Source organism: Sinohyriopsis cumingii, chromosome 12, assembly GCF_028554795.1.
Source record: "Sinohyriopsis cumingii isolate HCF-2022 chromosome 12, ASM2855479v2, whole genome shotgun sequence".
NCBI lineage: Eukaryota > Metazoa > Mollusca > Bivalvia > Unionida > Unionidae > Sinohyriopsis > Sinohyriopsis cumingii.
Window position 1 is genome coordinate 43,716,688 of NC_142972.1, and position 72,089 is coordinate 43,788,776.

Sequence of the window (72,089 nt, forward strand, 5' to 3'; positions counted from 1 at the left end):
ATATATCAGAATAATATAATCCAAAATGTCCTTGGCTGAATTCACTATAATTTCAAATACTTTATTTAATCCAAGAAAACTATTGAGGACTTTATAAAGCTAGCGAATAATGTACATAAACAAATCAACCAAAATTAAAAACCGAACACAACAAAAGAACTGATTTCTCTTTGGATGGTAAAGCAAGAACGAGTAATTTTTCAAGTAAACAACTTTGATATAAAAAGCTAAGATAAATTAATGGAGCCAGGATATAGGTCCGTCTCGTCTCTAAAACACACAAAGTTGTCAACAAGTTTAGGAATTTCCAAGTGGAAAACGGCTGTTCTAGACTCATTTTCACAAAAACATATTTATTCCATTAAAAATGAATTGAATAATTATTCAATAGTCCTGTAGAAATATTAATCATGTATCATGTTATTTACAAAATAAATGTCACTTGACAGGTGACACATTAACTTTATTTTGGACTAAGGTCATTTCCAAAAAACAGATGTACATAATACATAATAATAGAGAAGAAAAAAGCAATACAAAGTACATACATACATACATACATACATACATACATACATACATACATACATACATACATACATACATACATACATATATATATATATTCTTATTTTAGCATTTCCAACTCACTCCATATTTACTCTTTGCGTTATGTTCTTTTGAGTTTTTCCAAAGTCTGAGCTATTGATTAAAAGAAACCTTTCTCAAATTTGTTTATTGATTAAGCTTTAAAATTTGGTATCTAATTGGATATGTGGAGTTTCTATAATTTACTTACATTTCATCTTTTTCATTAAATTTGATACTATTTTATCACAGTTAGCAAATTCTCAAAATTATTTGATAATTTAATGTTTTAGCTACTTAACTATTCCTCTTTAACAATAAATATTTCTGGCGCTAATTGACGCCAGTTATTTGCATCACGTGTATTTTAAGGATAATACAAATCAAGCTCCAATATATAACACTGTTTAGAATCATCTGGAATATTATCAGGTAAATGATTATGTGAAATGAATCTTGCTTCATTGCCCAGCAATAATGGTTGTTTATTAAAAATACAAAATGGAATTATTACACTTTCATCGTTATCACTAATCATGGGATTATTAGCTGAAGCATATCATTTAGACACCATTGAAATAGCATCAATTAAACCAGTTTCTACAAATGAATGCATATCAATATATGTTAATAATTCTAATTCAGTTTTTGTTACTTACATCCCAAGACATACCAGGCCTACTGTAATGCTGAACACGCTCAAGACCATTCAGACATTCTTATAGCCGAATTTCTAACATTTTCGTAAACATCGGTAACAGAACATAATTTTTTTTCTTCCTTTTTTGTAATAAAAATGACAATAGAGATTAAAGTAATTTATTTTACACGTTTCCCTAGCTTATTGGTGCATGAGCACGCTATTCGTTTGATATTCGAATTTGTTAATTATTGAGTAAAAACACTATTCTTCTGGAAGTTTGGTTTTTTGAAAATCTTTAACAGTATTAATATAATCGCATGGATAGATACCTATTATAGTTAATAATTAAATTTTATAAAGATCATTCAATGTACTTGTTATCACAAAATTCACGTAAGAAATATTAGATTCTAACTTATCCAAATCAAAACTGTTATTAAGAATTCAAAGTGACTAATGCATCGCAAATGTCAAATTCCAAATGGCATATATTTCCCCACATTTTTAGACAAGCCTGTTATCTTCTACTTGGTGTTGCAATACCATTTCTTATTATTAAATGACCAATATCCACTCAACCTATGGAACACTAAGAGGACCTTAGTTGTATATTAAGATGATTGAAGTTGCAGGTAACATGATTTATTTGTCGCCCCTCTAAATTTCCCATTGGTATGACAATGATCCCCCTTCTATGGTCTTTATCTAATTCTTCATGATAAAAATAGCAAACAGCTGAGCCATTATAACTAGGTGAATCATTCTTTCATTTTCATAATTGGTGGATTTACGGAACCCATAATATTATCTTTTTTCATTTCTGCATTTAAATTCTACTCTGTCATATCTGATAACTCAATTCATTATTACTCTATCAAATCTGATAACTCAATTCATTATTACTCTATCATATCCGATAACTCAATTCATTATTACTCTATTATATCTGATAACTCAATTCATTATTACTCTATCATATCAGATAACTCAATTCATTATTACTCTATCATATCAGATAACAATTCATTATTACTCTATCATATCAGATAACTCAATTCATTATTACTCTATCATATCAGATAACTCAATTCATTATTACTCTATCATATCAGATAACTCAATTCATTATTACTCTATCATATCCGATAACTCAATTCATTATTACTCTATTATATCTGATAACTCAATTCATTATTACTCTATCATATCAGATAACTCAATTCATTATTACTCTATCATATCAGATAACTCAATTCATTATTACTCTATCATATCAGATAACTCAATTCATTATTACTCTATCATATCTGATAACTCAATTCATGATTACTCTATCATATCCGATAACTCAATTCATGATTACTCTATTATATCCGATAACTCAATTCATGATTACTTTTTGACCAGAAACGATACACCTGCTTATACAGCCAGAAATAAGCATGGAATAGGATGAAAACATAGTTGTTGTATTTGCAATGATATGCTACAAAAGTATAAGACAGGTTGAAATCATTATAGTTAATATAGGAGAATACTTTGTTTTTAAAGTGTTACTCGTTGGGTGGCTATCGATAATGATCCTGAAATGATAGTGAATATTTTTATTCATTTGTTCTGCCACCTAATTATACTATTGCAAAGTACTTATGACAAAAATCAGAATGCCTATATTTGTCATATCATTACGTTCTGTGTGCATTGCGTAATAGATGGTTATATAGACAAGAAACCAAATAATATATTGCATAAATGTATGAGCCCCATGTAAAATTAAAACTTATAAAATAAAAAGCATGAAACAATGTAATATAGTTATATAAATATAAAATAATATGGCATGAGATGTAGAGAAGATACTGGTACAGTAAATGAAATCATCGCACAAACAAAAACTGTAAGAAATATTATGAAAGTTGACTGTGTAATACGACATGCTTCAAAACAAGATCCGTATCCTCAGAACAGGTGGAAAAGAGATAAATGATACCACTTTTGCCAAAAGACAGGTTAACTTTACTTTCTTTGCAATTACTGTGACAAAGATAAGACTTTACAACAGCAATGTAAAGTCGGTACTGTTGTACGGATCCGAGTGTTGGAGTGTAGTGAAGACAGACATGAGAAATGTAAATTCATTTCACAATAGTTTGCCTTCGTAAACTCTGCAAACTATATGAAAACACAGGATGTAACGACATTTCCTTGGAGAAGAAGATATGCAGGATCAAGTGACTCGGACATGCAATGAGGATTCCCCAAGATTTTTTTCCAGATAACTCCAAAGGTGCACATTTAGAAGGTGAACCGTGATTTAACACACCCTTCAACCCACAAGTCCTATTTAATCTTTTACATGCTGAGGGATTTGTAAGTTTTTTTCGATAACTGCCAAAATACACTTTTAGACCGTGCTAAAGCAGTCGTTAGAACGCAAAGAAAAGAAAAAAGATAATGCTGGCTTTGCCTTATAAGTGAAAATAATGCCCATAAATACTTTTAAAATATACGTTATCAACCAGAATATTCTCGTGGAACCCGAGTTTTTAATTATGAAATCTGTATATATTTGTTTTTGGGGGAGGGTTCTCGTTGCTGCTACAAAAAAAAAGCTATAACCGTTTATGTCAGTCGTTGCATAGGCACTTCAAGCTATTCCTTACTGGTTTATGACAGGAGCTTAGCATTGACCTTTTGGACGGCACTACTTGACCTGACCAATAAACTAGAAAGGGTAAATACAGGTGGGCATTATATTATTAATCGAAACAGGAATAATGTATACAAAATAAACTTCAAGAAAATAAGCATGACTTTGTATTAGATATTGCGAATTCAGGTCCTCACGACCTCCTTTGTCCACACGCAGGATAGAAAATAAAATTTGCAAGAGCGATATGAACTTTTTGTTTGCAAGGGACTATCAAATAAAATAGAGTCTTTTAAAATGTAATAATAGTCACCTACGTTCACTAAAAGTAAAAGAAAAAGTGTGATGTAAAATTCTACTCTCTACATCTTAGACTTTAATTTAAACTTTGTAATTGGCCCGGGGTGGGAGCGCACGTTCAATTCAGACATAAAACGGCAAAGCACTAACAATCGAACCAGGTATGCTAATTCAACAAGTCTAGACTTTCTTTAGAACTGCTGAGATAAAATCTCATTAAACACTTATCAGGTAAACAATTTTCTTTGCATTGCACTTGATCGATAAAACCAACCCTGTTATGTAGGTATCTGAATGATATCAACCCTGTTATATAGGTATCGGAATGATATCAAAAGTCATATGATAAAGAATACCACAACATCTTATAAATCATGTGATTCTAAAATTAACCTACCTGTCCTTTTTCCACCGTTTTCTACATTTTGCATATTTCAAATAACAGGTGCAGTAGGACATCCAAAAATATTAATAACTTCAAGACAGCTTCATCTCTAAGTAAGTTTTCAAGCACTGATACAACGTTAACTTCTTCCTCGACAATTTCTCTTTATTCTAAATTAATGAGAGTATTTCTTGCGCTATAAGTTAAAATAGAGTTTGACCGTCTTGAATCGACTGGAGAAGATCAGTTGGAATATATGGTGCTTGGTATATATCGCGCATTTCAGAATTTTATTAATGATGCCCAGACAGCATCAGCAAGAGTAATACGAATTCAAATCAAGAAACTTAAAGACATTCCGTTGCTTTCAAATATATTTAAATCCTATCCCACACTGTTTGACAATTAAAAGAGAGAGAGACAGCCTGATGACGTGCAATATATTTGCACACTGTTTGTCATTTTTGGAGTGACCATTCAAAATATCCTCTTTTCCTTCCCATGTGTGTCAAATAAATTCCAATATCTGAAATTGTAGTGATGATTCCTAAATTGGTAAGATTTTGGCAGACGAACATGAAGACAGATATGAAATCAGAATAGAGCAATGAAATGCATGCATTTCACATGTTTAATGTCTTATGTGCAACTTTTAAATAAAAAAAGATTAAAGAAATGATTCGGTTTGCATGGCCTCAAACTATTACCTTGTTTGTTGTTAGTTATGACATCAACAAATGGTTTTCATGCCATTTAAGTTTTGTGACGTAATAACCATGGACTTCAGTATAGTTCAAAATAGTCAGTATTTAGACCCGATGTTATCTTTCATCGAGCATTCGATGCTAATGGCAGACGTTCCGAGCGAGCACTCTTCTTCATAAATTTGCTGCCTTGCTAAAGACCATCGATTGAAATATCCCTTACACAAAAGCAACCAACTAAACTAAGCATCCTATGTACCTACCTACCTACCAACACACATACATACATGCATACATACATATCGTTCTAACTTTCTTGAAGTGATATTTTAATTTCTCTTGAACAAGCTGTCTATTAAGAACGAATTTGGGACAAATACCATTTTATTTACAAATAAATTCCAATGGTTGTGATTTGAAGCAGTATGGCAAGACTCGTGTCTTTATAGTTAAATAATTAGCTATTTTTTATGCATTTAATCTCAATTCTAACACCAGATTAACCCGAATATGTGCTTGACGACACACACCCATGATCACGTGTCTATTACACGATGTCCCATTGGCCAAGTGTGACTTAAATGTCTATTGACCAGAATTGTCGAGTACAGTGAAAGGCTTCCTGAGTTTTAGAATAGGAATAGAAAGCGATGGATGTTGTGTGGTTTTTGCGCCTGCTTCTGCAGCTGTCACTAACAGGTATGTTACGCTCAGATTATCAATATTAGATTTAATATACTAAATATCGTAGGTGATATTTGTAAATGTTCTATGTTCAGTTATTTAGAATCTCGACGGAAATATGGAAATCCTAATAAAGAAAATCAAAGTTGTTTTCCTATTTTGGGAAATGGAAAGAAAACGTGGTTGAGATTATGAATATTCTTTTATTGAATCAATACCACAACACTGTCACAAGACATTAGAGTTCTCGATTGTCTCAAATTGTTTAAAAGAATCAGAATTTAGAGCAATTTTTTAACCACTTCCAACTCGACAGTTTTTTATGTTAAAATCTAAACAAATGACATTAAACTTATAGAACGAGGTAAAAATGCATTCTTGGCTTTGATAAAATCTCTTCATTTTCAGTGAGCTTAACTTTAAACTGAAGTAATTTCAATCGGAAATACTTTATGCATTAAAAATAAAAGTGGAACATGTTTGTGAAAAAGAAAACAGTAATACAACTATTTTTGACCTTTTTTTTCAAATTTAGTTGTTAAAGTCCGGTAGCTATAGCAAAATACAGGCAATCAGTTATCTTTATTTTTCTTATTCCATTATGATCATCATCAGCAGCAGCACCACCACTACCAACAACAACAACATTATCATCCATGACTTTCGTTTATCGTTGATTTTTTTTCTTTAATTTGTTGAAGGATGGATCGATAGATGGATCAATTTCTGAACGTAATGAAACTTGACTTTTGACCTATCCAATTAAGTATCTGAGTTTTAAACATATACCACATTATCGATCTTTTTTTAAGCTCCTACATCTTCATCAAGTCTGTAGTTGACTAATACAGTAAATACTATTGTGGTTTAGCTGTTTACAATAAACCATAAGTTATTTCCCCATCACAAAGCTGAAATATTAATTTGACATTACGTCAAGAAAAGAAAATCTGAGATACTCGAACTATGTAGTTTCCCGTTCATGCCTTCTATAAAAACAAAAATACAGCGCACGACAAACACACCAGTATATTAGAGAACTGAGCAACAGTTAGAGTTTACAAATATGTCTTCTGCGTGAGCATTCCATGCTTGCCTTAAAATTCACTAACTTCTACATTAATTTGTCAGCGATATATAGTTTAATGTATACTCAAAACTTCAAAACACTAGCTTCATCAAGAATCGGCAAGGCGTGCGGGCATGGAAGACATTCATACTGAAATTGCCCCCGCTTCAGCGGTGACATCATATAGCACCGTCCGGTCTGTTTCTGGAAGTTTGTTGGCACTAGTATGTTAAATACAGTAGTTTCGTAGGCGCGTGTTTTTTTATATTTTAATTTCTTTGAATTAGATTTGATTTGATTTTTTTAAATACTGTTGGTTTACCCTTGTAACCTGGATTATTTCATTTTATACATTGTTATCGAGCTTATGCAAACAAGTATCCAACCATGACAAATTAAATTTGGTAGCCATGTTTCAATCCATATATAAATGATACGATTATATTGTTAATCTATTTAAATGATTTTTTACAGATTAGTTTTTCTTACATTTGAATTGTTTTTTTATTCTCCGGATTGCATATAGAACCACAAAACTTGGGCAAAGGAGGTTGAAACTGTATGTTAAGTTCCATATGAGAAAGACCTGAGTAGATATTTATGTGATCTTAATAAAGTTTTGTCAGGAAATTTATTTGTTTTTACATTTGTATATATATATATATATATATATATATATATATATATACATACATACATACATGTGTGTGTGTATTCAATGATATCTATACTGTATCTAATAGGGTAAAAAAATATGCTTGGCGTTGTATTTTAACGGTTTTAAAATAACTTTTTTCCAGATGTTTACTTTTCTGCCATTATTTACACATACCCGCTCGGAAAAAATATAGAAGTAATGGAGATCGCCGCCAATCAGTTATCTGGAGTGAAGGGAAATGTTGAATACGCAAGTGGTCACCCAGTCTTACAGTATGACTCCTTCTTGATGAAAGGGTGCCGACGTTCTTACATTGATATACCTATGCCAAGCGGGTCAATCACTGACGACATAACGTTTGTGGTATTTGTGTATCCTCAAGCGCCTCTGCAAGGAACGATTTTACACTACAAAGCATCGACCTGGTCAAGCTTTAACAGCGACATCAAGATGGCTCTTAATGGTAGCTCATTAGTGGTTTCCTTCACGGGAGGAAATGGTACCATTAATTATGGAACTGTTTCTTTCCCAGGCACAATCGGATCTGACCAATGGATTGCTCTTTCTATATCACGTGACCAGAGTAACGGCAAATTAGCAATCATCATTAATTCCACGTTAGTGTTCGACGACGACAACAATTATCCAAACAACATCGACACGGTGCTGCCAGGAACGCTTCGAATTGGTGGTTCTCAGGACGCCGAGAGTAGGTACTTCACTGGGCGAATCACGTGCTTGAATGTCCTGAACAATGTATTCAATAAACCGAGTGAAATCTCACAAATGCGAGACACATGCAGTACCGTAAATTGGCCCAACTCATCAGGCAAGTTCTTTGGTGTTTTTTCCCATTATTATTATGTTACATGTGTGTGTGTGTGTGTGTGTGTGTGTGTGTGTGTGTAAACCATTTCAATCGGTTGAAAAAATGCATCCACTCAGTCTGTTTGGGCTACTGGAATGAGTATAGACCCTTTAAATCCATCTCTACTACCATAAAACTACCAATACTGCTACAACAACAACAGCAACAACATTAACTACCAACACTGCTATAACAACAATAACTACTGCTATTACTTGAAAATGACATTTACAGATGTATACCCAGGAGCTGAAAGGTTTTGCCTCGTATATGTATCTATATATGTATATATATATGTATGTACATCTATGTATTTTTATATATATATATATATATATATATATATATATATATATATATATATATATATATATACGGGAATAAGTCTGTTACCCATAGCATGCATCCATCGTTACAAAATAATTGAATTGCGTTGAATTGCGGTCAAGCTGCACATACAACCGTAAGCTTCACACAGATTTAATCATCTGTATCAGCCGTTCAGGGGCCCCGAGTGGCCGAGTGGTCTAAAGCGCCCTCCGTTACGGATCACTGTGCCATCTCACCTCTGGCTGCGCCGGTTCGAGTCTCGGATTCAGCCAATGTTGGTATGTGAGAAAGCTTGCCAGTAGCTTCTCGTGGGTCGGTGGTTCTTTCCGGGGTTTTTCCGGGTTCTTCCTCCACCATTAATACTGGCCGCCATCTTGTGCTGAAAAATGGCGTTAAACCCCACAACAACAACAACAACCAGCCGTTCCAGACATAACAAGTTGTACCTTCCTCTAAGATATCAATGCCCTATATGTATTCAACCTTAATATGAGCGGTATTTTTGAGGTATCTAATATTCCTTAAAAAGACACATACACAGACCCACCACAAACACACAGACAGACAGACAGACAGAGTGCAATAAACAACATGGTATCATCGACTATACACAAAGAGAGCATAGTAAGAAACAAAATTGCACACGCATGCAGATGCAAATTAATGCAAATAAAATACCCATGTTAATTATGAACACATTCTCCGTAAGGAGAAAAAGATCTCTGCATAATTATCAATCACACCTTGAAGATAAAATCAGACTTTGTATAATTCTAATTTATGTTTTAGCAATTCTCGGTCAAAATAGTTGCTGATATCTGGATATACTACGCGTTTTACATGCTTAAAGGTGTGTATTTTATATATATATATATATATATATATATATATATATATATATATATATATATATATATATATATATATATATATATATATAAGTAGAACAATTTTTAAAAATTATGATATTCTTGATGTTTATGAGGTCTATGAATTTAAATACATTTGGTATTTTTCAGAAATATTTCTCGGTATATTTGGTTCTTATTATCTTTCTACCATAAGCATTGAAGTATAGGAAGATATTCAGATTCAAAGAGGTTACAAATAGAAAAAAGTCTATACGGTCTCCCCCGTCTAATCAGCTTCAACTTGAGTCATTGAGAGGATATTCTGAATTTAGTAAGTGCATTCTACATTTGAAAGAATAGATTGTTACGAGTCTATGTTCTCAGAATAAGTAACAGAAATGAGTGAAGACAACAAGCTTTGTAAAATTTTAAAAATAATTTATTTTCCAAGAATAATGCGTGAACAATGATAAAAAGGAGCTTACTGTATTGCGAAGTAAATCCAAAAATAATCCAAGAATTAAAGACACAAGTCCTATAAATAAAAAGTCTTCAATTAAACACAGTTTAAGTCCCAAAGGGATCGAACATTGAAGGTGATGACGTGTCTGTAATAACCTGCGGAGTGCTGATATGTCACCAGTCTCTTGTTGAATTACTTAAATATTATTCCAGGTTTGAATTCAGCATAAATTACAGTGAATATCTATACCAAAGAATTTTATCAGAGCATTGGTGTATTTCCAGAGAAAATAATCACTTGAATTCAATCATTTGAAGAAAATAAAATCGATCCTAAACTGGTCACAACATAATAAAACGTACTTAAGTGCTAGACGTTAAAGCACGACTGGTACAATCCTCACCGTCACAATATAATATAGTTCCCTGCTTGACCTCAGGTCACAATTACCATTTTCTAAAATCAACTATTACCTAATGGCAAATAACCTTCTAAAATTATCTTAATGACCCTTATTTATTTACAACAAATTAGCCTACAATATTCACTTAGAAATTTCCAAAACTCTGACCCTGATCAACATATTTACTCCTTTTTGTTTGCCTGAATGCGAATCCTGATAATAAGCTCATACACATAGATAATAATGAAGCTATTATTAGTTGTTTACATAAATGAAATTAAAAAAGTCAGTCAGGTGAAGCAGACATGAACTCAATTTTGGACAAGGTCAAGTTCATCATGCAATGTTACATTACAACAGCATGTAATGAATTAATAAAATTAAACTAACAAACAAACAATTAAATTAAATATACATTACATGATGCTGTGTGTGTGTGTGTGTATATATATATATATATATATATATATATATATATATATATATATATATATATATATATATATATATATATATATCACGTAGTTGGCACGCATTTAACTATTGTTGTGCAGTTTCATATTTTTGATATTATAACATGTGAATATATCACTTTATGTGATTCTGATTGGTCCCAATAAGCCCATGAAATTAGTTTGCAGTATTCGTTTTACTGATTGGCTGCGATGGTGGAAACATGTTTTTAACCCCGCCTTCTGGATTTTTTGTTTTTAATGAACATTTTGGGCCGCCTTTTTTTCGAATCGACTCGCGAAAGGGAGTTGTACAAAATGGTCTCGTCTCTTTCAATATGGCTAATTGACCCCCACAGGAGTTTTTTATGTCATGTATAACATATCATAACATGAAAAGTGACTAAAAAACACAAGACAAAAAACAATAATAACAGCAAGTAAAATTATGGGGTTTGCTTGTGTGGGGTGGGGGTTGAGGGAGGTGATATATATATATATATATATATATATATATATATATATATATATATATATATATATATATATATATATATATATATATATATATATATATATATATATATATATATATATATATATATATATATATATATATATATATATATATATATATATATATATATATATATATATATATATATATATATATTCCAATCGATCTGCAATTACAGTCTTTTAATAATACATTTTTTTCTAGTTCGCCTTAAGGGTGTAAAGTTTTGGGATTTGAAAATACTCAACTAACTGAACTCGTGCATAACGAATTCGTCAGGTGCATAATCAAACTAAGAAAGGTACTGCTAATTTATTGTGCTTTTAGAAATAGGTAAATATATTATGAATCATAAATGTAGCATGAATCATAACAGGATTATGAATGATACGTACATAACGAATCTCAGTTATAAATGAAAAATATAAGCTCAAATTGTTTAGAAAAAAAATTACATATATAACTAGTCGAAAATTGATCATAATTACAAATGCATTGAATGTGTGACAATATTTTTTTTTGTTGGAAAGAATTCAGTCTTTTGTCAACGTTTAATAAGTATTTGCCAAGCTACAGTAGCTGGAGTGGTCTAAACCATAAACTACCTGTATATTCAAGAATGGAATGGAAAAGTCGTATCTTCATCCACAAGGTATCCATTTTTTCTTTTCAAGTAGGACTTGAGTTTTAAAAATGTTACATCGAAAGATATATTTACCTCTGTTCAAATTTAGAGCGAGTAATCACAGAGTCCCAGTACAATCAATGGCGTTGGGAAAATATACGACATCACTACAGACTGTCATCACTACAGACTGACATTTTTGTGACGAAAAACATCATTGTTGATAAATACCACTATTCGTGCATATGTTCGTTTTCTTTTAAAGTGAAAGAGTTCTCTTTAAGAAGCCTTAATTTTAAAGTAGATAAAATGTTGTGATCTGTAAACATTTGCTTTTAGCCGGAAATATTTGTATTACATGAATTTATACACTCCGTTTTCATTTACAGACCAGTTATCAGAGTTGATACTGTAAGATTTACTTTTTATGATAGGCAGCCACTTTCAAATATGATAAAACGTGCATGTTCAGAGTTTGTAATTGGTGTTGTTTGATGGAAACTTGCTGTAAAGATGACATTTAAATGTAGTTTTACCTCGTTAAAAATAACATTATATTATGTTAAGATTTTATACTTTCTGATTGTTCATCGATATGTGTCATAGTAATCTACAGTCCAATTGATAGATTACCAAATTGCAATGCGAATTGTTGTCTGTCATAGCTATATGCAGTCCAATTGATCGATTACGAAACTTCGATGCGAATTACTAGTTATAAGTTTCTGTCATTTTGTTCTTCTAAATACCTCCTATACACATTTTTTGTGTGCATTCTAAATCGGCTTTCTATTCAAAACACAATTTGTCGCCACTTAAAATTAGTTGTTTTTCTCATATGCGACCTGCATATGGTATAAGGTTTAATAAAAATAAAGTTCTTCTGCACAAGTTCTTGTTCGACGCCTATAGATGTGGTTTGGAATTACTATGTAATCCCTTTGGACATTCTGAACCGTACACGCTTGTCCAGTAGTTACATTAATGGATTATAAGTAAAGAAGATTATTCAGTTCATATCTATATTCTTTCTTACGCTTGGCTTAGAAATCTTGTGCGTGACGAGAGAAAAATATTCGAAGAGGATAACAACAAAAGCCTTTATACAACATTCCATTACACATGGTTAATGATCGATTGGTGAAAAGCTTAATGATGAAAGACACGGATATCATTTAAAGTTATAATAAATCAATATAGAGATGCGGACCAGTATCTCATGGTGTATGGATTTCTAGGCGAATATCGAATAATCATATAATCCTGCATACATTTTAAAAAGAAAAAAATCTAGTTTGCCCATTACGCCATTACATACGAGAGCTGATACGGATAATGATCATCCTCCAATTAATGTAATTATTGATTGGATATATATGCATGTATGTGTGTGTGTCTGTTCCAAATGCCGATGTGCCATAATGATACATATAGAGGGACGTTTGATGCTAGTCAGACTGGAAAACAGAAATTATAAAACCGACATAGGGTGGACAATAGTATTAGAATAATGAAAATGGTGTGATGTACAAATTGTAAAGGTCCAAAAACCAAATACAGTTTTATAACAATGACGAATTTATGATGACTGATCCCCTTTGCAACTGTTCATAATGGACATTAAGAATGCGTGAATGAGTCTAACTTAAAGGTCTTCGTAAGAAAAGAAAATGACAAACGAGCAACGACTCATAGTGTCGTTTCGCATAGAAAGTTGCGTCCGCCTGTCTTTTTCAACTGAATTTGACACAGCCATGACACCATCGATGCGCACCTGTTGAGTAGGTATGTATGTATGTATATATATATATATATATATATATATATATATATATATATATATATATATATATATATAGAGAGAGAGAGAGAGAGAGAGAGAGAGAGAGAGAGAGAGAGAGAGACTTGGACTGAAATCAGCAGAAATAAAACATGTTGTTCCTGCAATAAAAATAAGAAGCTACCACCGTCAGTCTTATTTTATTTCGTCTTGCTACGGAAATATACAAAAACATGCAGGAGCACTATCAATGATATAAAAACGTGCTGTTTTTTGTCTGAAGCAGTCAATCCAAATATTTGCCCTATTACTCATTCCAAGCTAAAACATAATTACAAAAATAAAGTTATATCTTTTTGTTTTCCCATTCTTAACACCGTCCCTTGAAGGAATATTTAAAGGTGTTGATCCAAAATGCAAGCAATCAATTTATATTTATATGCATAATTAACTGATAGGTTTTGCTCTGCTAAATATGTTTTAAAGTCATGGATATCAAGAGGCACCATTAAACATGTAACCAGGCAGTATGTTGTAACAGTCGTATATACCCTGCGTAAATCCGCGTACAGCGCACTAATATTTCCTGCTTTTTCAAAAAAAAATTAAGCACAGTTTCAATATTTTTTACATAGCGTTTCAATAACAAATGTTACTTCAATACGGTCAAAATAAGGTTGCTAGGGTAGGATTAGTAGGAATCCGGTGGGCTAATCACATAGCGACCGCTGCTTCTGTGCAAAACAAGACTAGGATTATATTCGCATAAATCTAACAGACAAATATAGATAAAACTTTCAATGTGAATGAACACGTATGTTTTTCTTTACAAATTTGAAGATAAAGACGTACAATAAATTTAATGGTGTTCATCTCAACTAGATCCTTGCACGCTTGACCTATTTACGTGAAATAAATAAATTGATATAAAAAAAACAGTATGGGGATGGAGTTTTTGATTTTGGTTACTCATCTGGGTTAACTCCTTCCATACCTCATGACTTTTCCTTTTTGCAAACGCGGATACATCTGTGATGAATCTCCGCGGGAACTCAAACAAAGATCAGAATACCCCTGTGACCACGATTACCTTAACGTTTTCCAACTGAAAACCTCCATGGACGCCTCTGCTTCCGAGCCAAACTTCGTTGTAGGCATACTTGATAGCCCGCATGGGCATCTGCGACTGATTTAGTCAATTTTCACAGCATGTAATTCAATTGCCTATTTCGGTTCGGTTCAACATCTTAACTTGGCTCCTGTGTGAAATAATACGATCGAGATCTCGGTTGTGGTATGAATAGCCACCGAGTACAGCTTGGTAACTGTGCTGGACTGCTTGTACGGCCATGAGAATTTCCAGATAGATAGTTGGCTCAGACACAGTGGCAATCTCAGCAACACCAAAGCCAACGGTAGTAGAGCCGACGATTCACCAATAACATCTACGAGAACACATAAGCGCCTTTAACGATCTTTTTGGCGATTTCATCTCGTAGCTGTTGTTCTACTATAATTATTTTTCGCGTGGGTTACTTTGAGAGTCTGCTTGCCTTGCTTGGACACATCGCGGTTGGCTGTAACATGCACACACACAACCATGCATTTGTATTTCAACCATACAATCATAGAAAGTATCTTCCTGGGTAATAATTTATGTTTTCGGCGATAGTTTCTGGTTTGCTTAGTATTGATTACGACCCGGCTCGGTGCCGCCAATGATACGTTCTCGTTTATTTCTAATATCTGTTACGCCGACAGGTTCGTCTTTGTTGAATATCAGTCCGGTTTATTCTTTCTTATTTTTGGTTCGATATAATTGCAGGAGAATTTACCGCGGTGGATTTGTCGATGATTATTTCTTTGTTGTTCAGAAAACAATCTTTGGATGTTTTCACGCCTTGCAGCGACCGGGCTTTTCACGTGCTAATGTGATGATTCCAAGCAGGCTCCGAGTTGATATTGGTACACCAGGGTGGTCCCAATGGTCGATTTTTATTTCAGCGTGGGATTATTAACGCAGTTGTCATATAGATATTCGTCGACAAGCTACACAAAATTATCATCGATATTGGAAGGCCCTCCCAGCTGATTCAGCACCTCGTCACCAATAAAATCATCATTCTTTTGCTGATCAGGATCCATCACGTCTATATAACGACAAACCTTAAACACATATGCCACAGCTTGTCAAAGATCTTTTGGGATAGATCTGATTACTTCAAAATGAATTTCATCTCCTGCTACTAATGATACAGTGCATATGTGAAAAATTGAATAACATTGTCTCTGGCAATACGCGTTGCTAACTCTCACGTATTTTAGTTATACCCCACCTGACTCTAAATGCGATTAAGATGAAACTGTACTATCCAGGCTGGCACGCCTTTATGATGTTTGATTTACTTTTATTAAAGTCAAAGTTATTCCCGACACTAATGAACAGAAGCAGACCATATGCTTCGTCTTCGTTTTTCCCCTCTTCCTCGCATGTCAATTTAAATACAATATTAGTCATAACAGCACATATCAACTTTACTTCGAATATTATTAGCAAAACTATTTACTTCCAGTTACAGGCAAAATTATATACAATTTAAGCTATGTTTTGGTATTTCAAAATTAAATTGGGGTAGTATAAGAGTAAATCCGAATGATACAGACCAGCTGTTCTCCTGGCGCCGCTTGATGTGGAGATGTCTGACTAATGAAGATCGTTACAGCTTAGTAGTTGTTAAATAATAATAATGAATTTGATTAGAACCGAAATTTAGGTCTCTAGACAAAACTAAACCAATTTCACAAATAACTCTGGTTAATCCGAGCTTGTGATAAGATCATTTGCCTTAAGATCCCTGCCCTTCTACCCCGACCCCCTCCATCTTTTTATCACATTCATAATTGTTTATTGTAAAAGGTGGCCTAATTTTGGCGGTAATTATTGCCTTTAGTGGTTAGTGATAAATTACCAAGACGAAGCAGTTTCGTCCAATTTTCCAGTTAGTTTATCTTCTTGGTCACTTGTACATTCATGTTCTCTTATTTGGTTTTACACAATGTTGCGCATTATTCTTTTGTTTTCTTTTGCATCTATCGGACTGAAGAATTATTGACTTTTTTAACATATCAAGTTCCATTGCATGCACGAGAGGTAACATCAATAAATCTGTTTCCGTGGAACAAGACGATGCACTTACTCTCCGAGTCTATTCTTGATTCTAGAACTTATTTCAGATAACTCTTGACAATTTGAATGATATTTGAAGTATCCATTTTCAACTGGTTTAGAGAACACACAATCTGATTGATAGCTTCTTTATTATATATGCATAGCATACATCCTCTTCCCATTAGTTCCTCTGATTGATTCGTTACTGATGTTGCGTAAAATCTTTCTCGAATGACAATTATCCCTTCTGCTAAACACTATACTGCGCTTGGATTTTCAAGATAAGAGTTACAGTGAATATGTTTCGATCTCTTAAAGTTAAATCACAGAACCTATTTCTACAGGCCAGGTTTGAAGACAATATAGCAACACGAATATAGGAAAACTTCTGCTTGAAACAAAGGTATTGGAACTAAATATTGAAATTAACTTCAGTATGAAATTTATAACAAAAGTGCGTATCGATATTCTCGAGTAAATTGAAAATATCCAAACTGTCTTAGCGGTCACGTTTCCGTAGCGTTCACCTGGTCTAAACGGTGATCTTCATCGAACCTCCTCTCCGAAAGTTATTCCTTGACAAACAACGGGTTTTTAGTGTTTGATTTGATTTGAAAGGATTAATGGTTTGATTCGATTTGATTTCATTCATTTTCGTTTGTTTTGTTTGTTATTTTTGTGTTTAGGGAAGGGTGCTGGGGTAGGGAGGGAACGAGCGAAACCTTTGCTATGTAAATGGATAAGCAAACATTTGTTATGTGGATTAGATTCATCATGCTCGAGCCAGTCGACTGGTGTAATTTTAATGGCATAGTTATTGCATTATTATTTTAAAGCTTAAAAATAAAATTATCACATGTGACCCTAATAATCATCGGGTGCGCTTTCAAAAACAATTGAGGGAGACGAATAAAAACAACCTTGATTTGAACAACATTTCTTATAGCTATCACCTCTATTTGAGCTGCCTTGTTACCGTACCACATGCAATACTCAGAAAAGGTTAATGAAAACCTTTTTTTTTCTCATTTTTTTTTAAATTATCGCTTCCAATTTATTTCTATTAGCTCTGTCGTATTAAAGATTTTTAATGTCTTATTTAATAATATTCTGGGGATAAATATTGTGATTATACCGATATATCTTTCTCGTTATTGAGACAAATATTGTTTTCTTCGGTGATGTACCGGTATTCCAAATCTAGCCTGCAAACTTCTTGGGTGATTTTACACATTCATCATTAGAAATTCACACTCAAAGCGTGCACACATAAAAGGCAAACTTTCTTTATTCATTTATCGCTAATTTGACCCTGCATAACGATGATAGTACAACCTTAATTTGCATGCTTCCCCGATCGACTGTTTGCTGATTGAAATCCTCCAGTCGGTTCTTTCATCTTACGGACAGCCAATCAAATTTTAGCATCTCTGATGTAACCTGATCGTGAATGTTGACATCTCGTGGTCTGAGACACTCTTGAAACTCACTCGTTTTGGCGCGAATGATTATTTTCTTTCAGATTTACTGAGGTCTCGCTTTGTGAGACGGTATGAAATTGCGAATATTGAGGAACGCTATTAATGTTTTCTTAGTATGTGGATATTAGTTTTAATTAGAAAAAGGCTGCAATTCTTGTCTCTGATGCTGAATCGAAAAGACAATATAGCTGTACCACTACATTGATTTCCCATATATGTTCAGCAATACTAGTCAAGGAACCATTCCTCAACAAGGCAATAATAATAATAATAATAATACCGTGGGACTATTAGTATCTTATGTCGATGGCATACATGTACGACCATTTATTTGTATCTTGTGTCGAGGACGTACAGGGGGCTCTATTTCTTTCGTATGTCAAGGGCACAATGCAATTGCAACTATTTGTATCTTATGTCGATAGCTTACATGTGGAACTATTTGTATCTTTTGTCGATATCATACATGTGGGACTAGTTGTATCTTATATCGATGGCATACATGTGCGACTATATGTATTTTATGTCGAGGGCATAATGCATATCCGACTATTTTTATCTTATGTCCATGGTATTCATGTGGGACTATTAGCATCTTATGTCGATGGCATACATGTGCGACTACTGTTTGTATCTTATGTGGACGGCATATATTGGAGAGTATCTGTATCTTATGTCGATCGCATACAAGTACGACCATTCGTATCTTGTGTCAGGGACATAATACATGTGCGACTATTTGTATCCTGTATCGATGGCATATATTTGCGGCTATTTGTATTTTATGATGATGGCGTAATACATACAGGACTATTTTTGCATCTTATATATGTACGACTATTTACAAAAATATTATGTGTGTTATATCACACAGCCCAACGTTTTCAGCTAATAAAATGTAATAAGTTTGTATTCACATATTGCCGTAAATATGCTTGAAGTGCTATCAGTCGACTTGTTTCACCAAAGCATTCGAAACGTTTCATGTAGCATTGTTAAACAGCTTACACGTTGGTGAGGCTGATCTCAGTGAAGAAATGTTTATTTCCGTTATCTCATTTATATTTTCTAAATGAGAAAAGAAAGTTGTACAAAATGTGATATGAACACTCTGGCAAAATCAATTTTGTTCCACTGTTACATTTCAGTATTTCATTATATAATGTAAATGTTGTTAAAGCCATTGAACTATGTTGTTTTGGAATTTTATCAAACATCAAACATCTAAATCGATGTCAAAGTCATTTTACCATGCTGCATTATGATTTTATCAATGCCCATGCTTCTGAATCACTGTCAGGGTCATCTTACTATATTGTGTTGTGATTTTCTGAATGAACAGGCAACTGAATGCTTATAAAAGTGATTTTACGTTGTTGTATTGTATTTTATGAACAACTGCATCTGAATACCTGTCAAAGTCTTTTTAATACGTTGTATTGTGATCTTATCAAAGTAATTTTACTATACTCTATTGTGATTTTATCAATGAATAGGCATTTAAATCAATGTCAAAGTCATTTTACTATGCTGCGTTGTGATTTTCTCAAATAAAATCGGTATTTGACTTTATGTTGTAAATACAATCTTTCATTTTTGACCATTTCTTTCGAATTTATCGAATAATTTTATTTGCTCTCCAACGCTAAAGAGATATTGTTTTAGATTTCTTTTGCACACACATTTATTTTGATAATGAGGACTCACCTATAAATAAGATCATCAATTTCCTATCTGGATGTAAATTTAGCTTTTTTGCTTTGCTGGATTATATTGACTTACATTGGTTTGTTTGTTTGTTTTTAACAGCACTTTAAACAAATTATTGCCTACATCATACAGAGGAAATGGAAGCTAAGCGACAGCCGGAAATGAATATTGATTCTTCATTTGTAGTGGGTGTCCATTGTAGTGTTGATACACCTTTTTGTCAAAATGTTGTAGACAGTCTCGTTGCAACCAATGTATCTGGCGCTTCAATTAACTAGTAGACCTGACAGAGGTAAATAGGTGACACTGCACAGGAATTTCCATTGTAGACCCAATGTTGAAAAAAAATGCTGTCCGTGTCGAATATGCTATTAACGGAAACTACGTTTGCTCTTTGAATTGTAATTTGTAAAAGAAAAAAAGTTGCTTTCATAGTGGTTATCGTGTTATGCAGTATTGCTTCTACTCGGATCTGGGACCATTTTTCCATGTTAAAGAACTCAAAGCTGCAGCATCGGAGTTAGATATAAATGCAACACTAAGTGAAGCACTCAAAATCTCGCAAAATCTATAACTTATTCAACTCAGTTCATAAGTTCAGTATTATATCATTATCCATGTGACATTTTGTTATTTATACATCGGAATCATCCTGCACGATTTGTCAATGCTGTGATTAAAGTAGTATATAAATGAAATCTGGCAGTTTGGATCCTTATACTTGTTTATGACCATACCCAATTGTACGAAGAAACTGCATACTTTGGACCTTAATACTTGTCATTGACTATACTAGGTCATATGAAGAAACTGTATTCTTCTGTGTTAAATACGGGGAGTTTTCTTGCTTTGCACATCCATATATAACTAAATACGACCATCTAGCTTTTGGGTAAAATATTTTTAGAAAGTGATAAACCAAAACGTTCTATCTCATATGTCTAGTATTTAATAGTAGTAAAACAAGGTCGATAAAAGCATAAACATATCGACATCGTCGAATCTATTGTTTCTATGAACCATTCAAGATATAATAATATATATTAGGCGGTAATGAAAACATAGCAGCTTCTTAATTGTTAATTTTCGCAACAATGGAAAGGCGAAATTTCAAACTCTTCAAAGTAAATCTTAAATCCAAGGTTATACGTTTATTCTGCAATTAATCCTGTACAACTGATTAAATCAAACGTCAAACGTGCAAACGCTCTACACAGGCTAATGAACGCCGAGTTTACCTTGATAACTTTAAAGAAAAACAATATAAAGTTATTTGGTAAATTACTACATGAAACTATAAAATGTCGAATTATTCTGCAGTTAAGGTAATCAAATTTGGCATTATTACTATCATATGTCCATAGTTCCAGTTTCGAGTAAATGTTAGGCAGCAAAACTTGACTTAAACATTTACGAAAGAAATCCCTTCTGATGGAATTGCCGGCATGCACTACTACATTCAACATTAATGGTTTATTTATTATTTCATTTTATCGTCGAAGTAAATATCTACAGCAAACGCCATGCAGATTTTATATAGAACATAGTTTTGTTGTTTAGTTCTAGTTTATTTTATTGAGTCGTCTTTTATGGCTTTGAGCCCTCGAAAAAGCAATTGCTAGATCCCAAATACGCTCGACGAGCTAGTTTCACATGGATTTTGCACCGTTGGTTACACACACACACACACACACACACACACACACACACACACACGTGTGTATGTATGTGTACTGAATTATCAATTTTCAATTTTCAATTTCATATAAGAATGCTGCAAACTATAACTTCTTGTTGGTAAATGCATATTTCGTACGTATTTCATCACTCTGATTTTATAATTTTCTGGACGGCATTTTTGATTCATTGACCGTCCCTATATTACGTTCCTTTTTCAGTTCAGAATTAAAATTGATTATATTCTGACATTCATAGGATGAGTATTGACCTACAGTTTATTATTAGCTGCATGTTTTATTTTCCACCTAGATCACACCTTGTTTTCTGTTGTTTTTTTCCTTCTTCTTCTTTCTTCTTGCATAATCGAGAACTGTCCACGTTCGTAATATGTAACACAATGAAGAACATACAGCTAATGAAACTACGAAATAGAAGAACCAGTGTGATGTAGCGTAAGACGGTTTTCATTCAACTTTAAGTAATGACTGACAAGTGGCAGCAATAGGAATATGAGCATGAATATTAATTGTATTTGGTGTCATCTTTGTTGTAGCGAGTTTCAATGTGCACTGGTTTTATTAAAATGAAACCCATGCCGGTACTTAGATACGCCGATTGCAATGAAATAATATTATTCCGACTAAATGTCACTGAGTCGTTAATTTCGTTGATATGCATGAACCACGAATTTCCTGAAAAACAGAGTGATCCATAAAAATGTTTGATTCCTGGTAATTGTCTGTGGATCAACAAAATTGATTTTAAGTTGATGTTCTTCATGTTCTCTCATGGATCTGTGTTTTAGATGGAGTATATTATCGATTCGTAGGTTTATCAAGTATCTTATTCCACGCAATGTAGATGTAATGTAGATCTCTACCGTTGAATCCGATTCACTACATCCTCAGCGTCTAACACTAAAATTGATCAGATAACTATCATGGGATTTAAAATTTCTCTAGTAGATATTGGGACGAACCAGATAGAAGTGAATTACAATATTCCAGTCTTAAAAGTACTAAGGAACACATACGTGCTTTAACGGCATGAACCGAAAGAAAACTGCAAATGGAGTCTGAAGCTCCAGATATGCTGCCTCGCAATATTCATGTTGGTATAATGTGGGCGCACTGTACAGAGTAACACTGTGTAAATTTGATATTGGTATTGCTCATACTTATTGACTGAGTTAAAGGATGTGAATGAAAATGTCTTTGCGTGGTGATTCAGGATGGCTTCAGTTTTATGATTATTTATCTGCAGCTTATTACTTGTCATCCATGACTTTACATCGGAATGTTTTTCATTTATAGACACAATTTGAGACCTGTTGACTAAATACATACTTAGACGGTGAAGTAAGATATATTGGTCTATTGCGTCCTATGCCGCAGACAAGTCAAGTTTGGTGAGACAGTAATCTTTCCACTGTCCAAAACAGAGTGAAGGCCATTACCTATTCTCAGAAGGGCGCTTTCGTTATTATGGCGAGTGCGATATGCGGACTGTACATTTTTAAAAAAAGCTATTTGAATTCAGATGAGATAAAATTTTGAATAGGAGAAATGTTTTTATAATATTTGAAATGAATTAGAGGTTATAAACAGACCTGCAGTTTTTTAATTGTTCGGGTCAAGCGTCGGTTTCTTCAACAGTAGATTAACAAAAGCAGTTTCGAAAAATGATGGGAATTCTCATGATGAAAGAGAGCTGTTTATAACATGGGTTAGTGAAGGCAATATCAAATGTATGCACTTAAGTGTCAGTGATGGCGGAAACGGATCGAGTTCACATGATTTTTGGGGCGCTTGTCATCACAGTTCTATATACCAAATCCACATGGAAAGGTTCAAATGCTGTTAAATATTGCCATACATTTACTGTATCAAAACTATGTGGTGACGCTGAGTCAGTTGAAATTGTATTACTAAACTAGTTTCTGATAGATTGAACCTTGTCACGGACCATATTTGCAAATAGGTCCAGAAGGTCGAACAATCAGAACAATCATGAAAAAAGTGAGTTATGCAAACTTTCTTTTTACAAATTACCATTTTCTAAAGGTAAAGCCTACAATCATGGACAAGATTAAACACGCAGTATAGATATAAATAGCATCATCAAGCTGAGAAAGAAACCTCGGATGTGATTCGCAGCCATAGATATCGATACTGGTAACTACTTTTGTTGATATCGTCCAAAAATGGGAATATTGTTGGCCTTTTCGGTAGTAATGAATATGATGCAATCCGCCAAAGTCCGGCTTATTCCCAAATAGGTAAGATTTTGGCGTACGAATATCCGTTTAGATGTGAAATAACATATTCTTTTTAAAAGATAGTTGTTGAAAATAACACTCAACGACCTTTTAATATTTCACGAAATACCTGCAGTTTTAACATTCCTGCAATATTTTAGTGAAAAATTGAAGAAAATCAGTTTCAATATTCATTAATTGTTGCTTACGTTGCGTTAGTGACAAAACGTTATTTAGTCATTGTGGCGCTATTAAAGATATTATGACGTGAAAAGAACCACTGGTTTCACTTCAGCTCATGTTTACAAGACAGCTGTATTATCAGGCTAACAAACCAACTATTTTTCCAACCTTACAAGACAGCTACTTTACCAAGCTTACGAGACAGCCATCATACCTAGCTTACAAGACAGCTACATTACCAAGCTTACAGGACAGCCATCATACCAAGCTTACCAGACAGCTATCATACCAAGCTTACAAGAGAGCTAGTATATCAAGCTTAAAAGACAGCTATCATACGAAGCTTACAAGACAGCTACCACACCAAGCTTACAAGACAGTTATCATAACAAGCTTACAAGACAGCTATCACACCAAGCTTAATCGACTGCTATCATACCAAGCTTTCAAGACAGCTATCACACACAGCTTTCAAAACAGCTATCATACCAAGCTTGCAAGACATATATCATACGATGCTTACAAGACGGATATCATACAAAGCCTACAAGACAGCTATCACACCAAGCTTACTCGACTGCTATCAAACCATGCTTTCAAGACAGCTATCACACACAGATTTCAAGACAGCTATCATACACATCTTGCAAGACAGCCATCATACCGAAGCTTACAAGACAGCTATCACACCAAGATTACAAGACAGCTATCATACCAAGTTTACAAGACAGCTATCATACCAAAGTTACAAGACAGCTCTCATACGAATCTTACAAGACAGCTATCACACCAAGCTCACAAGACAGATATCATTAAAAGCTTGCAAGACGGATATCATACAAACCTTACAAGTCAGCCATCATACTAAGCTTGCAAGACAGCTATCATACAAACCTTACAAGACAGCCATCATACCTAGCTTACAAGACATCTATCATACAAACCTTACAAGACAGCCATCATGCTAAGCTTGCAAGACAGCTAACCTTACCAATATTACAAGACAGCTATCTTACCAAGCTTTTCAAGACAGCTATCCTACCAGGCGTACAAGACACCTATCATGCAAAGCTTGCAAGACAACCATATTAATTAATTTGTTTATAAGATAACTTTTACAAAATGTGTGCCTGATAAATATGCACTTTGTAACTTGTAATTATCTTTCAATGGGAGATACACTAAATATCGTAAATGCTAAATACGCTATAAGCATAAATCTTAAATGCTATTGTAAAACATCATAAGTCCTTGACATTTTATTTCTGATTAGATTTTAATTGTTTCTGCATATAGTTGTGTCTTTTAAGCTATTTCCCAAGTCAGAATAATGCTTGAGATATGTAGGTGATAATGTTGTATGAAAATGCCGTTTCTACATCCTTATTAGAATGAACCGAGATAGCTCATGCACACTTATCGTCTGTATACATGTTTATTTCCAATTTGATTAACCTCCCTTTAGAAAAAGATGTCCGCCATCTTGTTTTTCAATCCTACAAAGTCCTATCGTTGAGATGAATAGTAATTATGTTTTCATATTATTAGACAGGGCCATTGAAACATTGTTTATCAAGAATGTATCATTGGTTACAAACGTTTAAAAATTCTGCTTTCTTTTAAGTCACATGGGTTACTTATCATTGAATTTTAATGGAATGAATTTGTTATCGTAGTAGGATCAAATGATAGCCATCATCGAGTTCAGAGGAATTATTCGGGTAAACCTATAACATTATATGAAAACTATCATCATTTTAACATTGAATACATAAACAATTTATAAGAAGTTGAGAAGGAGGCGTTGTCTGAATATGATCAGTGGATAAAAGAAGTTCTTAGTTCTTACCACTGATTTCGGATTTTCACTTGCTTTCAATTATACACCGGATGTCGGCGAGTTCTAGTAGCATGACTTAGAAAACAAGTAGTTAAACACAATAAACTGGTCAAACCTGAGCAATGGGGGGCATAATAGTTAGTCTTGGATGTTGATGGTCTTAGATGTTGAGCGATCCGTGACGTAACAAAGTGTATAATATATTATAATTATACCAGATAGGGCATTTACTGTTGAAGTCTCCAACTTGGTAGTAGCAGTAGTAATTGTAGCTGTAACAAATGAGAACTAAATATACATATAACCTGATTTTGGTACCACTGGTTAAGTGAGCTGTCCTTAATGTTGAACGGCGAAGAAAATCTCAAATTGTCATATCCCTTCTTTTCTGACTTACAACTGTTCTTTCATCATTTAAAATCTAGTTTGATATTCTATATGGACTGACGGAAAGATTTAAAAGCTTGATAAAGTACTTTTGTAAACGGATTTGTGACAGTCGCTGGAATCAAAGAGAGCTATACCTTGTTCTATAGCTCGTCACAAATTATAACTACAAATATATTACCGTAATTGTGAATAACCTGGTTCTGCCCGCTTCAGCGATATGATGTTGCGTGTATTCCGATAAAGGTAATGGTTCAATAAAAGCACCACTATTCTAGTTATTTGTTTTTTAAAGTTGTCGACATCATATCAAAAGCATTGGAGTTGATTAAAGTTTCATGTTTTCCCTTGTTACTTTACGAATCTATATTAGTGAGCTCAAAAAACAACAACTCGCGTACAAAGTATGTACATTGCTTGTTGAGAGTTTGTTTGTGTGTTGGATCGACTTACTCTAGTGATTACAGTACACAAAAAGTTCAAATAGAAACATTTAGTTCTTTCATTTGAAAAAGTGCGTAAAAATGCTGTTAATACTTATATCAAGTTTGAGTCAGAAACAAAGAGTAACTCTGTTAAATTCCGTCCCCATTAGACCCAAGTATGACTTAGTTGAGTGCAACGTACAGCACTGACACAATGAATGCAACTTTAGAGCAGGGTTGATTTTTTATACGGCGTACAAAGATCATATGGTTTTATATTAAATCGTTTGAACGACATCACACTATTGATTTAGATGATGGCATTGGTATTCCTTTAATTACTGAAAACAAATAACCAAGAACTGAAAACGAGAAAGACAGATGTACATATTTTTACCTGTCTAATATAATAAAGAACGTGCCAAGCTATCTTGTACATTTATAAGCATTTTAGTTTCTTATTAATAATACTTTTTAGACCGCTCCGGTGGCCTAATGGTTAAAGCGTCCGCCTCGGAAGCGGGAGGTGGTGGGTTCGATCCCCGACCGAGTCATACCAAAGACTTACAAAAATGGTACTAACAGCTGCCTCGCTAGGCCCTCAGCATTAAGAGGTTAGTGTTAGGACTGGTCGGCCTGGTGTCAGGATAATGTGACACACACACACACATAGTATGTTAGAAACGGAAACAAATGCATTTGTAACAAATTTTTGTCCAAAAGATTCAATACGCAATCGTTCGCAAGTTGTTAATTATTTCGGTACGTCAAAACACTTCATGCATATCAGCAACAAATTAGTTTGTTCGTAAAATATCTTCATGATTTTGGAGCCTTTGGTATATGTGAATATCTTGTCTTGTATTATCACACATCTATATAGCCACAATTATCCTGAGGACTTTCTCAGTTTAGTGACAGTACCTGGTTTCCAATTCTGAACAATCGTTTTGTTGCATCGCTCGTTTCATATTGACATTACGATGTATTCAAGTGGATGGCATGTAAACGGATCCGACGTGGGTGTCATTTTAAAATATCGCTAATATAACATTTAATGATAAACATATGTTCATTTTATCTGTAACTACAAAAGCAACAGTTGTTATCATCTACTTAGTAGCAGGAAGAAGGAGAGAAGAAAGGCGAGGAATTAAAGCATAACTTAGAAAGGTTTAGTGCACGCCCTTCTACCAGTCTAGCTGCAATATATAGTCATTGATACGTTTGTTTGATATTTATAAAGTGTTGATGCTGTAGTAATATACTTTACAAAATGGTAACGAATAAAATATTTCCATTTTTCAGTTTCCTATAGCACAATGATCGATAGCTGCACCGCAACCAAGGGCTTTTACAAAGTCAACATCAATGATAAATCACCAAACAGTTCTATCTTGACCCTGAATATGATGTCTACCGCTTCTTCCATCCAGTGTGCGGACCTGTGCAGTCGAACCCTGAATTGCAAGTCTTTCGTCATCCATGAGACGAGCAAGATCTGCAAATTGTTCGACAAAAATTATGACTATGACCTTCAGAGTTATCCAGGAGCAAAATACTATACTCTTAAAGATGAATGCTGTTAGCGACAAAAATAAACAGAGCATGACTTGGCTAATGATATCAAAAATGCGATGATACATGGCAACAGCAATTAAGGACCTTACTTTTTTGTACAGATTTATTCGAGTAAATCATCAGCAGTTGTGATGTGTGAAACAACAGTGTCATGAAGAACATTGTAAAATAATAAATATATAAACCTAACAGCTGCGTTATCTATGATATGTAAAGTTTATACAATGTCACTTTTCCTCAAGACCACTTAGCGCTAAACGTCCTACATTTGACCTCTCGACTTGGACACGGCGTTAGCGATCAGGCCTTGAAATTATACAATGTTACAGTATGTCCAGATCTTAGGAGCAGGCTTGGCGATAACAAAACTTTGTGTTTGACTTTGAGGCTGAGTTTTTACTTTCAAAAGTAGCACTGCAAATGGAAAGTGACTTACTGGTAAGAAAATCTCAAGCTCAGATCTGGATATCATATTAATGTGTGTTTGAGTTCGACATTGAATTTCCAGTATCATCCAGTCAGAAAAGAACTATAATAAGTTAAATGTTTAAATTCAAAAAGTGTGCCATGTCCAGGCGCGAAGTTTCCTATACGCAGATACCCAGCTCTGTGCAGGAAATAACCCATACATTTCAAACCAGTTATTTTTATGATTTGCCAGTATTGCATTCAACCTTGATATCAGAAAAAAACAATACATGATTTCATGACCAATGTTCACACTGCATATACTCACTTTCTTTGTTATTCGCAACGCGATGAGAGGAATGCCATCGCCATTCTATATTAGCGTATCACGAAAGATGGTTTAGTTACAGACCTGAAGTAAAAAGGTCAAATTGGATCACTCAGTGATAAAGTGTCCTCATCTAAGAGTTATATAGGTTTTGTTCTCTGTCTTTTTGTGTCCTTTTGGTAGGCAATTGCAAGGTATGGTTCTTCACAGTGTCACACATACATTTCTGTTTATAAGTATGTTTCTGTCTGTGTTTGCTTTACTTGATTCCAAACACGAGGTTGAAGTGAGGGTTTCTGAAAGACGTGTATTGCAATTTTATTCGCTGCTCAGAACGACACCAGTTTGAAACGATAGCAGTCGCATACTTAATGGAACATTATCCATGCGTACAAGTTTGTTATTTACAGTAGCCACCTGTAGGATACATTCACTAATGACACCTATGACTTTATTTGTGCAAAGAGGAGGGGGAGAGTTAGAGGAGGCACTCTTGTTAAGTGATTCTGCATTATAAATTTCTCGATAAAAGGATGCACTAATATTATGTGATAATGGATTGTTCGGCAACATTTGAGTGAAAAATAGTTGTCTATGTTTATCATTTAAAAGGCTCGGAAAAAAACATCGTTTTGAGGACATGGTCTTTCACAAAGTATTGTGTCACATTCTTGACAGATTAATTAGACGCTGTTAATGTGATGTTTGATGGGTATACTTTTCTTGGGGAAGTTGACTTTTGATAATTATCTTCATAAAATTCGCAATAGGGGTAATTTTTTGTATACATAACATTGTAAAATTAAAAGTGGAGGGGATATGTCGACAGAACATTCTAAATATGCCTTTTCGTAGAGAAAATGATAAACATAAGACAAAGTTCTATGAAGTGTGCATATGCTAGAAATATCGTATAATTGCAGTATACTGTGCAAATCTCGATGCCATCCTTTAGATTCAAAGCAAGGTGATTATGTAAAACACTTTACCTGGATTTTAATCCAGCTGACATCAGAACTCAATATCAGCTTTGGCTGACTCTAGGTATATTGTTAATCGCGTACAACCTGAAACAAATATGCAAGAAGAAACTATATCGACCGAAACACCCTAAACTTCTTCTTATTGTCGCCTTTGATTCAGTATAATAACTTTGGACATATTTCTTTGATGCAGTAGGTTGTATAGATATTGCTAAGACTTAGACACGTAACCAGATCACTTAAGCAAACAATAACTCAATTCTCAACTTGCCAGCTCATAGTTGCCAATCAACTACATTTTAAGAATGGTCTCGTTGAACTGTAACTAATCATATTGCCCATCGCATAACAATTACAGCTCTCAATACAAAAGTCGCTGTAATTCACGAAAAAGTATAGCTTTCAATATAAATGTGGCTGTAACTTACGAAACATATATAGCTTTTAATACAAACGTGGCTGTAATATACGTAACAATTATAGCTTTGAATACAAATGTGGCTGTAATATACATAACAATTATAGCTTTCAGTGCATATGTGGCTGTAATTTACGTAACAAGTATAGCTTTCAATACAAATGTGGCTGTAATGTACGAAATAATTACAGCTTTTAGTACAAATGTGGCTGTAAGTTACGAAACAATTATAGATTTCAATATGAATTCGGCTGTAATTTACGAAACAATTATAGTTTCCAATACAAATATGGCTGTTATTTACATAATAATTAAAGCTTTTATTACAAATGTGGCTGTAATTTACATAACAAGTATAGCTTTCTATATAAATTTGGCTGTAATTTACATAACAAGTATAGCTTTCAATACAAATGTGGCTGTAATATACATAACAATTATAGCTTTCAGTGCATATGTGGCTGTAATTTACGTAACAAGTATAGCTTTCAATACAAGTGTGGCTGTAATGTACAAAACAATTACAGCTTTCAGTACAAATGTGGCTGTAAGTTACGAAACAATTATAGATTCCAGTATAAATTCGGCTGTAATTTACTAAACAATTATAGTTTCCAATACAAATATGGCTGTAATTTACATAACAAGTATATCTTTCTGTATAAATTTGGCTGTAACTTGCGTAACAATTACAGCTTTCAATACAAATGTGGCTGTAATTTACATAACAATCATATCTTTCAATACAAATGTGACTGTAATTACGCAGAGCACCAGAAATAGACCACCAACACTTTGTGGTTAACACTACACAACTCAAGAACAAGTTTATATGATTATACATTTTTAAACAAATGTGAAGACACTTGTGGATTTTTTTGGGCGACTGATAGCACACCGAACTCTAATCAATGTGGATTGGAGATCATCTGTAATACTGTCATAGAGAATGTGAATTGCATTTCATAGTCTTTTTAAGATAGAGATGAAGTTAGAAAGATATTTTTAAATCACTGGACCTCCTTTTTGACACCAATCATGAAAAAACCCGTATGAAATATTAGTTAATATGGAGTGGTAAGCTTCATTCCGATCAGTAAATACGTATGTGGCATTTGAGTGGTAACGTCATAAGTACAAGTCAGTCAGCGCTTGTCTAACTGTTTAACCAAGACTTTAACTTCACGTTTGTCTCTAGGTCTTTGCAACAACAGCGCATAAAGAACATTGGGAACGATCAGGGTATGCAATTTTACTTTGTCGAAATAAATTTAAGTTATTTAAATAATACTTGAGTTGCGTTAATGCCATTTTAGTGTAAGTCAAAGTTTAATTTCTTCTTCGACTTTTCCATACTATGTTACCGAAGATGACTACGCGAGTTTGACGAGATCCCATCGTCTTCATATGGAATTCTTTCTATAATGGAAATGGATTATCCAACAGATATTCTCAATAGAAAACAATACAAGCACATCGTCTGTAATACATTTCAATCTAAACATTTCAATTTTATATTTTCTCAATTTAAATATTAACAAAAAATAATTGACTAGTTTTGACGAAACTGAAATTGCAATGGCTGAGATATGCAAATGACGTGTATCCACCTACAAACTTTGATACGACGTGTAACAATGTTGTTTCCTCTTAGGCTAAATGAAAGGCATTTCAAAATAAAAATCGATTTATATCTTTTCAAGAGTTATTCTGTTATATTATATCCTTGTTTGACTAACTCGAAATTGAAAATTTGTCTGACAGCGATTTGTGTGAAGATTCGGTTATCATAATCGCTGTTATCTTAATCCCTATTGCATGCTCAAATTATTATGCAGTGTTAGTTTTATTAAAGTAAATGATTTCAAATCCTTTTCTAGGTCTCGTAATCTAGGGGATGCATTTCAACACCAGCTCGAATCAAAGCTTCAGAATACAAGAAACAAGTTGGTACAGTCTGCTCTTAATAGAGATCCCCATCTTAACGGAGATCAGACGGACACCGACACGAGTTATGCTCAGTTGAGTCTCTCGATTCACCAATCAAATTACAGCTTGCACATTTTAGTCCTGACAATCTTCATTAGGAACGCATCGTTTCCAACAGCTACTCCCCATAACATAAAATGCAACACGTCATCTGATAGGTTATTAAAATCACGTGGATCTGGAATTCTAAAAAGCAACATACACGAATCTTTAGCGGTACCTTTCAGATTTAATTATCATAATCATATGTCAATTTTAGTCAAACTGATGGTATTTCAATAAATCTCAACGAGATGTAATGCGCTTTTCTGAGTAGAGTCATACAATGTCTTTCTCCTTTTAAAAAAAAAATTACGTTTAATTTCAATGTGGGTTTCTTGCTCAAAGTGTTTAGAGTATTGGACGACAAAGGATAACCTAACAATATACTGATGGAACACAAATGACCCACCACAGTTCCCGAGAAATTCAAGCGCAAAACGCATCAGGAGATGGTACGAGCCAAATAAATTGTTTAAGAACAAAATTGTCGTCAGCAAATGCCGACGGTTAGATGGTTAACTATTAATAACAACTCAATAATCAAATGACTCAAATTTCCAATTACACTCCTTCCACTCGACCCTATAATAAGCCTATTGCACCACTTGATTAGCAGTGTGAGATTGATTTCCACCTCTCATTGTATTTATGCTTATCTGTTGTATCCTTTCTCTCTCTCTCTCTTATTTCTCCCAATTCCTTCTCCTCTTATTCCTAGACTTTTTCTATATTCCTTCTCCTCCTCCATTTTCTCTAGACTCTTTGTCCTTCTTCTCCACTTCTCCCACGACCACACTTCTTTTGACTTCGATTGTCTCGACTACAGTCTCAATTCCGTCTCCAACTCTTGAAGACTTGGGACTCAATGGAACCAGAAGTTCTCTGTCCACTAAAAATCTTTCTGTGAAAACACAAGGACGCTACAATCTTTTTCCTTAGCCCTCTCATCTTCCACTTCACACAACCTATCACCAGATAAAGGCTGTTAAATTTCTTCGGTCGCGCATTCCTTCACATCGAGATATCCATACGTTCTTGTATGGTACGTCGTAATACAGCACGGTATCAATTACTTCTTATACTTACATAAATAAATTCCATCACATCAGTACAAATTCCTAATCCCATTATACAAAACAATATCACAATAATCAGACGCATGACTTTACCTTACAACTCATACAAAGTATACAAATATTTAAATATCTATGCTTTGATATATGCATACGTCCGTAGTAACTAATCTTACATACTTCAACCATATTTCTAAATTCACAATTCAAGCATATATAAATTCGAACATAACGCAATAATAAATGCACTCGTTTACTACGAAGTAACCTAATAGCAAATTACAAAATTAATTCTGACCACAAGCTAACAATCGACATAATTCCGCCTCGTATCTAATAATTCTCTACGTAAGGCTCAAACATATTTCTCAAATACGCATGTAAATGAAACACTACAAAGGTAATTCTACATACTAAACGATCCTAGTAATTAAGTGTACATACTACAAATAATTACAATTATGATGCTGTAATATTCAACAAAAATCAAGCAAATAACTTACTGACCTTTCGAAGCTTTGTCTTTCCTTAGAATCCACCTCTAAGTTCTGCCACCGGATTACGAGTGGCTTCTTTCTCAGAGTAATCCCGATTGATCTGTAATCCTTCCAGGCGAATACTAAATTACTCTTTACGATTTCCAAAGCTACACTGTTGTATAATATTGAATTTCTATTATTTGTTGGCTTTCTTAATGATTATATACTATATACATTTGTATTGTGAACTTGACCTTATCCAAAATCAAGTTCACTGTGTTCACTGTGTACCTGACCAGGGACATTTATTTTGTAAACAACATAATATATAGCTAATATTTTTCTGTGAGTATATATTGAATATTAGAATCATTAATAGTGGAAACAATCCTGCTTATCTTTCTTTGAGTTTATGACATTGGATTTCCCCCATGAAAAATACATTGTATATCTGATATTTTCTGTGTTCTTTATTATAATTTTAGTCTGTTTAGTATGTAGAATGTTATAGAAATCAACATTTGATCATCATCCTGGTTACAGTTTTGTGAATTAGTTTTTAATATAATGTTGTTTACTTGATAACTTATTATTTCTTGACTATTGAATTAAGTGAAATCTTATTGTTGTGTTCAGATTTTCTTTTTTATGGAATTATTTATATGTTTTATATATTATTAACTAGAAATGCAAATTGCTTTCGATAATATTCTTGGGCAGAACATTGATTTGGAATTTATGTTACTGGTACAATAGCACAGTCGATACCTGAGGCACATCAACACAATAAATATGTTCATTAACAAGTGTACAACGATTGTATGGTCAATGCCACAAAAAAGTTCTAAAACATTTTCAAATGATTAACATCGACCGTTGACCGGATATGAGGAACCAATAATCAATCTTTTATAATTCGAAGCGAGTCCAAACATTAGTATCATTATGTCATAATAATCTTAGTGACATCACTCGATAACGTATCGTCACTATTCCTAACGTAATAAATATTATTATATGCTCATTTGTGTCTCCGTTAACTTTGCATTGTCAGAATTGTGCAGTGTTCTACGACGTGAACTACTTTGTAAACAAACAATGTAGACTCATGTAGTAGACACGTTAAGTTTTGTTTGATCAAATTTGTTTTTAAACTAAAGAAGCCGTTTCGTCCATTTGAAAGTATAAATGATAACGGTAACGACGTGCACATGTTCATCGAGTCAGAAACGAAACTTTGAAAGAACCACATGTATGAATGTGATATTCACAATGTCAACAACAAACGTGAGAGACAAAGTAATTGAAAATAACGTTCTGATCATTGAAAACGTTATTTAGGAGAATATTCATGTTTTTGTTTCGCAAATAGAATAGTTTAGACTATGTCGAGTGCTCACTAGGGACTAAAATATACCAAAGGAAAGCATACTGAGGCCACAAGCTATCGCATATCTATCTATATAAGTCCTCAAACTCAAATTCATTTAACATGATATTTAGACAACTCATTGAATCCTATTCCATTTTTCACTCACTGTTATCAGTAAAAGTCATGCGAATTATCTTTTGTTCCTACGTAAGCAGGTCGTAGCCATTAATGCTGTCCAGCTCTTCGCATAAATTTCGTATGCAATGATCGAACGTGTAAGTTCCTGCATTTCTGTAATTTGTAAAATCAATGATAGACAGTCAGGATGGATACACACTCGTACAAAAGCAAAATCAAAACCAAATCGTATCATGTCAACATGGTCATCAACTCATACAAAGTCGAAATGGACATCAACTCTCCCAGAAAAGTTTGTATACTGATAACCGTTTATATGCCATGCTTCACTTATCGCACACGTGAAAAGAATGCAGTTAGAACAGAGTTAAGTTAATTTATGATCAGCTGTTGGAAGCACTAATGTCTACCAAAACCTTAATTAACTTCTTTAAATTCACAATATAAAAGGTGAATCATCTGGACAGGAAAAAAGTTATCGATCTAGAAAGATCAACATGTTAATTATACAGAAATTATCAATTTGAGGTCATTCTCATGTTAATGAGTGGTCTAGTTACGAACCCACATCTTTGTTTCCATGGAGATGGTTTTTTGTTGATATAAAAAAATAACAAATAGTGCCAGTCGCTTAATACAAACTGCCCCTATTAGGACAAGGCTGTATTCTATAAATATGAGGCCTTGATCTATTGTAATGAATACTTTAAAAGTATTCTATTTTACCGAAGCAATTGGAAATCATTATCCAAATTGATTGCCTGAATTATCGTTGTGCATTTTAATTCAGTCAACCTGTTAGTTGGAGATGTGGTAATGAAATAGGAAAATATGAATAGAAGATGATTCGCATATATTTTCTGTTGAAAACTCACACAAAAAATAAAATAAGTGAATGTCTATTTTCGGGAAATTATGATAAATCATTAGTCTCTCTTTTGATATTTTATTCTTTGAAACATCACAGTTCTGGATTGTCGGACTAATTATACCTAGTGTATCAATTGGATTTCATTAAGGGTAGAAGCATTCAGTCTTGGGCATTGACTACTATAATTGTTCCTGTATGGTGATGCTTGTGTTATTTTTCAGACTGAATAAGAACTATTTACTTTATTTGAACCAACCCTTTAAATAAAGGAAAGAAAGGCTTTGTTATCAAAGCAGTTGAATGGTTGTCACTTACCACGAACAGATATGGAGATCTTTTACAAGTCACCGCGTTTCATCGATTGTATTGAAACTGTGACATGCATCGTACAAGACTGATCAGTGATTATTGGTCGACTTATATGTTCGAGATGATGAACAATGATTAGTCGATGTATCTGCCTGGCATCAGGAGTTATTGCTTCATGGTATCGGTAATTTTAGGCAGACGTATCTGATTGGGATTGGTGATTATTGGCTGCAGTACCTGCTTGGGATTTGCCATTATTAGTAACGATATCGGCATTGAATCAGCGATTTTGTTTCAAATAAATATTAGTAATATATTTGATCCACGTAAAATTTAATATGAACAAAATAACTAAACAGGCTATTGCCTCAATTTAGACAGTTTAAAATTGTTCGTAATAAAGTGATCTTAACTTTCAGTACAGTAAGCCATGCTATTAAGGAAGAGTTGTGACACACCTTCAGCTGATAACACGAAGCATCGTCATTGTACAAATCAATGTTAAGAACAGTTATATACGTAATCTTATCAATCCATGTTAAAAAGACTTCTAGAAGTAATTTGACTAACCCATGTTAAGGACATTTCTTTATTTAATTTAACTTACCCATGCTAAGAACACATCTATATTTAATTTTACCAAGCCATGTTAAATACACTTCTATATGCAATTTTACCTACTCATGGTAAAGACACTTGTACATGTAATTTTCCCTACCTACATTAAGAACACATATAGGTAATTTTACCTACCAAAGTTACAGATTCTACCAAATGTAATTTGACCTAGCCATGATTTTATGAAAGAACTCTGTAATGATGTTTGTAAAAGAAAGGTGGATTACATAATCTTGTAGCCACTGTCAGTAACACTTCCATTGTCCTATTACGGTTTAAGTATTTGATAGACACTGAAATAAATGTGACAACGACGAACATTGAACATTAGGGACCGTCCATAAATGACGTCACGGACCTGGGGGGAGGGGGGTCACACATTTGTGACGATGTGTGACGAGGGGAAGGAATTTGTTTAACAAATGTGTGACGACGGGGGGTGGGTAGGGGTAAAAAATCGGCCAAAATCGCGTGACGTCATTTATGGATGGCTCCTTAACGACCCAGTCAATTTGAATATAACTGTACGTGTAAAGTGTCCAACTACTGTTTTTCAATTCAATTCATTTAAAGTTTTACATCTAAAACGTCAAAAAAAAATTCCTCTCACTGCTCGTTCCTGTAGAAATCTTGTCAAGATCAAATCGACACGAGTTCTTAACATTCTGACATGTCTTTCAATACGACGTATACCCAAAAAGTTCAGTATCTAAATATGATTATCATAAGGCAGACCTTATGTAGAATGTCGCCTCAAAAATCGTATGAATGGTTCAGCAGTAGTTGTTCAAGGTGGCCTGTATATGAATGATCCTAATCTTATATATACCTTTCTTAACAGAACAATCAAAACCATTGGTTCTTCTTTCCTTCTTTCTACAGACAACATTCTTTTCCGTAGAACTTACTTTTATTAGTCTGTTTCCTCTCTTTAAACGTCAACAATGTAATTAAAACTCTGCGTTTTCTAATTTTGATTGACTAGCTGAATTTCAGAAATTTTGAGTACAAAACCAGCTTCAGAGAACATCAACGAGATATAAACGATGTATCTGGCACGCTGTAACCATTTAATCAATGTTTAGTCATTTACTTGTGTAGAATAATCCTTGATGTCCTCCAGGGCTTACAGTTATTTATTCTTCAATATTTTCTCGCCTCTGATTATTATTATTATTATTATTATTATTATTATTATTATTGCTTTGAGCACCATTTTATATCCTAAATTCATCATGGAAGGTATACTGTAAAAAATAACTGTGCTAATTTCGTATCCATCCCATAACACTACGCCTCCAGTTTAACCCCCACATAGTAGTCAATAGTTTAACAACATCAGCTGGTATAGGGTCAAGGAAATAAAATCTTAAAACTGTTAATAGGTTTAAATATATAACACCCACTGATGAACATCCATAGCTACTGACAAATACACAGATAGACTGACCAACACACTCATCTATTGACCACCTATAGATTGATTGAATTCGTCCGTCGATACGACGAGGACCACTTTAGACAGCCATTGTTTTGAGAGGGATGAATGGATGTGTGAGTGTGCAGGTGACTAAAGAGGCCGATGTGTGGACTGGGGATGGCATCAATGCTGTTCGCGGGGTCATTGTTGGCCTCGCATCCTGCAACACCCCTCGCCCCTGCCCTGAACAGTCTGCTCGCACTTGTCAATGCTTTTGAGAAACTCCCTCAAATACGTCTGGCATGCAAATTACATTGACTACCCAACGCAACTATGAGTGCATCAGGATGGTGTAGATACTATGCAGACCTGTTTGGTAAGGACATCCTTGTCGATCCTGACTTGTTATTTGATGTTGAGAAGTCTTCACAGGCAAGTTGTGTCAATGTGGATCAGATTATTTGCATGGCGCTGGTACACACTATCCAGGTATCGCGCGCGAATAATAGCGTATATAACAGTATCGTTCTGTACATCTTCAGCTTTTTCTGTAGATTATTCCATCTACTTTTCCAAACAAAGTCATGCAGTCTATCAAAGGCTGAGATGGAGTTTGCAATTATGGCATTAACTTCGTTATCGATGGCGACGTTCTGCGACAAGGTGCTTCCAAGACACGTGAACCTGCTCACTGCGCACAGTTTGTGGCCGTTGAATGTGATGTTTGGCTCAGCATGCGGTTTCCTTGGGGCTGGCTGATCTTCATTGTGTTGATCGTAAACCCAAACTTTGTGCAAACATAAAACGATTTGTCGACGCAGAGTTGCATGACAGTTTCAGATCCAGCGCTGAGAGCGCAGTTATCAGCAAATAGTAGGTCTCTAACGACGTTTGTCATGACATTAGATTTTGCTTGAAGCCTCCTGAAGTTGAACAGCTTGCCATCAGTTCGGGATCTGATGCGATTCAAACGTCACCATCTCTGAAGGCATCAGTGAACATGGCAGAGAGCATCGAACTGAAAAATGTTGGCGCCAGTACACAGCCTTGACTCACTCGGTTCGAGACAGAAAAGATATCAGACGCCTCACCATTGTCTCCGACTCTAGCAATCATGACTTCATGGAATTGCTAAAACATGGTGATATTTTCCTTGGGCATCAGTACTTGGTCATGATCTTTCACAAGCCCATCTACTCTCACATTTTCGAAGGCCTTGGTCAGGTCGACATTGGTGGTGAAAAGGTCAACATTCTGTTTCTGGCACACCCCTTGGAACTGCTTAGTGTCGATGGTTCTGCGCTCCTTTCGCAATCCACACTGGCTGTCTGTTATGAGTCCTTTATCAATGTCAGATATGAACTGATTGAGAAGAATCCTGGCGAGTATTTTGCCTGCGATGGAGTGCAAATATATATCTCGGTGGTTGTCACATGCCTGGTGATTCCCTTATACAAGTGTATAATAGAAGCGTCATTGAATTTCTGTGGGGTTGTCTCTTTCTACCATGTGCGCGGAAACAACTGATGAAGCTTACATGTCAGAGTTTCAACACCTTTCTGGTATTCCTCCGGTGAGATTGAATCTGAGTCAAGATGCGCTAGAGATTAGACGCATCGCCTTCTGCGTCTCTAACAGGGTTGGTGGGTCATCCATTCGTTCATTGGCTATCACTTGGGGCAGATGATCAATGGCTTCATCATTGATGGATGTTAAGTGGTTCAGGACGCAGTAGAAGTGCTCGGCTCACCTACCGAGAATCTTCTCTATGTCAACAATCAGTAATTTCCCATCAGAACTGATGACGAGGGTATCAAATAATTCTGAAACACTAAGCTGCGTCATTGGTTACCCTATTAAACGCGGGGGAAATCATTGTTATTGTGTTTATCTCGACAACTTTTAAAAAGCACAAATCATGCCTCCAAATCACATAGAACATATATGATATCATTCCATCTAAAAAGCGGGAAAAAGAACGAAAAAAGGCAAGTTGGTCAGAAGTCCCATTTTACCTCTGCTGTTGCCTTCTGCTTAAAATATTATTTTAACTGAATCTGACATCCATTCCATTATCCCTTGAGCTCTCAATTTCTGTACTTATAATTTTTTCTTTTATGAGGTATTTTACTTCTTCAGATAATTCCCAAAGCACCCTTGCTTAACGTAAACTGGTATGTAATAGACCTTAGAACTCACAAGTCCCATATTTCTCTAGTTTTCTCGTCTCTTACAAATTATGCTTCTACTTTAAAAATTCACGTTCTTAAGTAAAAGATTCGTGGAAGGTTTGTTTAACGATAAAATCTGTTTATATTGTTTGTGAGAAAGGGTTCTCGTTGCTGCTGCAAAACGCTATAACCTTTTACGCCAGTGGTTACAAACAGAATACAAGTTATTCATCTTGGTTTATGTCAGACGTTTGACATTGCTCGTTTGGACGCCACTGCTCGACGTGGCCAATAAACTGTATATGATAAATACAAGTGGACATTATGCTATTAATCGTAACACGAATAAACCATGAAAATCTAATCCAACAAGAAAGGCAAGATTTTTCAATAGATACTACGAATTCTTGTCCCGACGACCTCATTCGTCAACACGTATGATAAAATATAATTTTTGTACGAGAAATCTAAACTTTCAGTTTGCAAAGATATATAAAATAAAATGGAGAAAATAGATTTCCGAATCTTTGAAAGTGTTATACTATTCATCAATATTCACAAAAAGTAGGAAAAAGTGTGATGTAAAATTCCACTCTATACATGTTAGAGTTAAACTTAAACGTTCAAATTGGTCCAGATAACTTCGACTCTCTGAAATCGTAGAGATGCCTCCCAAATTGGTACGATTTTGGCGGGCGAACATCAGTGTAGATATGAAGAATAGATCATCACATTGAAAGACAGGTGCTAAAAATAACATGTACTAAATTTCATTGTCAACGAAATATCTGCACTTTAAATTTTTAATGCAATTTGTGAAACTCTCGAATAAAGAAAATTCAAGAAATAATTCAGTTTGCATAGCCTCAAACTATTAACGAGATGACGCGTTCAGATGGTTGTGGAGTCAGTTAAGTTACTGTGACGCAATGGCCAAAGGACAGTTTAAAATAGCCACTATTTACAACCGAGGTTTTCTTGTATCTAGCATATGACGGAAACGGCAAACGTTCTGATAGAGTATGCATCTTTATTAATTTGGGGCCTTGCTAAAGGCATCGTTCGAAATATCCCCTCTTATATAACCAAGCAACCAACCAAACCATTCCACTAACCTACCAAGAAACCTATGTACCTACCTATATAGTACAAGTCACATGGGTCATGTATGCAGATTTACTGATTTTAAATTAAATATAAAATGTTATTTTAAAATTGAATGCTAATTTTCTTAAACCAAATCCTATTCAATCCTGAATAATAAATGATGTGCATCTTAACCGTCACCAGGACAAATCCAGACGAAAATTATCTATCGCAATGGACTTTAACAATGGTAGCCATATTTCAAAATAAGAGCGCATCGAGTGGAATTATCACACTCGAGGGTAGTACGAATTTATTTATCAATATGCGTAGCTTTCATTGTGACATCACAGCGCGCGACATTCAATCGGATTGTACTGGATCACAATTCTATGTTCATTTCGACCAAAATGTCTACGTATTTTAACATTGATTTTGCCGTTTGTAATTCGCGGGGCGTCTAAATAATGATATTCCAAATGAATGTGGATGTATAAGAACCCAAATGAAGTAAATACTTGTCACTTCAAGGTATATAGAATCAAATTCTAAAAAATGACAGCCATTACTAAAATAGTCGGTGTTGTGTGTCTACATGAACCGTGTGACTTGTACTATACATATCAACATACATACATACATACATACATACATACATACATACATACATACATACATACACATCGTTCTCGTTCTGAGCTTCTTTTCAGTGATATTTTTTATTTCTTTTCGCAGGTTATGTATCAAGAACGAACTTAGGACAAATGTCTTTTCATTTACCATTAAATTCCATACTTGTTAATTATAGCAATACTCGTGTTGTGATAGTGATATAATTAACTATTTTAATGAGTTTACTTCCAAAACCTGTTAAACCCGAAGCTGCGTTTGACAAATGAATACGATGGTCACGTGACTATTGCGCGCTGTCCCATTGGCCGTATGCCACTTAGTATACAATTGACTAAACTGTTAAGCACATTTGAGAGCTTCCTGAGTTGGAGAATTGAACTAGAAAGCGATGGATGTAGTGTTGTTTTTGTGCCTATTTCTGCTGCTGTCGCTAACAGGTACGTGTAGCTCAAATGATCAACATTGGATTTAATATCCTAATTGATATTTGTAATTATGTTGAATGTTCAGTTAGCTAGAATCACGCTACTAGATCAAGCGCATGTTATTGTTCTATAGAAATTTGTAACGGAATCGGGCAGTTTATACACTCTGATAAAAATATTAATTTCATTTCCAGAGAGAAATATTGCAGTCATAATAAATAAATGCAATTGTTCTTCTATCTTGGGAAATGGAAAGAAAACTTTTCCGAGGTCACGAATATTTCTTTGTCGAATCAGTATTGCAACACTGTCAGAGGACAGTATCAAGTGTCTTCAATAGTTTAATAGAATCGGAATTCGAACAGATTCTAACTACTTAGGGGATGACTAACTCAACAGCTGGTTATGTTAAAATCTAAACAAATGTTATTGCACATGTATAACGAGCAACAATTCATTCCTAGTTTTGTTACAATCTGTATATTTTCGTCGAGTTTAATTTAAAACCAAAGTAATTTTTATCGTCGATACATTATGCTAGTGTCCGTTAACATTTTTCCTCTTGTTCTCGCATCATCATCATCGTCGTCGTCATCATCGTCATTACGAATCAGTGGTTTCTTTTATCGTTTACTTTCTTATTGGATGGATGCAAATATATATTGATAGATGGATCTGTTTATGGATGCATAGATGGTTGCCTTCTTCATCGATCTGTCTGTCGGAGTTTTCAACATAACCTCAGTAACTATCCGTTTGTGTGCTCCTTCATCTTCATCAGTTCAACAGAGATCGGTTAACAAATACAATATCAACCAGTGCAGTTGCCTGTCCTGAAGAAAGAGTCTTAACACAATTTGAATACAAAAGATTTTTGGCTTCATTCGATCAAACCGCTTTGGTTTATTTTACAATAAACCATATGTTATTTCTGCATCACAAATTCAAAGCTTAATATTCGTTTGACATTACGTCAAGAAAAATCTGAGTTACTCAATCTCTTCTTTAGTTTCCCGTTAATACCTTCTGTAAAAACGTATCGTACACGACATGCATACCAGTATCATGGAGAACTGAACAACATTTTACTATATACTTCATAGTTAACTATTATGTCTTTAATATGGGTGTGCCACTATTAACATAAAATTGTCTGCCTTCTACATTGAAATTCTCTGCCATATCTATACTTTTCATTGTTATGTAGTTGAATATGTGCCCAAAAATTGAAAATACCGAAGTTTCACGAAGATTACAATGGTAATTGGTATGGCGTGCAGGCATGCAAGATATTGATACTGAAATTGTTCCCGTCCGCGCTTTAGCGATGGTATCATTTTAGCACTGTCCGGTCCGTCCCTGGAAATTGTTGGCACTATTAGGTTAAATACAATAGTTTCGTAGACACTTCGTATCAATATTTCAATCTCTTTGAATTCTTTGAATTAGATCTATTTGATTTATTTTAAAATTGTTCATTTACTTCTGAGAATCTGATTATTTAATTGTTCACATTGTTATCGAACTTATGCAAACAAGTACTCAAATTACATCTGGTAGGCTGGTTTCAATACATATACAAATGACATAATTACAACTTTTATATATTTTAATTATTTTTATCGATAAGTTTATTTTACGTTTGGATTGTATTTTTATGCATCGCTGTTAGAACAATTACGCTGAACCACTAGACTTGGGCAAATGAGGTTTTAAATCGATGTTAATTTTTTTACTATGAAGAACTGAATATTTGTTTCTGTGAGTTTGATAACGTTTTGAATTTTAGCAAGCTTTCATTCTTGTCTGAAATTGGGTATACGTCTTTTACAAACACAGTTGTCATACTTGGTGATATGGGAAGACGAGTAATTTAAATAATGTATGTAGGTTTATATAACTCTCCAAGAAAAGTACCAAAGTTTTCTTGATCTCAAGTCTTCAATTTAATATATGCTATAATATATGGTTAATTAATTTGTACCTTTCGAAACTCTTCACCATACCAATTACCACTACCTTCATCGACAAGCTGTTCAATGTTGTTCAACATAATCCCCAAAATGTTTAACTGACTTACAAGACTTAACTTTTTCATACTGGGCCAATGGGACAGCGTGCAATATTCACGTGACCATAGTTGTCTTTCGTCAAACACAGCTTCGGGTTGAACTGGTTTTTGAATTGTGATTAAAGTCATCAGAATAGTTAATCAGTTAACTATAAAGATATGCGTCTTGCGATGCTGCTACAATTAACAAGTATGGAATTTAATGGTAAATAAACAGGCATTTGTTCTAAATTCTTTCTTGATACATAACCTGTAAATGAGAAATTACAACAACACTTAAAAGAAGCTCAGATCAATATGTATGTATGTATGTATGTATGTATGTATGTATGTATGTATGTATGTATGTATGTTTGTGTGTGTGTGTGTGAATGTGTATGTATGTATGTATGTATGTATGTATGTATGTATGTATGTATGTATGTATGTGTGTTTGTGTGTGTGTGTGTATGTGTGTGAATGTGTATGTATGTATGTATGTATGTATGTATGTATGTATGTATGTACGTATGTATGTACGTATGTATGAAAAACTTTGACTTTAGACAATCCGATTAATAATTAATTAATAGGCATATGAGCATATGACATATGTCAGGGTAGCATTGTACAATATTTATCAATATGTAATACAGAAAGGAAACTTTCTGTCAGCATCGATGTAAGCAACTTGTGTGCAATTCCTAATTTCAGTTTCATATACAAATTTTTTATATTTCTTATATTCGATTACTTTCCAGATTTCTAGTATTAGTGTCCATACAAGTAAATTTATCAACTATGAAGTTTCGAATTGTCTGGTAATGATTTTTTTATGCAAATAATGCACGGATAAAGTTTGATGAACATTTAAAAACTTTTAATTATTTTTTTCAGATGTTTACTCTGTTGATTCTACTTACACATATCCGCTCGGAAAAAATATAGAAGTGATGGCGATAGCAGCCAATCAATTATCTGGGGTCAAAGGAAATGTTGGATACGCAAGTGGTCACCCAGACTTACAGTATGACTCCTTCTTGATAAAAGGGTGCCGAAGTTCTTACATTGATATACCCATACCAAGTGGCCGAATCACTGACGACATAGCGTTTGTGGTATTTGTGTATCCTCAAGCGCCTCTTCAAGGAACGATTTTGCATTACAAAGCGTCAAACTGGTCAAAACTTAACAGCGATATCAAAATTGATCTGAATGGAAGCACATTACTGGTTTCTTTCACAGGAGGAAATGGTACCATCAACTACGGAACTGTTTCTTTTCCAGGGAAAATCGTATCCGACCAGTGGATTGCGCTTTCTGTATCCCGTGACCAGAGTAACGGCAAATTAGCAGTCATCATTAATTCCACGTTAGTGCCCGATGACGACAACAATTATCCAGACAACGTTGACACGGTACTGCCAGGAACGCTACGAATCGGTGGTTCTCAGGACGTTGAGAGTAGGTACTTCACTGGGCGAATCACGTGCTTGAATGTCCTAAACAATGTATTCAATAAACCGAATGAAATCTCAAAAATGCGAGACGCATGCAGTACCGTAAATTGGCCCAGCTCATCAGGCAAGTTATTTGATGCTTTGTGTTTCCATGATTATTATTATTATTATTATTATTATTATTATTATTAATAGTAGTATGTACATGGGTGTGCCGGTGGGTTCTGTGTGTGTGTGTGTCTGTGTGTGTGTGTGTGTGTGTGTGTTGTGGTGTTGAGTTGTGATTATTTAACGAAGATTAGATACCTCACAGTACTTCTCATAATAAAGTTGAGTACATATAGGGCAATGATATCTTTGAGGAAGGTACAACTTATTATGTCTGTAATGGCTGGTACAGATGATGAAATTTTTGTAAATCTTACGAAGTATGTCTGCAGTTCAGTTTGGTTGTGAAAGATGGGTGCATGTTGTGGGTATATTAGCTATTCCTGTCTATATTTATGGTACATTTGTGGGTATTTATGAGCAATTTTCATGCCACTTTATAAGTATTATAAACAACATTTATTGTCCCTTTCTGGGTATTCATAAACAACTTTTCGCATCTTTCTGGGCATTCATAAACAATTTTTGTTGAAGATGTTCACATCCATACTAACCGATCGCATAGCCTTAGGCCTGGTCCAGTTTCCAATCGGTAGCTGGCTGCTGAAGATTATAATAGTGGACCATGATACGCAGCAAACCTCTCCACCTCTTGGAATGCATCTGCAAATGACACATTCGAGTATTAGTAATAGTGTTAGTAGTATTAGTATTAGTAATAGTTGTTGTTGTTATTGATAATTTTGTTGTTGATGTTTATGTTGTTTTTGTTGCTGTTGGTGTTGCTATGGTAGTGTTAGTAGTTATGATGGTATTGGAGATGGATATAAAGTCATTATTTATTCTAACAGCCCAAAAGGACTGTATGGATATATATTTTAATGAATTGCATTCAGTTGAACGAAGGATAGTACTACAAATAACAATAGCCCAAACAGTCTGTTTGGTTATATTTTTTAATTAATTGAATTGAAAGACGGATAATACAGCAAACAACAATAGACCAAATTGACTGTGTGAATACATCGATTCAATTAATTGGATTGAATTGAACATCCGATAATAAAGTAAATAATATCCCATACGGACTGTTTCGATACATTTTTTCAATTAACTGAATTGAACTGAACGACGGATAATACAGGAAACCACAGTTTACAAAACTGACTGTGCGAATACATCTTTTCAATTAATTGAATTTAATTGAACAGTGGATACTACTGTAGACAACAAGGTATTGTCGTCTATAGTACATAATATAAAAAGGAAAGGTAACTACATATTTCCATGCATATGCAGCTCAATGCAAATGAAATAAGCAGATTAATTTACTGAATATCTCCGTAAGGGAAAAGAGATATCTACTTTATCAAGGGTAACACTATAAATATAAAATCAGAAATTATGTAATTCATGATTAAGCACTGGTCAGTCAAAATAGTTACTATATCTCTTATATACAACTCTATTTATATGACTACATGCTTCATATATATATATATATATATATATATATATATATATATATATATATATATATATATATATATATATATATATATATATATATATATTGTAATAAGCATTCAAGGACAAAATTCATCTTGATCTCTTTTGCGAATTAGATGAACAATTCCACTGGAAATGACCGAAATATTCGTTCGCATCTGAAGATCCGTCTATACTGGAATCATTTTTAGTTATGTTCATTTATAATTTAAGAAGAATTATTTTTTTAAATTATTCGTTTTATTAGTTGGAATTAAAAAGTGCTCATTGACATTTAGACTAAAGCACTATGTTGGAATTATTGTGAATTCCTTCAAAGACATTCTGGATTATATCATTGTGATACATGGCTATTGGTATATCAGCGGATTTAACACCAGGAATTCATTCTAAAGAACCAAACTTTTGGACTTATTACTAAACTTTTACGGTTAGGGTGGGTGGGGTTAAATAACGATACTATAAGTTTTTAACAAAATGTTTACTTTGTATTCTAGGGAATTAAAGTATTTGTTGAATTTTACAAAGCTTCGTGGTTTTACTTTTCCTGTTACTTAGTTTGAGACCATTGAGTCGTATCAATACTTACCAATGAACCATAAGCTTAAATTTATGATAGCAGGTGCGAATTATTATATCTACACAAATATTACTTATAAACTTCCACACAGACTTACTGTGATTGTTATATATTAGGTGAGTGAGATACTGAAATTTATCAGTTGGAGAAAAAATATACCGCGGCAGTGGCAATACCACTTTTTTCACCACAGTGGTGATATCTCCTTTGGAACTACTTGCTTTTTCCATTTAAGAAGTGTGTCTGTCTTCGTGTGTGTTATTCAGATTTGTATTTCCATATTTAGGCCTATTTCATTTTTCTTCTTTTTCTCGTTCTCTCTCTCTCTCTCTCTCTCTCTCTCTCTCTCTTTTCAACTCTTTCTACCTCAACATCAGGATGCACTGATCCTAAAATGCGCCAGATGTAGACCCTCTATTTATTCAGTCAGTTTTGTGTCATCAAGAAATGCCTAAAAATGAACTCTAAAAAGCAAAATGTAGAGTTCAAGTATTAACATTTCATAACTGTTTTTCCAATATGAATAATAGTGACTGACCTTTTGCTATGTCACCCATACAATAATGTATACCTGTCATACTCTAAGACAAACGGCACACATTTTATAGCAAAAAAGTCGTGATTAAAATATAGGAATACGATTTCTGAAGTAATAATTTTGATTTGCATCACGGTGTCAACGATGGACAACACAGGCGATGAATATGCAAATTTGCAAACATAAATTAGGTATGCAAAAATAATATAGAGTCCCCTAAGGCCACACAAAAAATTATTTTTCCATTTACAAATAAGCAAAATGAACAACGATAATCCTTACGTGTAAGCTCACAATCGTTAAAATATTATGTTTAAAGATACTAAGCTATAACGGCTCTCATATAAAACCGAGCTGTTATTCCTCGTTATTCCGACCCAGTCGGATCAAGTTGTGCATGAAATATGTTAACATTTAAAAATGTCTTCATTTTTGTGTGCATAAAGCCTTTTTTGTGACAAAATCTACAATTTGAACCACAACATGTACAAACTAAATTTTAAAACGTCGCTGTCCCAACTAATTGTAAAGCCTTGCAACTTCTTTTATCAATGTAGTAAAAATTGTAAGACTCGTGACAATACAATATTCCAACTTCGCGGTGAAATATCTACACGGAAACGTAGATATCCTCTACTTAACTGATTAAATAAGCAGAGAACCAGTACAAGACATCATATCTATACTGGCTAACACTGCGTGACGTCACGGAGACACTAGTGTGCAGCAATACAGTCAGTGCGCGTTTATACATTTTCTACATGCCTAACCACACACAAATTTAGAAAAAGAAAAAACAAACAGACTGTTCTCTGGCAATCATCAAAGAGGACATTTTGTTAAGATTCAAATTGGAACAGTTCTCTAAACATGCCATTTACATTATTTGTGAATACGTTTGGCTATTCATTGACGATCTGGAATCTTTCTTGCAAAATAATATATGTTGCTAAGTGAATATAAATTTAGCGGGTTTGAAACTGCAAGATATCTCAAGTTGTTAATTGTAATAGCATTATATACAGACGACTCTGTAATATTCGAATTCGAAACTGGTGCGAATTCTTTCCAAAATGATCTTATCGTATTTTTAGTACTTTAAAATATAGAATCGTAATATTAACTCTGTAGATTTCACACTTGCTTAGGCAAAGTCATAAGAAATTAATATAGCATTGCACAGGATTAATAAATAGATGCCTAGCACATGTTCGCAGTTGCTAATAATAATATTAGTGGTAAACATGATGACACGTTTCGGGCTGTTTCCCATTTGACCGATCGGTCAGGTGGGTTCTTAGTGGAATTAAGCGATTTCCCATTGGATGGGTTATATTGTGTAAGAATATTTACGCTTGTGTCTGTTTGCGATTTCTCACATAGTCTATTTTAGCCTTTCACCTGTATGTTCACAGGATTGGACAATTTTGTTATTCTTATTTCTTGTAGTCTTTTTGTAAGATCGAGTCTGAAAAAGAATTTGTGTGCTATATTTTGATATTACTTGAAATGAAACATTTGTTTGTAATATTCCCCGGAAATAGACATTGCCCTTTTGTCAATTATTCAAAGGAGTTCCAGAAAGCGCCATTTTGACACGACAGGACTATTGGAAGACTAATATATTCTTTGATATGAAACTTACACTGAAAATTCCTTTCTTTTAGACTCTAATAAACCTTTTCAGAATTTTGTTCGATTCAGTTTATAATACGGTTAGTTCCTCGTAAAGTTTCATTTTTTTACTTTGATAATTGAATCGTTTTTTTAGTTATATAAAAGGTTTTGCTTTTTTCTTATTGTTACTTACATCATGACCATAGCGAACCGTAACATAAATTGGGGCCAGTCCGGGGTAAGGATTTCTTTCACATATTTCAGAACACCTTTTTTAGTTAGGAAATTTCTTTGTCCCTTGTCTTTTGATTTACAGAGAGAAACCAACAAACTTTCACAATGTCATCTAGTGTGGAGAGATTTGTTTTCAATCCGATAGGAAGGGTTGGAATTTTTAAAAATGGACGAGTTGCTGGGGCCTGCCAAAAGCTGTTCTCTTTCAGAAAAAAAATTGTCTTTGGTGCAACATAAACTTTAAAATTTTCAAGTAAAGTAATTGGTACAAAAGGACATTTTCTTTGGAAGCGTTTTAAATTTAATTAGTAAATCTCAATCTATCTCAGAAACAAAATTTAAAAAAGTACAAGCATAATACCAGACGGACACAGTGCTTAGAAAAATTCAGCCTTAAAATGAAAAAGAAGAACGAGAGATACAAAGGCAAGAAAAGAAATAAAGAGGCATATGCAGATGCAACAGAAGAAAAAGAAAGGGAAAGGGAAGAGCGGTAAATGCAAAAGAAGAGAGATGCAGATGGAATTGAAAATGTAAAAGGAAGTAAGAAAGTGCAGATGAAACTGGAAATGTTAAGGGATGAAAGAGAAAAAGCAAGGGAAGAGCGACAAATGCAAATGCAGATACGAAAGAGAGATTCAGTGAAATTGTAAAAACAAAAGAAGAAATAAATGGAAATGCAATTAAAATTAAAAGATTAAAACTTGCAAACAGAAAGAAGTCCATGGAGGAAGGTCGTATTTTATGTTATCAAAAATATAAAATTTTAAAGAAAAAGATGTAGAGCAATATGTCTTGCATTTTGAAATAATAGCCCATAATTTAAAGTGGCCAAGAGAGCACTGAATTTTGTTATTACAGAGTGTACTTACTGGCAAAGCTTGTAAAGTGTATATCTTTCTGTCAGTAGAAGCGAGTATTGATTCTGGTTGATCAAGGAACGTATCTTTAAGGGTTATTATTAATACCTGAGAGGTTTCGAAATTGCAGGAAAGAAAATAGCCAAACCCGGTCGAGTTTGCTAGGGAAAAATATTTGACAGGTGGTGTACATCTAAAAAGATTGATAAATAAAATAATAAACTCAGACAACTCATATTAATCGAACAGCTCTAGAATTGCGTCCATTGCGATGTGAAGATTTACCTTGATGAACACAAGGCAGACACTATAGAAAATGGTACTCGAATATAGGACGAATATTCTTTGACTCATAAAATTTTATTTCTCAATACGTTTTCCTCTCAGCAGACGCTTTGTAAGAAACCACCTCAGTCTCAGTCTCAAACGAGGACTTACAAATTTCAATCTGGCACTACTTAAAAGAATCAAACTGATGAGAAAACTGATTAGAAACAGGCAAATAGGCAAGAGAACAAAAACAGAGCTATTGCGAATGATTTAGGTTCTGAGAGGTCAAGGTCACAGTCGTGTATTGAAAGCAATACATTTGAAGAGTCAAACAAAACCCTAGTCTGATATTTTTATGGAGAATTATGAGCCATGCATGTCGAAAGCGTCTGAATTACTTATTAGATATTCTAACAATCCTATCCATATCAAAATATCAAGGGACACAAGAGCTTCTCATAGTCGTTTATTATCAGGTATTTTACCTTAGTCGGAGAAGTCTTCTTCTTTTGAAAGTGTTCTCATTCATGGTGTAAAGTGCGCTTTGTCATTGTGTTAATTTTCCATTAGCCATTATTTCCGGACCTGTGACTATTGGAGCTGTGTTTTATTTTTCCATTGAGGGTGTTCATTTATTGCTAGGCAATGCCTTAGGTGGAGGTAATGCTGTGGTTAATCCACTTGTACCTGCCAAGCCTTCACTGGGTCAAAAGGTTGATCTTATTGAAATGTAAATCCCTAATTTATACTTTGTGCACTAGACTTATGTCGAAAAGAGTCCTGAGAATACAATTGATCAGGAAATTATTCCTTTGGCTAACACATTTATTGGTCAGGCTTTTGACGAGGTCATGTTTGCTGCTAATATTCATCGATTAAAAGGTATTACTCATTGTGATCCTTATTTAAATACACAGTATCTTATTTCTAATCAGGAAGACAAACAACAATCACTTGTCGTCGTACAGGAACAAGATTCTGAGATGACCTGTTTGTTTCAGAGCGCTATGAGCGAAGTTGATTCCGCAGAGACACCGATATTTTCTGAAAAATGATGTCCTTATGAAAACCACCTGAAGTACCTGCCGATAACGAGTGGTCGGTGAGCTATTGTTGTTCCTAAGTCGTATAGACAGTACATTTTTATTTTTGTCCATGAAACAACCTTGGTTGGTCATTAAGGAAACAATAAAACCTATCACAAGCTCTTACATCATTTTGTTTTACTAGGAAATAAAACTGCTGTTTCCAAATGTTGTAGATCTTGTTTTGTTTGTCAAATGGCCGGTTTAGTTCTTTTAGGCCAGTTATCCAGGGACCATTGGAAACCTTAAAAGAGAAACTTCATTGAACAAGATTCATAAGTTCATCTTCTTGTGTGTGTGTGTGTGTGTGTGTGTGTTTGTCTGATTGTGAAGTAGAAAGAAGTAATTTTCATTCTACTCACTCAAAAAAAGAAAAAAAAAAACGGGACAAAACTACAATGAACATAATTTTCAGCCTGGTAATAAAGCACTGTTTCTCTGGCCATACTTTAAAATAGTCTTCACTCTAGATATTATAGTCCTTTTAAAGTTCGAAAGAAAGCGATACATATTATATTATTAATACTCCGGGGTAAAGATGGAAACAGAAACAACTCTGCTTTATAAATATATTAAAGGAATAGGTTGATGAGATATCCATATTAATCATTCACTCAATATTATGGTACCTGTCCAACACAGTGAAATGTTCTATGGTAACGTACAACCTGATTATAGTGGCTTTAGTTGAACCAGTCAGAATTCGGCAATATTAAAAAATCTGGACAGTGAACTTTCACGTCTACAGCCACCGGAAAATAACTGAGTAAAAGCAGCTAGTATGTGAACATGAACACCTGTTCTCGGATGTTCCAACTTGAACAAACAAGATCTACAATGATGTTGAAATTGTAATATCTAAGTCCGTTAAACAGAATCCTTACATCATGGATCCTTTCAAGAAGGAATGTTTCAAAAATAATACTGAATATTTATCAGAGAATGACTTTCTTTATTGAACCTAGAAAAAGTAAATGGAGTTCGCTGCGTATTGCTGTGCCGAACCAGATAAAACTTTTTGTATGTGCACTGACTGCAGAAAACAGAAAAGTGTCAAAAAAACAGACTCTTTTCCGTTACCAAAAATGTAAGACTTTATTCACAGAATTTGAAATGCAAAACGTGTCACCAAGTTTGAACTACCAAAAAGATACCGCTTACAGACAGGAATGTTTTGGTTTTTTTTCTTTTTCGTTTTTTTTTTTTTTTTGGGGGGGGTCCTTAACAACTCCAGATGGACCATACCTATATAAAGGGATGATATTTGGTATGAGAAATTGCTCCTTCAGCATTCCAGCGCTTAATCAACATGATAAGTATATGGTATAGATGGCTGCGATGCGTACATCGACAACGTCACTATATATAGTCACATCTGGAAAGATCACCTGGAAACTATCCGGAAATTCTTTAATCGATTTAGTAAGGCAAATGTGGCGATTAATTGAACTAAAAGTGAGCTTTGCCAAAATTATTTCACATTTATGGGCATATTGTGGGACATGGTCAAGTTTAGCTTGTATAAGCTAATGTTAAAGCTATCCCTGTATTTTCTGTAACTAACAGAAAAAGCAACTGATGTGATTTTTGGATATGGCTGGGCATGATCGGAAATTGTATTCTATTTTTACCATAATTGCTGAGCCATGACTAATTTATTGAGTAAGAAGACCAGGTTTCATTATTAAAACAAATATCAGAATTCGTTCCGCAAATTAAGGGCCATTCTTAATGTTGCACCGGTTCTTTCAGCTCTAGATTTCAACTAATCATTTAGAATGTCTGTTGCTTTCATTGTTTTTCAATTTAATCGAAATTTGTTAAGACTATTTTTTATCAGTTCACAATAATGTAAGTTCCTCTCAAATGTTCATTTATTTATTTGATGATTAAATTGTTTGTTAAGGTTGACAAAACTTATCGTTTTTACTCTTTTTGTTACTTAGTTTATGACCATAAATTCGTAACTATATATATCAATACATGTGTGTGTGTGTGTGTGTGTGTGTGTGTGTGTGTGTGTGTGTGTGTGTGCGCGCGCCTGTGTGTGTTTTGTGTGTGTGTGTGTGTGTGTGTGTGTGTGAATTGAAGTGTCTTGAAACATAACATGGAACAAGCGAAGGAAGCAATGCATCTTTTATTGAAAAGAATACGTAAGTTGCACATCCCAATCGAGTTATCTGAGTTGATCTTGTTAGATGTACTTTTTATACAGACCAACTATCTGAGTTAATAGATACATATCATACAGTCTTAGATGATGATGTTAGATGTACTTTCTATACAGACTAGTTATCCGAGTTGATATTGTTAGATGTACTTTCTTGGATACTCAGTCGCTTTCAAATTTGTTAAAATGTGCATGTGTACAAGCATCATGGTCAGAGTTTGTAATGAACGTTGTTTGACATTAAAAAAAACTTGCTGTAACATTGAATGTAATTTTATCTCATTAAAGAAGTAACATTGTATTATGTAAAAGACTATATACTCTCCTATTGCTCACGACTATGAATTTGTTTCCTGTCATAGTCCAAATGATTATTACAAAACTATGATATCAATGATTAAATATAATTTTTTCTCAATTCTTGCTTTCAATCACTGCATATACACGTTTCTTTTTTATTCTGAAAGTGCTTTCTAATTAATTCGATCCAAATACATTTTGTTGCCACTGATAAAAGAAAAGCATATCCTGCCCATAATCATGTACGGTTACTAGAAATGTAACCAGCGAATATGGGGTTGGAAGTTGGAAACATGCGCGTTTTCGCTTCTGACATTCTTGTCCGGAAATTACAGTACACCATTAGAGGATTTTAAGTAAAGCAGATTACTCAGTGCATATACTTTATTGTTGTGGGTGCCGAGAAGAAAATATTTCGAAAAGGACACAAAAGACTTTATTCTACATTCATATGACAGTTGTGGAATGATCGATTGTGGAACGATGTAATGATTAAATGACACGGATATCATTTCAAACTATAAAAGATCAACGCAGAGATGCAAACCAATGCATCGTGGCATATGGATTTCAGGTAGAATATCGGATATTTCATATAATGCTGTATCAAATGTAAAAATGAACATTATATTTCGCCCATTGTCTTAACATACAAAGGCTAATACGGATAAGGACGATCCTACAAGTAATGTAGATATCGTTAGGAAATTCAAGAAAGAAGTGAAAGCGGATATTTCTTACAACATTTAACTACTCACTTTGACAATTGTGAAGAAGAATATGACAAAAATTACAATGTTCGCTCTTTTCAAGCTTGTGGCATATTTTATTCAAACAACCTGTTTATTTCGAAGGCTGAAATCTGATACACGTATGTCTCTCCTAAATGTTCATAAGTGATAAAGCCGTTTAAAGTATAGGGATGTAGTTTAACACACTTTTTCATCTATTCAGAAAAGTTTCATCTCTCTCTCTCACTCTCTCTCTCTCTCTCTCACACACACACACACACACACACACACACACAGACATAGACACATACACACATACAGACACACACATGTAGCGACCTATATGACAGAAGACTGGCTTTTTTGCTCACATGAAGGATTGTTATACAACATAACTGATAACAACTCCTACTACTGAGTAGTCTCTATGTCTGTGCTACTTAACGTAAACTATTAAATCAATATCGTGTCGAAACAAACAAAATAATCAGCAAATAAATCGAAGAATTTTAATTCAAGGTTTTTCAGTTTCATATGCTACTCCAATACGACTTTGAAGTCCACGGACCAGCTAATAATTTGTTCAATGTGCTCTGAGTGATGGGCAACACTCTATATATTTCGCCGTAGCATAAACAACACTATAGGGGAGATAAATGTCTTAGTGTGGTGGAACTGCTGATATTAGTTATTTTGATGTTTGCTGATCCTTCTTACAAACTGACCATCGGTCATTTTAACTCTCATTCTTTTGTTCGGTAATGGTAAAACTTTTCTTAAGTTCTTTACACTCGTTGGTCTTCCCAAATCTGTCCAGTCTGATCAACGGTCAGGTTTTATGTCTGGAATTTTCCATCAATTTATGCATGAAATAGGCATCGGATAGTTTAAGGATTCTATCTATTACACCAAGAATCAAGGAGTTTTGTAAAACAAAAATCATCAAACAGTGGAGAATATGATTCGGTCATATTGCTTTGATACAAAAATGTGATGAAGGTATTTATTTACTGTTGTTTGCTGTCTTGGAATCAGTTCAAGAATCATTGAGTGTTAGACCTTCTTAACTGGTGTTTGGACATAGTCCGTGAACAAATGAAGTTATTATAAAAGAGACACTTCTTTCAAGTGAAGATTACAAATGTAATCTTCTTAACTATGTCTTATTAGATAGCAAAGGCTAGTGAAATAACAAGAACTAATCCTCACTCTACTCAGTCAAATTGAAATTAAGTTATGACAGAAAAACAAAGGAAAAAAGTTTTCAACCTGGTGATGGAGTTCTACCCTTCTAGCCCACATCTCAAAAGCCTCTTCGGCCTAATCTTATGCTCGTTATACAATTAAAACGAACGTACGTGTACATGACTTTAATCAAATAATTAACACTCCTGGAAAGCGGAAACTGAAACAAATATGTCATATAAATATATTAAAGGAGTATGTTTGAAGTGATAGCCCAATTAATCATTCAATCAAATTAGTCGTACCTCTCCCATACAGTAACGATGTCAACGATGATATACAAACTAACTGCAGTGACTTTGGTTTAATCTATCTTAGGAATTCATAAAAACATTAAACAGTCTGGAGTGGAAACTTTCTCATCTAGGTGCAAATTTAAAGAGTAAACTAATACAGCTATAATGTAAATATGATAACTTGTTTCCAGATGTTCCAACTGGAACAAATTAAATCTACCATGACAAGTTGAAATTAATGATAATGATAATGATATATATATATATATATATATATATATATATATATATATATATATATATATATATATATATATATATATATATATATATACGTTCTCTCGTGAGATGCATATATTTAGGACACATTACACTTATATACACGTAAATACTCACTGCAATTGTCTTATACATATATTGGCTTTGTTGATTTTAATACATTGTTTAACTGAGTTGTATTATATTGACCGATTCGACACTGAATCAAATATTGATATCTCACAGCTCAATAATATTTATAACACAGTATTATGGCCATGTTCTACAACTTACGGATTCCTTTTATTGTATAGTGATATTGACTTACTGTATCAATGGAATCGTATCGCTTTGTTTGCCGATAGTTAAAGATTTTATAGTATAAATCATCCTTTCGCCTCCCTGACTGCTGTAAGTCGTAATGAAGCGACCATCGCGCACATACTTTCTATGCTTTTCACAATCAAATGAGAACGATGGCATAAGGCCCGAGGCTTCATGGTAGCATAAGGCTTGAGACCAGCCTAATAAGAACATATTGGATTACAGAGCAACCTTTTCTATCAGTGGTTTATGGTGCATACAATATATTGATATGTATGAGATCTTGCTTGCGTAAGAACAAGTCATGGCATATTGAACTACATTAACCAGAAATACATTCATTTAATGGACTTTGCATTTCAAAACTTTGAGGATACAAAACTCAGATTCTTTTATTGTATGTACATAGTAATTCAAACATTGTATGACATGAGTAATGGCGTTGTGAAAAGCATGCTTTATACTGGACTTTATACAGGACATTATACTGGACATTATGCCGGACATTTTACTGGACATTATGCCGGATATTTTACTTAACATTATCCCGGACATTATACTGGACATTATGCCGGACATTTTACTGGACATTATTCCGGACATTTTACTGGACATTATACCGGACATTATACTGGGCATTATACTGGACAATTTACGGGGTGTTATGCGGACATACACGGCTCAATCTTCCGTCTATTTTGAAAGAGTGGTAAAGGACCTCCTTACATCCCCGTATCCAAATATTCCCGCTTTATTATAATATGTTGTAACTTTGTAGTTCTTCCTCCGAATAAGCCCCACCCATCCTCCCCAAATTTACTAGGCATATTGGTGAGGATAGGGCTGATAATACATATGCGGCTTGTACATTCCCGTATTTTTTCGTATCAGTATTGACAACATTAACTTATTTTTCGATAATTTCCAATGACGCATCAGAGTCATTGATTCTCTCGTTCTCTACAATTCGGCTAGAGGTATTGCTTTGGTTCACCGTGGTTTCAAAGCGACGTCGTGGATGTCCACTTTGGACGATTGCAGTTTTTGGTTAATGTCTAAAGGCATTTCTTATACTATCATTGGGCTCTATACCAAATCTACAAGCGCGCATCGGGTAGATCTTTTCTCGAGTGCATGCAGTGCTCCATATTCGAGATGTCAGCATACTGAGTTTATTTCTTCCAGTTTGAAATAGCAGTGTTGAATTAAACAGCGGTGGAGACTCTCGACGTCACGAAATTCCGTTTCTTTACGTTTGTGTTGCCGCGGGTGCACTTAATGAGTTCCAGGCTTATTGGTGTAACCAAATTTACCATGCCGGTTTCCCGTATGTGCAAAGGGAATAGGGTTGGGAGGATCATTGACGCGAGTTAATCCCGAGAAAAGGAAAACATCGAAAATGTTTGATTTTTTTCATTATGAGTTCTACATAGGCGAAATCAAAGCCGAAGACCCTTTCCGTTCTGAGTCTTCTAAGGTGTTCAATGACCTTTTAATTTTTGTAGAGTCCAACCTCTTTTACAGAGCACTCGCGGCTGAGGTTCCCGCGTTCCTTAACGCGGACGCTTTTTAATCCATTCGAGCCGCAGACGCTATTAGCACCGGAATGGCCCATGGGGACGGAAATACACCATCGTCATGTTTCTCCGCGGCGAACTCGGCAGACGAAAACTCGAAAGTTATTCTGTTATAGGTTCAATTATCCGCTCATCAATTTCTCTCATTCGACAACTTGAGTCCTCCAATAACAGATTTTGGTTTGAGTTAATTTCAGCAATGAATTTATAATTGGGTAAGAGATGCTGAGTACATGTAGGTTAAAGTACACGTCGACCACAGACTGTTTAAGCAGGTCCGGGTGTTCCAATAACATTGATAAATCGTATACAAATTAATGAAGTCATGCTGGGATATCTACTGACCTGTGTTGGTGTTTTCATCCCGGCCAGTTGCATTTTCTTCATTATCTTTCAGAGCTAAGACAACTGTTATGCTTGGCTGCTACTTAATACTTGCGGAATAGCTCTGCAAAACCCCAGGATAAGACTGAAAGAAATCTCACACGAAAACAACAATCGGTCACGCGAAGTTGTCATCGACGCTGCAGAAATTAAAGGTTGTAGTTTCCCTTGGCACCGGTAATTACGAGTGTCACATCTTCGTCTTCGTCGAGGTCACCAAAGTACATACTATATAAAAATTGCGTGATTCTTTCCATCCTTGTGAAATATGATAGTTGGGTCGACCTATTACGCATAATCTTCGCTGCAACTAGCAATTCCGAGAATTGGCGCGAAATGTCCATGTTCTCCATGCATGCTTCGATTTCCTTTCAGTGGATGAGATATCGTAAACTGTGAAATTACAGTTTATACAACGAGTTCCACAAAGACCTGTTCCACCTCTCGGTGGTTCTCGGGTAGCAGGATAGACGATAATTTAGTGAAAAAATCTTATTTGGTCAAAATGTATTGAAAGGGATTTCCACAGAGTTTACAAGTTTAGTTTCAAGACAAGTTTTTATTATTATTTGTCTAGACTCTTTGCAATTTTACTCTGACAGTGTTCTCTTTGTATTTTTCGCAAGTATTCTACGGTTTAAAGAGACTGTTTTTATTTAAACTTTATATCATTTATAAGTTTCCTGAACATAATAATAATAAGAAGAAGAAGAACCACCAACCATTTTGAAATTAAATATATTATATCAAAAACTAATTAATAAAAAAAGAATTAAAACAGTTGATTTTTAAAATATAGTTCATTTAGTTTGCTTGGATTGCTTGCCAGTTATAAAATTAGGACCATCTCACATAAAGGAAACCAATTCATGATTTGAAAATTATTCTGAATGCAATGTAAATATACTGGCTAGTACTGTTTCTAAAATAGATAGGCTTTGTCCTGTTTATGACTGTGGCTCGATCAACGCAGCATCGCGAATAATATTCGGGTCAGACTACATTTTTTCAGTATGTATTGAACCAGTGGATTTGCTCTTTATGTCGATTTCAGTATGCATCGAACCAATGGATTTGCTCTTTTTGTCGATTGAAATATTGCTTAAATCATTCGTGCACGAAGATAATTCATCAATTATATTTACATTTCGAGACGCTAATGTTAAAATTTACTGAGCTACAGAAGCGTATTTCATTCGCGATTCTGAGCTGAACAGACTATATAATTTTTTTAAATTGTTGTGTAAAATTCATATTAGATGCGGTTTTAGAAAAGTGCAAAGGAAATTTTGTTAAAAATATTATTATTAATAGCCCTAAAAATCATCTGTGCTACGGATATTAATAGCAAAATTATTTACTTCCAGATATAGACAAAAGTAGAAACAATTTTCTAAATTAAATTAGAGCAGTATGAGAGTGAATCCTAATAATACAATCAGGTGTTCTAGCTCCGCTTGATGTTTAGATATCTGCTAATGATGTTCATTCCAGTTTTGTAGTTGTTAATAACAGTGCTCTTTCTTAGATAAAACGAAACGAATTCAAAACGATAACTCTTTCTGAACGTTCTCCTAATAAGATCATTTTTTTACACAATTATTATTGATTACTGTAACAAAATGGCCTAATTTTGTCGGTAAGTATTGCCCTTCATACATTACGAGGACAAAACACTTTCGTCCAACTTTCCATCGAGTTTATCCTTATAGTTACAGTCATGTTCTCTTGTTTGGTTTAATACTTTATTGGAAATTATTCCCTTTTTCTTGTATATCGATCTGATTGGCGAATTATCGAAAATTTGTAACATATTAAGTTCATTTTTATACACGAGACGTAAACATAAATAAATAGGTTTCCGTAGAACATGACGATGCACTTACTCCCCGAGTGTATGCTTGATTTTGTAACTCCTTAATCATTTAGATCATATCCATTTTTAGTTGGAATAGAGATAAACAACGAAATTATTGATAACTTCTTTAGTATCTACACACACCATACATCCTCTTTCCATTAGTTCCTGTTATTGATTCATTCCTGACAAAATGATGTCGCTTTATATCTTTTTTCCAATGACAATTTATCCCTTCTGCAAAGCGCAATATTGCGTTTGGATTTCAAGATACGAGCTACATTGAATGATATGTTTCGATCTCTTAAGGTTAGATCACATAAACTGTTTCTAAAGGTCATGTTTGGACACAATGCATTAAAATAGCGACATGAAAAACATATCTCATTTAAACAGAGCTTCACGAATTATGTGCAGAAACTAACATCAATATGAAGAAAAACTTTTCACGAAAATTTCGATTAAATTGAAAGTACAGTCAAAGCTGTCTTAAAGTTCATGTTCCTTTAACGTTCACATGTAAAAAAAATGGTCATGGTCACCCTACACACTCTTAGAAATGCTTGTATAAAGGTCATGGGCTAAAAGGTCACATACTTTCTTACTATTTAAGAAGACTATCACGTGACCGAGATGTCTCACGAAAACATGAAAGAGCTCTGGTCGAAAAAACTACCTTTTGTCTTATTACGACTATATAGTCATAAGCTAAGTATCAGTAAGAAGCAAAGCTACCAAGTTTTGTAGAATTTCAAAAATAATTTAATTCTCGAAGTTAAAAACGAAAATTAAAGAGAAACGTAAAGTAATAATGAATTAAATCCAAAATAATCCCCAAAAGTAATATCAGAAGTCCAAGAGAATAAAGTGTTCCGAACGAATTCCTGATCCTGAATGTGCTGATGTACACATAACCCTGAATATGCTGACATACCTACAGTCTTGATGGATCATAATGCCATTGTCCAAACTTCATTTTAATGAATTCACAATAGGCTCAAATATTTCGTTTTTCTCTCGACCGTCATATGAGAACTTTGTAATTCCTATAAATAATTTAATGAATCTTTCCTCTCAAACTAAATTCAAACACTACATTAAACGCATGTGCAGTATGATACTAAAACCAACCAGGCCAAGGAACGTTTTATTTATGGTATATTTATCAGGTGTATACGGGTGGGGTGGGATGGGGGATCAGAAGGCTGAATTAATTAATGAAAAAATTAATTAATAAAAAAAAAAGTATTACAGATATTGCAACAGTGGCCACACCCCCTTTTTTAGCCACTTTTAAATACAAATTCTTCTCATACTGATACATTTTAATTACCCAGTTTAAATATAAAATACAAGTGGAATGGTCTTTTGGGAGTAAAATCTATAAGACTTTTGCATAAGGTAGGTAATTATTATTTTCAATCGGTCGAGAAGACTGAATGATGGAAAAATGAAACAAACTGCCTTCTTATTTTATTTGACAAGCCCCCTAATCAAGTTAGATCTAAAATAGAAATGACCCCTATTATAACATAAACGATCGAGAGATAAAACATAACAACTGGTTCATGCTAGAAATCTAAATCTGTAACAAAGTTCTGCTTTCTTCGTTTCGTTTTTCTGTTTTTAGTGTTCTAGTTGTAATTTGAATTTTACTTGGGTTTTGCTTTTTCCTTCGATGTTTGCAATGAGTATTCGTGAAGAATTTTCTTTAGTTACAGTGTTCCTCTGTTTCTTTTTGGATATTGTGTAAACACTCACCTATAAGTAGGCTCCAATTGCAAACAAAATTATAGACCCTGAGCAACCGTCGCATAATGCGCAGGCAGATATAGGTCTGTGTTGTAGGTTTGATTTTTCCTAAGAACTGAATAACAAAATACATAGTTGCATATTTGTTGGCGTATTCTTCGACTGCATATGTGGATCTGTGCAACTGACAGCTGGATACGACTTACAGGTGAGCATGTACGTGGTCTATATGGAAGATAATTCTATCCAAATATTATTCATACAGCTGTTAACGCAAATTATATATAGCTTTATGAACCATTGTGCACGAATTGCATTGCTATGGAGATAACGGGAACCTTCGTTGTTATCTTCGAAGGGAGGTAACTTTTAGAAATATGTGTATTTGGGTTGTTATTATGGTCTCTTTCTCTGAGGAAACAAGATATAACGCTTTTGTTTCTTAGACTTGAAAATATTTACTCTGTTATTAGAATTCTGAAATCTGACCAAAATTCGCTGAGGCGTTTACTAATTAAAATACGATCATTCTAACATTCCAAGAAATTGCGTGTGATAATATATACAATCATTTATAGAGGCAAAGTAAATTTTGTATAAACCGAATCTTAATTTCCAATAGCAATACACACATGTCCATTTAAGCATTCCGTTAATCGTTGCCAAGTGACAAGAATAAACATAACATATGTTTCAGTTGTATGTAGGTAAATTTGAATCGGCCAAATATCAAGAAATTAGGCTTAATTCTTAAGAGGTGAACGATATTCATGTATATGGTATACACGCGCGACTAGGTGCATCTTATATTGATGGCATATTTGTGACATTTGAGATCCTATATTTACGCATTAAACTTGTCAAAACAAAATCCGAAACACGTCAGTGGTTTTTATTAGTTTCCTAAGATATACATTTGCAAGTCTGTTACATATGTGAGAAAATAATTTATTCTTCGACATATCAAATAGCATTAAAAAGGAAAATATTTAATAGACCGTCACAAAAGCAAACATTAATCATTGTTTAAGTTTCCAAACTGGACACAACGGTAAATAGATCATTAACACGTGGGTGGGAAGAACATTAGTCGACGATCCAGTAGAATTTTTTATTAGGAACACTTGTTTATGAGGAACAATACATAAGGTAGTTAACTAAGTAGACACGATCCCAGTCGGCCATGCCCTATAAACTGACCCCTCGTATCCGCTCCAGTCCATGACGACGGACCTTACTGAGATCCGCAATGAATGATTAACAGAACGACTGTGAATTAGAACCTGATCCTTAAGGTATTACTTGACAAAACACATCTAAGATCATCAAGACATCACCGTAACCAACACGTTCTAACTGCGTAGCAGCCGAGCGTTATAGCCCTGGAAGCAAATGATCTCGATGCTCGTGAAGTTTACGGGTAAGGGCTACTGCTGACAGGAGGTGAGGTATGAACCGATGGAGCTACTGATCTCACAGTATTGATTATTTAGTGGCAAGAGCCATATCTTTATGTACTGGCGATTTCAGGGCAACAGTCACATCTCCATGACACCAGAGATTCCCAAGTGAGCTAACGTAAACACGCAAACGAAGACAACCGTTGATTTAAATAGGCTTTTCTTTCTGCCCTTCTCCTAGCCGAGGTGCACACCAAGCGTATTAGAAAGTATACACAGCACCAAGGCGAGCATCTATTAAATAAGCTCGGGTTCTCAATAACATTTTCACTCATAGACAAAGAGCACAGAAACAGCAAATATAAAGATCGCACGCACGTTTGCTGCCGATAGATGCATTCACTTGTCAGAATTCTCGCTATTGGGCCATCTTCGTAACTGCCGAGATATAGGCAATAATACAGAGCGGAATACCATCTCAGAACTTAGAATAACGCACACCAAGAGACACTACACATTCCGGTAAAGCGTAAAAACGTCAAACCGAGTAGCTCCCAGCAGCGCGTGACACCTTGCAAGACCACGAGACAAACGCTAATATATATAGCTGTGTAGTCGTCGGCTGCGGAGACACATAACAAAATAAGAGCCAAACTGCGATAGCTACCTTAATTGAGAGTCTTGAGAACGAGCTCATAGGCATAAGAGACATGTTCTTCAAGCCAAGAGCAGGACGTCGGCCTTAAGGCTCTTGGCGGGTGTAAAAGAAGACAGCCAAACCCATGTAGTGGTTTAAAACCATTAGTACGGGCTCTGAACTGGTCACCGAGTCAAACTCAAGAGAGAATACACTGACTGATCTGGATGTCGCGCCTGTAGCTTTTAAAGGTTATCAGAAACGTCCGGCGGTCTTTGATCCCAACCTGGAAGAAGAGTTTGTGGACGTTAAACAGTTGAAAGTCGAGAAATATGTTAAACCGCTTTGCGTAATCTGCGATAGAGGCTTCAGGCTTGTCAATGCGACGTCATTGTCTGCTGATATTCGCATCTTGACGCAGTTGTCAGCTTGGATACCTCGGTATTTGGCGTTCAAAATTCCTGGACTGAAATCATCAGGTCTTTGCAGACGCTGAAGATAGTGACGTCATTCGAAGAGTCCACCTTTATGCCGATTTTGATATTAGGCTGGTTGTCTGCATGTAGTCTCCTACGCTGACAACTCAGCCCACCAGATGTCAATGTTGACCTGGCTTTGCAGGCACAGCTTAATTTTTGCACGTTGGTCTTTGTTCGTGGTGTCACGGAGGATGAAGACATAAATAGCGATGTATTCTCGGATGCGTATGAAATACGTACTTACAGGCTATCATAGACCTCGCTAATGCGTCACATCTTGACGTATATGTATTGCAGAGGTAATACAGCGTCGTACTCTGTGTTGTTATTTAAGCGAAGCTCTTGTGGAAACATTACTGTTGGCGATGAATGTTGTACTAACTAATCTTCTAGCCCAAGCGGTTGCATTGAAAACATTGATACCCGCGTTGACCTTTGGAAGATCACATATGTACCTGGTTGGTACAATGTGTCCTCTGCTTTTGGAAATAACCACTTTACTGCAAACGGTATATCTCACGTTATTTTTGGTGGGTACTATAATGTGACTATCCTGGCGAACATAAGTTAGGCTTGTCATTATCTACAACCAATTGATCGGAAAGGTTTTTATTAGTACGACTATCACTACCCGACGTCCTTTGGAAATATTGTCTTGATTTGCGGCTCTGTTTAGCTGTGATCATTCTTTCCTAGACATACGGGTCCATCGGAGCAATGTAAGGAGATCCGCCATAGTCTTCAAACGTCCCGACATATATGTACACCTCGAGCAGATCAACACAACCGGCAAACTGCTGCAGTGCGATACCAGAACATTCCTGTAGATCGCTGCAGCTGAGAACAAAAATTACACCAATACGCGAATCGTGTCATGCAGGAGCGTCTGATGGGGCAAGCTTCGCGATTGTGTCCTCTAGGAGTTAAAAGTAAGCGTCTTAGTTACACGGCGCAAGCTGATAAACCTGTTGAATTGTGACAAAAATGTAGCTGACATGGACTGTTAGCTCGACTTGTCAATCAGACGCCTCGGACGTATATGGTCAGCCGGGCCCTGACTGAGGATCTTTCAATGTGTGTTTATACAATTGCAAGCTTATGTGCCCTTGCTACTGGCTGAGATGTAGACACCATGAGCTTTCTTAATGGAATCTCCGATGGGTATCTTTAGACACCCTAGCCTTCACAGCCACATGTCCGTATATGTTTGTTTATACGCTGGGCTCTTCCTTAATTTGCGTTTATCCTTCCTACACTAACATCTGGAGGCAAAACTTATGGTGACCAAGATGGAGCTACCCTGAAATGAAGGTTGTCGTTGGCTAAACATGCCACAACCTCTCCATATTTTCTACCTCTCCGCACTGGTTAATGTGGAAAAAACCTGCTCCGCTTTCGACTGAATTTGCATCACTAGGATAAGGTGGTTGATATCTCGTGATGGGACCATCAACAGCCTAGGACTCTTCGCGATGACCTAGGAATGCTTCTAACACCATAATAGCTTGCAGGAAGGCGTGATAGTGAGCGAGAGGAAGATGCATATCCTGACCCTGACGATGCGCCCTTGAGCCCATCCACACAAGCAACTATAAATGCCGTCGAGCAGGACTTACGACGGCGAATCACCAGGATGGTAACTAATGATGGTGCTATATGACTGGCAACCTGGACATGAGCTTTGTGCTGGTATTAGACATGGGCAACCCTCGGGAGACGCTACCACTAAGGCCCACGTGAGTACAACAACATAGCCTGGGGCTGACCTTCATTAACAACGCAGTCCGTACCAGTTTGGCTAAGACTGGCGATACGATGGGTGGGTTTCTTAAACATACACTGTTGCATGGCTTTTCTTTTTTTTAAAAGAGATAAATAAATTAAAAGCAGAAACAAGAGGGCAATGGAGCTCGCAAATATGCCCCGCCTCAGTGTAAATGGCAGGTACCAAACCGCATGTAAATAATAAAGTAGAAAAAGTGATTTTCAAATGTCTTTTCCATGGTCTTGCGCCGTAGTCAGCACCACCTGTGATGTCGCTCAGCCTGCTGTAGAACTTTTGTTTTTATTGACATTTCGTCCAAATACAAATACCCAGTTTGCATCTACTAATCTGGGCTGAACAACACGTGTTTTTGGATGTTAATCTACGAAAAAGTGACATATGATCTGTCAAATTCTGTTAATCCTAAATTGTACATATTATTTATGTTCGTCAGTCAGATCTCGGGCCTTACTAATTACTCTGTTACAGTGGTTACAATAGATAGGTGTGCTAGTTTGCGATGTAGAATGTGAACTTTTTTAACGTAAAAGTAGGTTTTTCGAAAGAAGGAATCACAATATATTCCATAACTGATTTTTTTTTCAGGACACTTTTTTGTAGTCTGGGTTAAACAAAACCGATTTATAGTTTTCTTTCAGTCATTCGATGTAAATTCTATATCTAGGTGATACAATAAAATAAATTATGAAATTTGGTCACATTTGTATTATAAGGGTATACATGTATATACAACAAAAGTTAAATAATAATAAGATAAGCAAGACATCTCATTACTGTCGAGAGGCCCTTTTCGTCGCAACATATGTGGTGCAATCAAATAAAACCTATTAAATGCACGTGCATGCATTCATTTAACTGCATACGCTGTTATTATTCGAATTCACATAAATGACTGAGCAATTCTGATTGTTCCCAAATTTTTTTTTTTTTTTTTGTTTTTTTTGTTTGGTGTATGAACATTTGGCATGATATATAAGAACAGAATTTTAAGAAAATATGATTGGAGTTGAAAATGACGATTAAATAATCCATGATATGCCACTTTTAACTATCATGCAATTATATAGTGAAAAACTAAAGGAATCATTTGGTTTCAATAGCCTGAATTTGGTGCTACTTTCATATTATTGACATGGTATTTAGTCATGTAGCGTTAATAAAGGTTGATAATAATGTATCATCCATCACATTTCTAGAATCCTTCTAAGCGTTCCCTATCTGAGATTAAGTTATGTCGTCTACTTTGTCGGTATGCCACATTGTTTTGTTGTCTGTTTCGTCCAAACCCTGGCTTAGCAACTTATTTTGATCATCGTCATTCCACGTATAGAAATTTATCATTTGTTTTCTCTCTCGACAGCTTTCAAACGTTTCTGCAATATTTTCCCAATGTTTAGGTGGTATGTCATTTTCCCACAGTTAAAAAACAGTTGACCTGGGCTACTTGGCTATGTGATAATGAATCATCCTACGGACGTAAAGAATGCTGAAGCGAATATTTTCTTCCTCAGTTAGTACGAAAGTACGTGTTGGAATGGTCCGTGGTCACTTAGGGCAGAAAAGAACAATATACATTTCAAAAATGTTGACGAACATCTAACAGCGCCAAAGAAATAATGTATTTTAACATTTTTTAAATAACGTGCTGTGGATAAGATCAGATATATCCATACTTTTCAAAATGCATTGAAAAACAATTGTAGGTGCATGTATATTGTAATATTGGATTCGCACCTTCGGGACTCTTCCAATATACCATGACATGTAAAAACTTGTACAGTTATATTCCTCATACAGTTTTCAAATATGGATATATCTATTTCTTACAACTATTTGAACGAGAATTATAAAAAACCATTGGAAACTATTAGCGATTATCGGTCTGCCGTAATTCGGACATGCAGACTTTGTGTTGTGGAAAACTGAAGTGATGTTAATCATCACCGTGTCGCACTGAACAACTCCACTCAACATCACCGTGTCACACTGAACAACTCCACTCAACATCATATCCTTTTCTAATATGATTGATAAGAAGAGTCCATGATCTTCAACCAATCAAAATTCTATGAATTGTTAAATACTTTGTGACCTATTATGTTACAGGCAATTAGAGACAGGGTTTAAATTTCATTCGTGTAATGTTCCTTACTTTTGGATGTGTATTCAGCAATCACCAGCCTATACACTTTTTGAGTGACTTTGGATTCCTTGGACTATTGAATTGATTGCCCAAAAGGAATTGTTTGAAAGGTGACATCTATCTGAATATGGTCAATTTATCCAACAGAGGTTCGTTACGCCATGCGTAGCTTATCATACGCTAAAACCCCAAAACAAGAACAAACAACAACAAATAACACGGTGGGTATTGGTCAATTGATAGCGGGCGTAGGGCATGCGGTGTACCTGTTACTTGGAATCTGCCCTATATAGAAGAGTGGTTTAAATGGTAAGTTATAGGAGTAAATAAACTTACCAGTCTTCCAGACAGCGTAAATTGTATCCAGCCACAGTATTTAAACGCGGTAATATAGCATAAATTAACAAAATGTGTCTTATTATATGATGCAGCAAATCTGGAATTTCAGATTCAGTAATCTTCATATAAATACCCAATAACTGGGATGCTTAGTGAAACTGACATACTTTGGGTCGGAACACTTATCACTTATAGTCTAACCGAATCCGAGTGAAATTCAGTGATATCACAGGGACTTTCCGTTGGACATTCTGCGTTACAAAACGATTTTGTCTGTATCAAATTTTCTATTCATTCGGAAGGACAGTTGCCCTTCGAACTATAATTTGTAAAACAAACTACTCTTAAATGTTAATTGTTATAGAACTGCGTCTGGACTATTTTGTACGCTCAGCAAATGAAAGGTGCAGAATCAGAATAAACGAAGTTATTTATTCTTCTTCCTCCCTAAACTATTTCAGCATAATAAAATGTATGTGAATTACATCGTCTCAAACGAGTTATGATTCAACAATAAATTTATAAACGTCGTTGATAATATCCAGCTCAAATATTAAACCATTATCCACTTGAAGTCCTCGATATAATTTAGTACTCAATGTACAAGCTCCAACTGTAGTTACTAAATAAATTACCAAATACACAGCAGTGAACAGTTAATTAACCAATTTGTTTGATAAAATACCGTAAACACGTCGAAAATTCACTCTTCT

The 72,089-nt window shown here is 34.7% G+C and overlaps 2 protein-coding genes across 2 annotated transcripts; both read left to right on the top strand.

Moving 5' to 3' along the window:
- Positions 1-5,888: 5,888 nt before the first annotated feature.
- Positions 5,889-32,522, top strand: LOC149786351 (uncharacterized). The gene is made up of 3 exons (XM_089978188.1): positions 5,889-5,969; positions 7,824-8,510; positions 28,411-32,522. The coding sequence occupies exons 1-3, from the start codon at positions 5,921-5,923 to the stop codon at positions 28,689-28,691; spliced, it is 1,017 nt and encodes a 338-aa protein (XP_089834314.1). The 5' UTR covers positions 5,889-5,920; the 3' UTR covers positions 28,692-32,522.
- Positions 32,523-43,379: 10,857 nt separating this feature from the next.
- LOC149786352 (uncharacterized) lies at positions 43,380-54,574 on the top strand. The gene is made up of 3 exons (XM_089978189.1): positions 43,380-43,458; positions 46,394-47,084; positions 53,612-54,574. The coding sequence occupies exons 1-3, from the start codon at positions 43,410-43,412 to the stop codon at positions 53,652-53,654; spliced, it is 783 nt and encodes a 260-aa protein (XP_089834315.1). The 5' UTR covers positions 43,380-43,409; the 3' UTR covers positions 53,655-54,574.
- Positions 54,575-72,089: the final 17,515 nt, after the last annotated feature.

Coding starts and splice junctions, on each gene's coding strand:
- LOC149786351 (XM_089978188.1), top strand. CDS start 5,921: ATGGATGTTGTGTGGTTTTTGCGCCTGCTTCTGCAGCTGTCACTAACA. Junction 5,970..7,823: donor TCTGCAGCTGTCACTAACAG/GTATGTTACGCT, acceptor ACTTTTTTCCAG/ATGTTTACTTTTCTGCCATT. Junction 8,511..28,410: donor AAATTGGCCCAACTCATCAG/GCAAGTTCTTTG, acceptor TCCATTTTTCAG/TTTCCTATAGCACAATGATC.
- LOC149786352 (XM_089978189.1), top strand. CDS start 43,410: ATGGATGTAGTGTTGTTTTTGTGCCTATTTCTGCTGCTGTCGCTAACA. Junction 43,459..46,393: donor TCTGCTGCTGTCGCTAACAG/GTACGTGTAGCT, acceptor TATTTTTTTCAG/ATGTTTACTCTGTTGATTCT. Junction 47,085..53,611: donor TGGCCCAGCTCATCAGGCAA/GTTATTTGATGC, acceptor CTAATCAGGAAG/ACAAACAACAATCACTTGTC.